General features: G+C 41.5%; 1 protein-coding gene and 1 pseudogene across 1 annotated transcript; one reads left to right on the top strand and one right to left on the bottom strand.

The window, feature by feature from the left end:
- Positions 1-18,433: 18,433 nt before the first annotated feature.
- On the bottom strand, positions 18,434-57,718 carry SLAMF1 (signaling lymphocytic activation molecule family member 1). The gene is made up of 7 exons (XM_027528444.1): positions 57,324-57,718; positions 48,385-48,723; positions 46,172-46,456; positions 32,975-33,073; positions 28,340-28,413; positions 20,702-20,794; positions 18,434-19,116 (listed from the first exon to the last, which is right to left on the bottom strand). The coding sequence occupies exons 1-7, from the start codon at positions 57,397-57,399 to the stop codon at positions 19,066-19,068; spliced, it is 1,017 nt and encodes a 338-aa protein (XP_027384245.1). The 5' UTR covers positions 57,400-57,718; the 3' UTR covers positions 18,434-19,065.
- Positions 57,719-58,190: 472 nt separating this feature from the next.
- LOC113890580 lies at positions 58,191-58,289 on the top strand (annotated as a pseudogene).
- Positions 58,290-72,089: the final 13,800 nt, after the last annotated feature.

The following is a 72,089-nucleotide window of genomic DNA, read 5'->3' as shown; positions in this document are numbered from 1 at the left end:
GGTTGTTTGTTTTTTAGATATTGAGCTGCATGAGCTATTTGTGTATTTTGGATATTAATCCCTCATCAATGACTTCTTTTGCAAATATTTTCTCCCATTCTGAGTGTTGTCTTTCCGTATTCTCTGTGGTTTCTTTTGCTGTACATAAGCTTTTCAGTTTGTGCCCCATTTGTTTATCTATTTTTTTTTTATTATTACTATAGGAGGTGGGTCAAAAAAGGTTTTCTTGTGATTTATGTCAGAGAGTGTTCTGCCAGGGCTTCCCCCGTGGCTCAGTGGTAAGAATCCACCTGCCAGTGCAGGAGACAGGGGTTCGTTCCCTGATCTGGGAAGATCCCACATGCCATGGAGCAACTAAGTCCATGCACCACAACTACCGAGCCTGTGATTTAGAGCCTGAGAGCTGAAACTACTGAATCTATGTGCCACAACTACTGAAGCTTGTGCACCCTAAAGTCCGGGCTCTGAAACAAGAGAAACCCCTGCAGTGAGAAGCCTGCAAACTGCAACTAGAGTGTGGGCCCCACTCTCTGAAACTAGAAAAAAGCCTGCACAGCAACACTCAGTGCAGCCAAAAATAAAAATAAATAAATAAAAATTATTTTTTAAAAAGAGTGTTCTATGTTTTCCTTTAAGAATTTTGTAGTATCTAGCCTTACATTTAAGCCCTTAATCCATTTTGAATTTAGGGCGTGTTCTAATTTCATTCTTTTACTTGTAGCTGTCCAGTTTTCCCAGCACCACTTATTAAAGAGACTGCCTTTCCTCCATTATATTTTCTTACCTCTTTTGTCATAGGTTAGGTGACCATAGATGCTTGGGTTTATCTCTGTGCTTTCTAACCTGTTCCATTGAACTCAATCAACAGAGGAATAGATAAAGAAGATATGGTACATATATACAATGGAATATTCAGTTCAGTTCAGTCACTCAGTCGTGTCCAACTCTTTGCGACCCCATGAATTGCAGCACGCCAGGCCTCCCTGTCCATCACCAACTCCCAGAGTTCACTCAAACTTACGTCCATTGAGTCGGTGATGCTATCCAGCCATCTCATCCTCTGTCGTCCCCTTCTCCTCCTGCCCTCAATCCCTCCCAGCATCAGAGTCTTTTCCAATGAGTCAACTCTTCGCATGAGGTGGCCAAAGTACTGGAGCTTCAGCTTTAGCATCAGTCCTTCCAAAGAACACCCAGGACTGATCTCCTTCAGAATGGACTGGTTGGATCTCCTTGCAGTCCAAGGGACTCTCAAGAGTCTTCTTCAACACCACAGTTCAAAACATCAATTCTTCGGCGCCCAGCTTTCTTCACAGTCCAACTCTCACATCCATACATGACTACTGGAAAAATAGCCTTGACTAGATGGACCTTTGTTGGCAAAGTAATGTCTCTGCTTTTCAATATGCTATCTAGGTTGGTCATAACTTTCCTTCTCAGTCGTAAAAAGAACAAAATAATACCATTTGCAGCAATGTGGTTGGACCTAGAGATTGTTAAACTGAGTGAAGTAAGTCAGACACAGAAAGACAAATATCAGATAGTATCACTTATATGTGGATTGAAAAAAAAAAAAAAAAGTACAAATGAACTTATCTACAAAACACAAGTGATATAGTTGTAGATAGTAAACTTATGGTTACCAGGAGATTAGGAGAAGGGAGTGATAAATTGGAAGATTGTGACTGATATAACCACACTACTCTATATAAAATGCATAACTAATAAGAACCTACTGAATAGCACAGGAAACTACTCAATACTCTGTAATGGGGGGGGGGGGGAGTCCTAAGATGGCAGAGGACTAGGACAGGGAGACCACTTTCTACCCTACAAATTCATTGAAAGAGTATTTGAACGCTGAGCAAACTCCACAAAACAACTTCTGAACACTGGCAGGGGACATGAGGCACCCAGAAAAGCAGCCCATCATCTTCGAAAGGAGGTAGAACAAAATGTAAAAGATAAAAAGAGAGACAAAGAGTTAGGGATGGAGATCCGTCCACGCACGCCGTGAGCGGGGGCAAACCCAGTCTGGCTGAGACACTGCGAGCACTCCCCACACACGCCAGTGATATTTTTTTGCAGTGTTCCTCCCTCCCCACAGCACGACTGAACAAGTGAGCCTAAACAAGAGACCACCTCCGCCCCCTTGTGTCAGGGCGGAAATTAGACACTGAAGACTCCTGCAAACAGAAGACGCTGAATAAACAGAGGGAACCGCTTTGGAAGTGACAGGTGCAACAGATTAAAACCCTGTAGTTAACACCGACTACATCGGAAGGGGCCTATAGATCTTGAGAAGTATAAGCTGAAACAAGAACTATCTGAAACTGAACTGACCCCACACTGCCTGCAATAGCACCAGAGCAATTCCTAGATATATTTTTACTATTATCATTTTTTTTAATTTTTAATTTTTTTTCTTTTTTTAAGCCCTCAATTACTCCTTTAATTTTCATTTTTATAACCTACTGCTAAGTTGCTTCAGTCGTGTTTGACTCTGTGCGAACACATAGATGGCAGCCCACCGGGCTCCCCCATCCCTGGGAGTCTCCAGGCAAGAACAGTGGAGTGGGTTGCCATTTCCTTCCCCAATGCATGAAAGTGAAAAGTGAAAGGGAAGGCGCTCAGTCATATCTGACTCTTAGCGACCCCATGGACTGCAGCTGACCAGGCTCCTCCATCCATGGGATTTTCCAGGCAAGAGTACTGGAGTGGGGTGCCATTGCCTTCTTCGTATAACTATTACCTTGCAAAAAAAATAAGACCTTATTTTTAAAGCAAACTTCATATATATTTCTTATACTTTTTGTGATTTTTTTTAATATTGTATTTTTGAGAGTCTAACTTCTGCTCTAGATTTTTAATCTTTGCTTTATAGTATTTGTTATCAGTTTTGTATATTTAAGAATCCAATCTTCAGTACCCATTTTTACTTAGGAGTGTGATTACTGGCTGATTACTCTCTCCCCCTTTTGACTCTCCTTTTTCTCCCCCAGGTTACCTCTGTCTCCTCCCTCCCCCTTCTCTTCTCAACCCAACTCTGTGAATCTCTGCGGGTGTTCTGGGCTGCAGAGAACACTTAGGGAACAGAGCACTGACTAGATCTATCTCTCTCCTTTTGATTCTTCCTTTGCTCCTCCTCCTCACCTCTATCTCCTTCTTCCCTCTTCTCTTCTTTATGTAACTCCGTGAACCTCTCTGAGGGTTCCAGACTGTGGAGAGCACATAGGGAATTGTTTACTGGCTAGATTGCTCTCCCCCTTTTTGATTCCCCCTCTTCTCCTCCTGGTCACCTCTATCACCCATGTCCCTCTCCTCTTCTTCATGTAACTCTGTGAACCTCTCTGGGTGTCCCTCACTGTGGAGAATCTTTTCACCCTTAACATAGAAGTTTGATTATCAGGGCTATATGAATGGAGAAGTCTTGAGGCTACTCTAAGAATAAGACTGAAAACCAGAGGCAGGAGGCTTAAGCCCCAAACCTGAGAACACCAGAGAACTCCTGACTCCAGGGACCATTAATCAACAAGAGCTCATCCAAAAGCCTCCATACCTACACTGAAACCAAGCACCACCCAAGAGCCAATAAGTTCCAGAGCAAGACATACCATGTAAATCCTCCAGCAATGCAGGAACATAGCCCTGAGCTTCAATATACAGGCTGCCCAAAGTCACACCAAACCTATAAACATCTCAAAACTCACTACTGGACACTTTATTTCACTCCAGAGAGAAGAAATCCAGCTCCACCCAGCAGAACACCGATGCAAGCTCCGCTAACCAGGAAACCTTGACAAGCCACTCGTCCAACCCCACCCACAGGGAGGAGCCTCCACAATAAAGAGGAACCACAAACTACCATAATACAGAAAGGCCACGCCAAACACAGCAATCTAAATAAGATGAAAAGGCAGAGAAATACTCAGCAGGTAAAGGAACATGATAAATGCCCACCAAACCAAACAAAAGAGGAGGAGATAGGGAGTCTACCTGAAAAAGAATTCAAAATAATGATAATAAAAATGATCCCAAACCTTGAAAACAAAATGGAGTTACAGATAAATAGCCTGGAGAAAAGGATTGAGAAGATGCAAGAAATGTTTAACAAGAACCTACAAGAAATAAAAAAGAGTCAATCAATAATGAATAATGCAATAAATGAGATTAAAAAAAACACTCTGGAGGGAACCAACAGTAGAATAATGGAGGCAGAAGATAGGATAAGTGAGGTAGAAGATAGAATGGTGGAAATAAATGAAGCAGAGAGGAAAAAAGAAAAAAGAATTGAAAGAAATGAGGACAACCTCAGGGACCTCTGGGACAATGTTAAACGCCCCAACATTTGAATCACAGGAGTCCCAGAAGAAGAAGACAAAAAGAAAGACCATGAGAAAATACTCGAGGAGATAATAGTTGAAAACTTTCCTAAAATGGGGAAGGAAATAGTCACACAAGTGCAAGAAACCCAGAGAGTCCAAAACAGGAGAAACCCAAGGTGAAACACCCGAAGACACATATTAATCAAATTAACAAAGATCAAACACAAAGAACAAATATTAAAAGCATCAAGGAAAAAACAACAAATAACACACAAAGGGATTCCCATAAGGATGACAGCTGATCTTTCAATAGAAACGCTTCAGGCCAGAAGGGAATGGCAGGACATATTTAAAGTTATGAAAGAGAAAAACCTACAACCCAGATTACTGTACCTAGCAAGGATCTCATTCAGATATGAAGGAAAATTCAAAAGCTTCACAGACAAGCAAAAGCTTAGAGACCTCAGCACCACCAAACCAGCTCTTCAACAAATGCTAAAGGATCTTCTCTAGACAGGAAACACAGAAAGGGTGTATTAACTTGAACTCAAAACAACAAAGTAGGTGGCAACAGGACCATACTTATCAATAATTACCTTAAATGTAAATGGGTTGAATGCCCCAACCAAAAGACAAAGACTAGCTGAATGGATACAAAAACAAGACCCCAATATATGCTGTCTACAAGAGACCCACCTCAAAACAGGGGACACATACAGACTGAAAGTGAAGGGCTGCAAAAAGATATTTCATGCAAATGGAAACCAAAAAAAAGCAGGAGTAGCAATACTCATATCAGATAAAATAGACTTTAAAACAAAGGCTGTGAAAAGAGACAAAGAAAGACACTAGATAATAATCAAAGGATCAATCCAAGAAGAAGATATAACAATTATAAATATATATGCACCCAACATAGGAGCACTGCAATATGTAAGGCAAATGCTAACAAGCATGAAAGGGAAAATTAACAATAATACAATAATAGTGGGAGACTTTAATACCCCGCTCACACCTATGGATAGATCAACTAAACATAAAATCAACAGGGAAACAAAAACTGTAAATGACACAATGGACCAGCTAGGCCTAATTGGTATCTATAGGACACTTCACCCCAAAACAATTTTCTTTTCCTGAAGAATTTCACCTTTTTCTGAAGTGCACATGGAACCTTCTCCAGGATATATCACATCCTGGGCCATAAATCTAGCTTTGGTAAATTAAAAAAAAATTGAAATTATTCCAATCAACTTTTCTGACCACAATGCAGTAAGATTAGATCTCAATTACAGGAAAAAAAACTGTTAAAAATTCCAACATATGGAGGCTAAACAACATGCTTCTGAAAAACCAACAAATCATAGAAGAAATCAAAAAAGAAATCAAAATATGCACAGAAATGAATGAAAATGAAAACACAATGACTCCAAACTTACGGAACACTGTAAAAGCAGTGCTAAGGGGAGGGTTCATAATAATACAGGCTTACCTCAAGAAACAAGAAAAAAGTCAAATAAATAACCTAACTCTACACATAAAACAAATAGAAAAGGGAGAAATGAAGAACCCCAGGGTTAGTAGAAGGAAAGAAATCTTAAAAATTAGGGCAGAGATAAATCCAAAAGAAACAAAAGAGACCATAGCAAAAATCAACAACGCTAAAAGCTTGTTCTTTGAGAAGATAAAGAAAATTGATAAACCATTAGCCAGACTCATCAAGAAACAAAGGGATTTATTTATTTAATAAAAATTTTAAAAAAATTAAAAAAAGAAACAAAGGGAGAAGAATCAAATCAACAAAATTAGAAATGAAAATGGAGAAATCACAAATCACAACAGATAACACAGAAATACAAAAGATCATAAGAGACTACTATCAGCAATTATATGCCAATAAAATAGACAACTTGGAAGAAATGGACAAATTCTTAGAAAAGTACAAGTTTCCAAAACTGGACCAGGAATAAATAGAAAATCTTAACAGATCTATCACAAGCATGGAAATTGAAACTGTAATCAAAAATCTTCCAGCAAACAAAAGCCCAGGACCATACGGCTTCACAGCTGAATTCTAGCAACAATTTAGAGAAGAGCTAACACCTATCCTACTCAAACTCTTCCAGAAAATTTCAGAGGAAGGTAAACTTCCAAACTCATTCTATGAGGCCACCATCACCCTAATACCAAAACCAGACAATGATGCCACAAAAAAAAGAAAACTACAGGCCAATATCACTGATGAACATAGATGCAAAAACCCTTAATAAAATTCTAGCAAACAGAATATAACGATATGTTTAAAGATCATACATCATGACCAAGTGGGCTTTATCCCAGGGATGCAAGCATTCTTCAATAGCTGCAAATCAATCAACATAATACACCACACTAAAAATTGAAAGATAAAAAACCATTTTATTATCTCAATAGATTCAGAGAAAGCCTTTGACAAAATTCAACATCCATTTATGATTTTTAAAAACCCTCCAGAAAGCAGGAATAGAAGGAACATACTTCAACATAATAAAAGCTATATATGACAAACACACAACAAACATTATCCTCAATGGTGAAAAATGGAAAGCATTTTCCCTAAAGTCAGGAACAAGATAAGGGTGCCAATTCTCACCACTACTATTCAACATAGTTTTGGAAGTTTTGGCCACAGCAATCAGAGCAGAAAAGGAAATGAAAGAAATCCAGATTGGAAAAGAAGAAGTAAAACTCTCACTGTTTGCAGATGACATGATCCTCTACATAGAAAACCCTAAAGACTCCACCAGAAAATTACTAGAGCTAATCAATGAATATAGTAAAGTTGCAGGATATAAAATTAACACACAGAAATCCCCTGCATTCCTATACACTAACAGTGAGGAAACATAAAGAGAAATTAAGAAAACAATTCCATTCACTATTACAATGAAAAGAATAAAATACTTAGGAATATATCTACCTAAAGAAACAAAAGACCTATATATAGAAAACTATAAAACAATGGTGAAAGAAATCAAAGATGACACTAATAGATGGAGAAATATACCTTGTTCATGGGTTGGAAGAATCAATATAGTGAAAATGAGTATACTACCCAAAGCAATCTATAGATTCAATGCAATCCCTATCAAGCTACCAACAGTATTTTTCAGAGAACTAAAACAAATAATTTCACAATTTGTATGGAAATACAAAAAACCTTGAATAGCCAAAGCTATCTTGAGAAAGAAGAATGGAACTGGAGGAATCAACCTGTGTGACTTCAGGCTCTACTACAAAGCCACAGTTATCAAGACAGTATGGTACCAGCACAAAGACAGAAATATAGATCAGTGGAACAAAACAGAAAGCCCAGAGATAAATCCATGCACCTATGGACACCTTATCTTTGACAAAGAAGGCAAGAATATACAATGGAGAAAAGACAATCTCTTTAACAAGTGGTGCTGGGAAAACCAGTCAACCACTTGTAAAAGAATGAAACCAGAACACTTTCTAACACCATACACAAAAATAAACTCAAAATGGATTAAAGATCTAAATATAAGACCAGAAACTATAAAATTCCTAGAGGAAAACATAGGCAAAACACTCTCTGACATAAATCACAGCAGGATCCTCTATGACCCACCTCCCAGAATATTGGGAATAAAAGCAAAAATAAACAAATGGGACCTAATTAAAATTAAAAGCTTTTGCACAACAAAGGAAACTATAAGCAAGGTGAAAAGACAGCCTTCAGAATGGGAGAAAATAATAGCAAACGAAGCAACTGACAGAGAATTAATCTCAAGAATATACAAGCAACTCCTGTAGCTCAATTCCAGAAAAATAAATGATCCAATCAAAAAATGGGCCAAAGAACTAAACAGACAGTTCTCCAAAGAAGACATACAGATGGTTATCAAACACATGAAAAGATGCTCAACATCACTCATTATCAGAGAAATTCAATTCAAAACCACAATGAGGTACCATTTCATGCCTATCAGAATGGCTGCTATCCAAAAATCTACAAAGAATAAAGGCTGCAAAGGGTATGGAGAAAAGGGAACCCTCTTACACTGTTGATGGGGATGCAAACTAGTACAGCCAATATGGAGAACAGTGTGGAGATTCCTTAAAAAACTGGAAATAGAACTGCCATATGACCCAGCAATCCCATTGCTGGGCATACACACTGAGGAAACCAGAAGGGAAAGAGACACATGTACCCCAATGTTCATCACAGCACTGTTTATAATAGCCAGGACATGGAAACAACCTAGATGTCCATCAGCAGATGAATGGATAAGAAAGCTGTGGTACATACACACAATGGAATATTACTCAGCCATTAAAAACAATACATTTGAATCAGCTCTAATGAGATGGATGAAACTGGAGCCTATTATACGGAGTGAAGTAAGCCAGAAAGAAAAACACCAATACAGTATACTAACACATATATATGGAATTTAGAAAGAATGTAATGATAATCCTATATTCAAGACAGCAAAAGAGACACAGATATATAGAATAGTCTTTTGGACTCTGTGGAAGAAGGCAAGGGTGGGATGATCTGAGAGAATGGCATTGAAACATGTATATTATCATATGTGAAACAGATCGCCAGTCCCGGTTCAATGCATGAGACAGGGTGCTCAGGGCTGGTGCACTGGGATGAGCCTGAAGGATGGGATGGGGAGGGAGGTGGGAAGGGGGGTTCAGGATGGGAACACATGTACACCCACAGCTGATTCATGTCAGTGTATGGCAAAAACCACCACAATATTGTAAAGTAATTAGCCTCCAACTAAAATAACAAATTTTTTTAGAAAAGAAAAAAAATGTAATGGCCTATATGGGGAGAGAATCTAAAAAAGAGTGGATATATGTGTATGTTTAACGGCTTCACTTTGTTATATATCTGACACTAACACCACATTGTAAATCAACTATAATCAAAAAGTGAAAATGTATAAATACATCAAAATTGTTTTACACTTTGTGAAAGACACTATTCACAGTGTTAAAAGACAGGTGCATGTATGTAACCAGCTGAGACTGAATATCCTGAATAAATAGGAATAACCTGAATATTATCAAGAACAGAATATCTCATGGGAAAATGAGTCAATAATATGCATATGAAATTCATTAAAGTGAAAACTAGAAAAGCAAGCAAACATATGGAGAGAAGCAGAATCCTTTAATAGGAATCAGAGGAGTGAACCTTAAAACAACTATGTTAGATCCCATACTTGACTGGCCAAAAACAAAACAAAATCCAGATACTATCAAGTACTGTTGAGGAAGTGGGGAAGGAGAAACTTTGTATACCCTCAGTATGAAAAGGCAAATGATAGGATACTTAAAGAGGAACTCTCCAGGTCAGTAGGTGCCCAATATGCTACTAGAGATCAGTGGAGAAATAACTCCAGAAAGAATGAAGGGATGAAGCCAAAGCAAAAACAATACCCAGCTGTGCATGTGACTGGTGATAGAAGCAAGGTCCAATGCTGTAAAGAGCAATATTGCATAGGAACCTGGAATGTCAGGTCCATGAATCAAGGCAAGTTGGAAGTGGTCAAACAGGAGATGGCAAGAGTGAACATCGACATTCTAGGAATCAGCGAACTAAAATGGACTGGAATGGGTGAATTTAACTCAGATGACCATTATATCTACTACTGTGGGCAAAAATCCCTTAGAAGAGATGGAGTAGCCATCATGGTCAACAAAAGAGTCTGAAATGCAGTACTTGGATGCAATCTCAAAAACAACAGAATGATCTCTGTTCATTTCCAAGGCAAACCATTCAGTATTACAGTAATCCAAGTCTATGCCCCAACCAGTAATGCTGAAGAAGCTGAAGTTGAACAGTTCTATGAATACCTACAAGACCTTCTAGAACTAACACCCAAAAAGATGTCCATTTCATTATAGGGGACTGGAATGCGAAAGTAGGAAGTCAAGAAACACCTGGGGTAACAGGAAAATTTGGCCTTGGAGTATGGAATTAAGGAGGGCAAAGGCTAACAGAGTTTTGCAAAGAGGGGTTTAGCAAACACCCTCTTCCAACAACACAAGAGAAGACTCTACACATGGACATCACCAGATGGTCAACACCAAAATCAGATTGATTATATTCTTTGCAGCCAAAAATGGAGAAGCTCTATACAGTCAGCAGAAACAAGACCAGGAGCTGACTGTGGCTCAGATCATGAACTCCTTATTGTCAAATTCAGACTTAAATGGAAGAAAGTAGGGAAAACCAGTAGACCATTCAGCTATGACCTAAATCAAATTCCTTATGATTATAACGTAGAAGTGAGAAATAGATTTAAGGGACTAGATCTGATAGATAGAGTACCTGATGAACTATGGATGGAGGTTCGTGACATTGTACAGAAGACAGGGATCAAGACCATCCCCATGGAAAATAAATGCAAAAAAGAAAAATGGCTGTCTGAGGAGGCCTTACAAATAGCTGTGAAAGGAAGAGAAGTGAAAAGCAAAGGAGAAAAGGAAAGATATAAGCATCTGAATGCAGAGTTCCAAAGAATAGCAAGAAGAGATAAGAAAGCCTTCCTCAGCAATCAATGCAAAGAAATAGAGGAAAACAACAGAAGGGGAAAGACTAGAGATCTCTTCAAGAAAATTAGAGATACCAAGGGAACATTTCATGCAAAGATGGGCTCGATAAAGAACAGAAATGGTAGGGACCTAACAGAAGCAGAAGATATTAAGAAGAGGTGGCAAGAATACACAGAAGAACTGTACAAAAAAGATCTTCATGGCCCAGATAATCATGATGGTGTGATCACTCACCTAGAGGCAGACATCCTGGAATGTGAAGTCAAGTGGGCCTTGGAAAACATCACTACAAACAAAGCTAGTGGAGGTGATGGAATTCTAGTTGAGCTATTTCAAATCCTGGAAGATGATGCTGTGAAAGTGCTGCACTCAATATGCCAGAAAATTTGGAAAACTCAGCAGTGGCCACAGGACTGGAAAAGGGCAGTTTTCATTCCAAAGAACCGCAACGCCAAAGAATGTTCAAACTGCCACACAATTGCACTCGTCTCACATGGTAGTAACGTAATGCTCAAAATTCGTCAAGCCAGGCTTCAGCAATACATGAACCATGAACTTCCAGATGTTCAAGCTGGTTTTAGAAAAGGCAGAGGAACCAGAGATCAAATTGCCAACATCCGCTGGATCATGGAAAAAGCAAGAGAGTTCCAGAAAAACACCTATTTCTGCTTTATTGACTATGCCAAAGGCTTTGACTGTGTGGATCACAATAAACTGTGGAAAATTCTGAAAGAGATGGGAATACCAGACCACCTGACCTGCCTCTTGAGAAACCTGTATGCAGGTCAGGAAGCAACAGTTCGAACTGGACATGGAACAACAGACTGGTTCCAAATAGGAAAAGGAGTCCATCAAGGCTGTATATTGTCACCCTGCTTATTTAACTTATATGCAGTGTATATCATGAGAAACGCTGGGCTGGAAGAAGCACAAGCTGAAATCTAGATTGCCCAGAGAAATATCAATAACCTCAGATATGTAGATGACACCACCCTTATGGCATAAAGTGAAGAGGAACTAAAAAGCCTCTTGATGAAAGTGAGAGGAGAGTGGAAAAGTTGGCTTAAAGCTCAACATTCAGAAAATGAAGATCATGGCATGTGGTCCCATCACTTCATGGGAAATAGATGGGGAAACAGTGGAAACAGTGTCAGATTTTATTTTGGGGGGCTCCAAAATCACTGCAGATGGTGATTGCTGCCATGAAATTAAAAGACGCTTACTCCTTGGAAGGAAAGTTGTGACCAACCTAGATAGCATATTCAAAAGCAGAGACATTACTTTGCCAACAAAGGTTCGTCTAGTCAAGGCTATGTTTGTCCAGTGGTCATGTATGGATGTGAGAGTTGGACTGTGAAGAAAACTGGGCACCGAAGAATTAATGCTTTTGAACTGTGGTGTTGGAAGACTCTTGAGAGTCCCTTGGACTGCAAGGAGATCCAACCAGTCCATTCTAAAAGAGATCAGTCCTGGGTGTTCTTTGGAAGGACTGATGCTAAAGCTGAAACTCCAGTACTTTGGCCACTTTATGCAAAGAGTTGACTCACTGGAAAAAGACCCTTATGCTGGGAGGGATTGAGGGCAGGAGGAGAAGAGGACGACAGAGGATGAGATGGCTGTATGGCATCACTGACTCTATGCACATGAGTTTGTGTGAACTCTGGGAGTTGGTGATGGACAGGGAGGCCTGGCGTGCTGCAATTCTTGGGGTTGCAAAGAGTTGGATATGACTGAACGACTGAACTGAACTGAACTGAACTGAGAACAATTGCATATATCTAGAGAGGTGAATACTCTTGCCTGGAAAATCCCATGGATGGAGGAGCCTGGTAGGCTGCAGTCCATGGGGTCACTAAGAGTCGGACATGACTGAGCGACTTCACTTTGACTTTTAACTTTCATGCATTGGAGAAGGCAATGGAAACCCACTCCAGTATTCTTGCCTGGAGAATCCCAGGGATGGGGGAGCCTGGTGGGCTGTCATCTTTGGCGTCGCACAGAGTTGGACACGACCGAAGCGACTTAGCAGCAGCAGCAGCAGCAGCAGAGAGGTAAATACTTACATAATTTATTACCCAGAAATTGCACTCCTTGTACTACCCAGAGAATCACTTACATGGGTGGCAAAAGAGATATAAAAGAATGGGAATAAGGTTGTTTATCATGGCATTATTTATAATAACAGAGAGTTAGAAAAACTTCAATGTCTATCAAAAGGGAATTAGACAGATGAAATGTAGCATGTCTGAAGGATGTAACACTAGACATTATTCAAAAAAATAGAACCAAATCTTCCTGTTTCAACCTAGAAGGATCTAAAAATCACAACATTGAGCGAGAAAATGAAAATGGAGCTGAGAAACAGAATGAGATGTCTGTATTTATGTAACTCAAAAACAATTCTAGATATCCACATACGATTGCAAACACACACATAAATATATAGAAAATGGTCTAAGAGGGCCCATATTAGATAGATTCTATTCAGGGGCATGAAGGCGGGAAAGAGAACAGGGTCATGGTATGAAGGGGGAAAATAAGAAAAAAATTAAAACAAGATATAAGAGATGCAGTACCTGGACCACTGATGATTATCCACCATGAACTGAGGAATATGCTTGATCATATTCATCCATTTCTGTAGACTTGTGTCTAACTTAAAAGCCAAAATGATTGTATATTGCTCCTATCACGGAAGATAACAATTCTTAGTCTACACTGGTATATTTACATCTGAAACAGAGTTCAATTTTGAGCAGCAAATTTTGAGAGCATTGACAAATCAGACTGCGTTCAGGAGACCAGTCAGAACAATGGGAAGGGCATGTCAAAGGCTTGTGTCATGTAACAGGTAATCGAAGAGACAGAGACTTAGATAATAGACTTTTAGGACAAGGAGACCTTTATTTTCATTGTTACTTAAAACTTTTAAACTAAAATAAGCTTACTCTCCTCACTCCTGAAGTCTGAGATTTGGGCATCTCCTCTATACTCACTGTACATTCCTTACCCTCTCTGTCATTAGGGTGACTACAGATTCTAATTTGCCTAGCCATTGCCACAGTATAATTATTAATAGCACTTCCTTTAACTTTCAAGTGGTCCCAGTAGATCAGGTGGTTGTCTACCTATGGCAGTATTTTATTCACTTATTTTAATTTTATTGGAGTATAGTTGGTTTGCATTGTTGGTTTCAGGTGTACAGCGAAGTGATTCAGATATACACATATTTATTCTTTTTTAGATTCTTTTCTCATATAGGTTATCACAGAATATTGAGTAGAGTTCCCTGTGCTATACTGTAGGTCCTTGTTGATTATCAATCTTATAAGGTAGTAGTCATACCAAGCTTCCAATTTATCCCTCCTTCTTACAATGTTTCCCTTTTGGTAATCATTAAGTTTTTTTTCAATATTTGTAAGTCTATTTCTATTTTGTAAATAAATTCATTTGCATCTTTTTAAAATATTCAATTCCACTTATGAGTGATATCATATGACATTTGTCTTTCTCTGTCTGACTTAGTATGAAAACCTCTAGGTCCACATTGTGACAAATGGCATTATTTCATTCTTTTTTTATGGCTGAGTAATATTCCACTGTATATATGTACCACAGAGGCTTCCCCAGTGGCTCAGAGGTAAAGAATCCACCTGCAATGCAGGAGATGCGGGTTCAACCCCTGGGTCAGGAAGATCCTCTGGAGAAGGAAATGACAATTCCCTCTAGTATTCTTGCCTGGAAAATCTTGTGGTCAGAGGAACTTGGTGGGCAGCAGTCCATAGCGTTGCAAAGAGTCGGAGTGACTGAGCACACACCCACTGGATGACAATCCCTAACACTTAGTAGAAACTTAATAGCTATTTTTTGTGTGTGTGTTTTTATTAACTTATTTTTGGCTGTGCTGGGTCTTTGTTGCTGCACAGGCTTTCTGTCTAGCTGCGGTGAGCAGGCTCAACTCTCTAGTTGTAGTACATGGGTTTCTCACTGTGGTGGCTTCTCCTGTTGCAGAGCACAGGCTCCAGAGCATGCAGGCTTCAGCAGTCGCAGCACTTGGCTTAGTGGTTGTGGCTCCCAGGCTCTAGAACACAGGCTCAGAAGTTGTGGGATCTTCCCAGACCAGGGATGGAACCATGTCTCCAGAATTGGCAGGCAGGTAGATTCTTTGCCACTGAGCCACCAGGGAAGCCCAAAAACTATTTGTTGAATGAGTATGCCACTGAGTAGAATTAGGAGTTCTGTGAAATAAAGTTTTGCAGTCAACTTTGATTAAAGTCTGTTACAAACCCACATTGGACCTCATTAGCTCTAAGGGAAGGGATCAACTCTCCCTCCAGCATGTAAATGCTGTGAACTGGTGAGAATTTAGCCCCAATTTCAGCCAGTCCATGATCACGTCCTTCAAATACTGGCAAAGTGGTGCTGAGGATGCTGGTGTAGGGTGGACTGAATTGCTATATCGCCCTCTAGTGGTTGCTATGTGGAACTCTTCACAGACTCCTGTCTGGCTACAATCATAGCCTCTAAGTTGCTGTTTCTATAGATCTTCACCCAGACATCGTTCAGATTTGAGGTAGGGTTTGGGCAAAGAGCTCGAATATAGATAACCTTCATAATATTGGTAGATGCGGGCCATTCTTAAGTGACTAGGTGGCCACTCTCAAAATATGATTTTTTAAAATTTTATTTTCTTATTGAAGGATAATTGCTTTATAGAGTTTTGCTGTTTTCTGTCAAACCTCAACATGAATCAGCCATAGGTATACATATATCCCCTCCCTTATGAACCTCCCTCCTGTCTCCCGCCCCATCGCACCCCTCTAGGTTGATACAGAACCCCTGTCTGAGTTTCCTGAGCCACACAGCCTTCTTTGCCTTTCCTACTGCTCTTTTCCCCTTGTAGTTAATCTTTAATGTATATAGAAAATACGATTTTTGATAGATCCACTTCTTGGTATATTCATGTATATTTAGTCTATGCAAAGATGACTAGGTGGCCAGTATGTTTCTAGATCAGTTTGGGGGTTCTCAATTTGGGGGTTCTCAGTCAGTAGGAAGATTTTGCCCTGCAAAAATATCTGGTAATGTCAGGAAGCATCTTTGATTGTCATGACCAGGGACAGGGGATGTGCTACTGGCATCTAATGGGCAGAGGCCAGGGATGCTGCTAAACATCATATGATATATAGAACAGCCCACCATGTCAAGCAGTTATCTGGACCAAAATATCAATACTGCTGCTGCAGTTGAGAAACACAGTCTAGATTTGCTCCACAGGGGGAAGCTGAAGAAATTCAGGGAAGGCAATAACTTTGGCAGTGACAAAAATTAATCCTTTAAAAATTGTTGCTTCTCGGTGTGGAGTGTGACTCCTGACCTTTCCCCTAGGAAAAGGACAACCTCGCAGTTCATCAAATCAAATCAGCCACCTTCAGGGCTTTACGACTAGCTATAGAGACACAAGGTCACGAAACCTGTTTTGCCACACTGCTATATCACGTATTCTCTGGGTAACAAAGACAAAAGTACAATTTCTTGGGTGGGCTGTCTGTATTTTACTCTTTCCAGGAGGTAGAAACAAAATCTCGAGGAAGAGAAGTAACTTACTGTAGTCAATGGTTTCACAGTCAGCGGTTTCACAGTCAGCATACGGACTCTTTATCAATCAGATCCTGGTTGTGTGACTAGAGTAAGTGACCTAAGGAAGCTTAAGGTTACGCCCAGTTTATTTCAGAACCCCAGCCCCTTAAAACTGAGAATGGGTCTGTTCCTCCTGAGTTCTCCAGAATTCAGATATGCTCAGTCAAAAGAAAACAGCAGAGAAACTTGGGGAAACCAGATTCTAAAATATCAGTTTAATTTTTTTTTTTTTTTTTTAAGACTGAGGAAAAAGAAAGCTCCAGCTCACCCACAATGTCTTAGGGGAAAACTGGGAAGCAGTAAAAGGGTGATCTGAAGGGTTCTCTGATTTTCGACTTGAATCTGGGACCTGGTGATGTAAAACGTACACTGAATGTTATTTCAAGGGTAGCCAAAAAGATTCCAAGATGCAGCCATTCTCCCAGTGAGTCCACGAGCCTTGGTAAGGGAATTTTGAAGGGATAGCCTTTTCTTTCCCTCATTTGTTTCTGCCCTTCCATCCGGTAGAATTCAGCCACAGGAAAAACCCAACTGCTGGGAACTGAGCTGCTAAAAAGTCTGAGTTATAGTAAACAAGTGATTGCTCATCGCCCTGGGGTTTGCAAATCCTGGTTTTTTGAGTATAGGCAACTGATGAGCTTAAGACTACACAAAAGTGGTATAGTGGGAAGTGTGTGTGTGTCTGTCTGTCTGTGTGCGTGCGTGCGTGTGTGCATGCCCAGCATGGAATCCCAGTCGTTGTGTTTGTGGAAGACCCAGCCACCACTATGAAAGTGGAAAATGCCAGAAGTTCAATTCCCAACCTCCCTTGGAAGTAGAACATGGACGTATGACCTGGGATTGGTCGCTTGATCTTAGCTTCTGATTTAGAAACTAGAGAAGAAAAGATGAAGAATGGACCCTGGAGAAGTCACTTTGGTACAGAAGGTACAACAGCAATTTGGGGTCCAGGTCTAGCTGAGGCAGGGAGGGAGTGGTGGAGTCTGAGTCTAGTGCTGGGAGGACAACAGGAATACAACTGGTAGCCAGTGTTGTCGTCCCTGGGCTGTACTCCTAGCCGCAGCCAAAGTTTCCCCTCTTCTTGCTCATTTTCAAACCATCATCTTACAGAACCTCCCAGTAGTTATTGGGACTAACCAGCATCTTTTTAGGAGATTCCTTTTCTACATAAACAATTCAGTGTCCGTTTCTGTTCATCACAAATTGGAATACACCTGGAATTGGTTCTAAGAAATGAGATGCACTGAACAACAGAACTAAAATGTGAATTGATTGACTAGAGAGGGTAAAGTATAAGGCTATGAGGACCTCAGAGTTTTGAGCTGGGAAGTTAGTGACTCTTGTTATATGGTTGTAAGACTGTTGGCAGTTTCCTTAAGTGTTTGCTGAGGTCATACAAGACCCTATCAGAAAGAAGAAGTGCTGAAATTCAAGAAGGCCTGTCTGAAAGCAGAGAATAGACGGGAAATAGGACTTCACTGGAAGAGGCTCTTTCTGTCTGCAGCCTATAATTTAAACTATGAAGTATTCAATTAGTTGAAACTGTTGGGCCAAAATATGTTAATTTTCTACTTCAGGATAGATTTAGTGGTGAGGAGAGGTATGCAAAGATTAAGACATGTTTGATAGAGACCCTGAAGACATGAGGCCATGGATGTAAAATGGTCTCACAATCAGTTTGCAGTCTTAGTTGAGGCTCCAGGTTCGTTGCTCAATGGAGTAAATAGAGAACTAGGATTTAAAAATCATTTTGGGAAGTGAAAGTCAAGTTCCTTTGTAATAACAAACACTGGCCAATTTTCTTTAAATCTGACTGCCATTTCCACAGAACAGTACTCTTAAGAATCTTAGGTTTTTTTCATTCCGTTATTCAGAGCTCAGAGACCTCAAAATCATGTTTTCAGTTTATTGACTCTTTAGCTTCCAGGTTTTACAAATAAAATACTTTATTAGCTTCTTTGATAGAATAATGTCAGAGTGTTTTACATACAATGAGGAGTTCGTCCTTCACTGTCTATTCAGAGAGAGAAACTGAGGCACAGAGCCTTGATCAAGTCTACTTGGTGATCGGGAGCAGCTCCCAGACTGCGTACAGGCAGCCAAGGTGTAAGCGGTTCCAGACTCCATGGTCAGCTGTCTGAGATAGGTCCTAGATGTCCTGTGCTGGCTTTCTGCCTTTAGCTTTCATCATCAAGTTGCGGCAAGACTTGATGGTTGCCTGAAGGTCCAGACTCACTGGACCAGCATTATCCATTTCATCGGCTACACTCCGGAGATGTAAAGCTGTATCAACTAGCTCTCTGCTCTGAGCCTGGGCCATGTGCAGAGCAGGCTAAGTGCTTGGGAAGCCTCACTTCCGTATCCATTTCACAGGTATATGTGGAAGCAACGTCACCAGGGAGCCGAACCGAGAAGAATGCAGATGTGCAGATGTCACGAAATGCTTGGGATCCGGGACCAAGTTCAGTGTTTATTTTGGCTCTTCTATATTCCTTCGGAAAGTCCTTTCACTAAGTCTGTGATGTCAGCTCTCTGGAAGCGTCACACTGGCATAGACCGTGAAGGAACCTGATTCCTGGGGGAAAAACAGAACAAGTCTGTGAGGGGAGGGACCAGCACTAGGTTTACAGGCTATAAATGGAAAGTGTGATGCTTAGGAAAAGGAAAGGTTCTCAAGAATCAGGAAGCATTGCAACTTGCTCAGCGTCTGTCACAGCTGGGTTTGTCAAGATTGTTTTGCTGTGAATCATTTTTAAAGTCTCTGTTGAGTTTGTTACAATATTGCTTCTGTTATATGTTTTGGTTTTGGGGCCATGAGGCATGTGGGATCTTAGCTCCCCAACCAGGGATCAAATCCACATCCCCTGCATTGGAAGGCAAAGTGCTAACCACAAGACCTCTGAAACTGTAGAGCTAGAGGCAGCACTCAGGTCCGCAGACTGTCTGCCTGCCCACAGATGGGCTACAGTCTCCTTCAAGCATATGCAAGCCATCAGGGAGACTAGGACAACTGACCCAGTCATCTGAGGACAAGCACTCAATTTAGAGCAGCCAAGAAAGTTCTAAATTACCAAGTTTAAAAAAAGGGAAGATCAGTGAGACCTAAAGGGACAAGGAAGAAGCAGTTCAGGTGGGAGAGGGATGGGGAGGAGATGAAGACTGAGAAGAGAATTCTCATAAGGAGAGGAGATTCAAGAGTCAGAGACACAAAGAGACAAGAGTGGGGGAATTCAGGTGGTTTTGCTGCAAAATGTGAATATATGCCAAGTGCTGTGTTTCTTCCCCAAGAAAGCATCATTAAAAATCTACATGATTTTTTAAACCTTTTAAAGTCAGATTTATGTTTTTACTTCCCTTTGGATAGGAGTGTTCTGTAACTAAACCTCAAAATGAAGACAAGGCATCCTTCCAGGCATTGCTGGGTATGTGTACAGTAGGCTTGAGGAAAATAGGTAAAAGTAGGTATTTCTGTGGTCTTTTGATCCTCCATTATCTCCTAAAATGCTTTATTTTATAAAGCCCAACTGGAGCCAAGACTTCAGCACAGAATTTACTTCTGTTCATTTAGTAAAAGGAAGATTTTTTTTCAAGTAAACTTACTCCATTCTGATCTTGCAATGGGATAAAACAGGTGGGCTAGGCGACATATTCTTTACACGTTTGCAGAGCTCTACTCCTAAATATTCTGATAAATAGGGCTGAATGGAAACTAGGCATGGATATTTTTACAAAGCTCCCCTGGCTATATGCAGCTGGACTTGAGAAGTCCTGGACTCAAGATGCAATTCCTGAACTTAAGCATGCATCAGGATCACTTGGAAGGTGTTTTTTAATGTGCAGATGCCTGGTGACCTGTTATAGACATTCTGATCGAGCAGATCTTAGAGAGAAGTTCCCAGAATCTTTATTTTTAAGAAATATCCCAGCTGATTCTGCTGTGGTCCTTAGACAGCTCTCAGAGAAACACCAGTGAAGAGAAAGCGAGCAGGTGAGAAGCCATGAGGGTTTTCCCAGAAGCCCTGCAATCGAGGCTGCAGATGCTCCTTGCTGCCTGCTTGCCAGGACCTGCGTTCTCCATTTCAGCTCCACACAGGTTCCACCCTTTCCCGGCCTCCACCGATTCCCTCTCTACAGAGAGGAAGCACAGAGTGACACCTCACCTGGATGGGCTCTGGGACAGGCTCTGTGGCAGCGACGTAAATGGTGGTGCAGGGGTCCTGTGCTGGCAGGGGGTCAGGTTTCTTCTGAACAGACTACAAGGGAAACAAAGTAAATAAGCCATTAGTTGAGCAGCAAGTTATTTCCCATCTAATTCTCCTCATGGAGAAGCGCAGAGTCAAGACGTTAGGAGCTGAAAAGTTCTTTGGAGTCATTTGGTCCTTTTCAGGTGAAAGTTTTCCCCCAGATCCCCTGGAACTCAACTCCCTGGGCTTTGCTTAAGACTCCTCGAGTGACATCTTAGAGCTTACAGCCTTGTGAGGCAGCCTGACTTACCATTACCACTTCCTAGCTGTGTTAAAAGTCTTCCTCATAGTGAACTGAAATTGGTGTGGCTCTTACATGGATAGTTGATGAGAATGAGACTTACATAGTATTTTAGTCTCACTCATATCACCTACATAGGGCTTCTCTGACACTCAGACTGTAAAGAATCTGCCCCCAATGTAAGAGACCCAAGTTTGACCCCTGGGTTGGGAAGATCCCCTGGAGAAGGGAATGGCAACACACTCCAGTATTCTTGCCTGGGAAATCCCATGAACAGAGGAGCCTGGTGGGCTATAGTCCATGTGGTTGCAAAGAGTCGGACACGACTGAGTGACACACACATAACACACACACACACACACACACACACACACACACATCACTCACAACATGCAGAGGTCCTGCTATTCCTCACTATCATGGCTTCTCATCAGTTCTCTTTCCTATCTAAATATCGAAGTTAATAATAACCATACATATGCAAGTGTTTTAAGTGTACAAAGTTCTTCACATATATCTTCCCATTTGTCTCACAACCACTCTATATGTTAAATACTATTGTTACTCACATTTCATAGATGAAGATGCTAAAGTCCAGAAAGATTTAGTGCTTTCTTTATGGCACATACAAGAAGTATCAAAGCCAGGATTTTAACGTAAAGCACATGTACTTTCCATCATGCTATTCTTCTTTGGTTACCCCAACTTATAATGACCTCTCCTTTACTTAAATTCCTTAGGTACTTAAAGTCTAATTCTCACATTATGGCACTGTATACAAGACACTCTGATATATTTATACATTGCTTCTCCAAACAAACCATCATTTCCTTGACAAATAGCCTATATATATATATATTTTTTTTTTTTTTTTTTTGCATTCCCTACAAAGCAGTGCTGGGCCCACAAGAACCTTCAGTCGATGTTTGTTAATGTTACTAAGAATGAATTAAAATCCATGATACCAGGACAAAATCAGTGTAGGTGTCAACTGAGACCACATCTCTCTAAGATGGAGATGACATATCTGATGCCTAGAAAGTCATCCTTTCAACATACATAGCGGCCCTGATGTAGAATAATATTATACTCTCCCTTTCCTGAACATAGAGAAAGACTTAACGATGAAGCCCATGGGTTTTAATGGGAGAACACTTGGAATCTTGTCATCTGATAGAAGAGATAAGAAATTGGAAAAGTTTACTAGAGGAAAGAAGATTCAAGGTGTGACATGATCTTTCTTTTCATATGTCTGATGAATTGCCACGTAGAAGAGGAATTACATTTGTTCTATAAAATACTTTAGCTTTAAACCAAGGTTGGAAGCTTTAGGGTAAGATTTTGGTTCAGTATAATGAAGATCTTTCTAATAGCAAAAGAAAAGAAAGAAAATGTTTGTCCTTCAGTTATGTCCGACTCTCTGCAACCCCGTGCATTGTAGCCCTCCAAGCTTCTCTGTCCATGATATTCTCCAGGCAAGAGTACTGGAGTGGGTTTCCATTCCCTTCTCCAGAGGAGCTTCCTGACCCAGGGATTGAACCCAGGTCTCTTGCATTGCAGGCAGATTCTACCATCTGAGCCACCAGGGAAGTAAGAGGTGCTCAAATGTGGGATGAATTGTCTTGCTGCTGCGGCTAAGTCACTTCAGTCGTGTCCAACTCTGTGCAACCCCATAGACGAGAGCCCACTAGGCTCCCCCATCCCTGGGATTCTCAAGGCAAGAACACTGGAGTGGGTTGCCATTTCCTTCTCCAATGCATGAAAGTGAAACGTGAAAGTGAAGTCACTTAGTCGTGTCCGACTCTTAGCGACCCCATGGACTGTAGCCCTCCAGGCTCCTCCATCCATGTGATTTTCCAGGCAAGAGTACTGGAGAGAGGCAGTGAATTACCCACTACTGGAAGTGGTTGGGGTACGGCAGGAATTCTCACACTTTAATGTGCATAAGAATTTCCTAAGGATCTTGTTAGAAGTTTGGTTCTATTTCAGAAGATCTGAGGTGGGAACTTTCTGCATTTCTAATTAGGTCCCAGGTAATGCTTTTAGTAAAAGATTGTTTTAGTAAAAATGAGCTAGCCAGCACTTTGGAAGTAATGTTGTAGAAGATAATTCAAGCAGTAACTGGGTGAAATTAAAGAAGATCTAAATAAAGGAAAGGACATAACATTTTGTGAATTTAAAATTCAGTATTAAAACATACATGATCTTCTCAAGTCGATCACTGCAGTTCTAATTAAAATTCCAGCAAAATTTTAAGGGTCTTGAAAATTGAATCTAAAATATATAGATGAAAATTCAAAGGACTAACATGAGTTTGAGTGAACTTCGGGAGATGGTGATGGACAGGGAGGCCTGGCGTGCTGCGATTCATGGGGTCGCAAAGAGTCGGACACGACTGACCGACTGAACTGAACTGAACTGAAAAATGGCCAAGAACTTGAAGGAGAACAAGTGAAAAGAAAGAAAGTGTTAGTCACTCAGTCGTGTCTGACTCTGCAACCTCACAAACTGTAGCTCGCCAGGCTCTTCTGTCCATAGGATTCTCTGGGCAAGAATACTGGAGTGGGTTGCCATTCCCTTCTCCAGGGGATCTTCTTGACCCAGGGATGGAACCTGGCTCTCCTGCATTGCAGGTAGGTTCTTTACCATGTGAACCACAGATTTATAATGAATCTGTAAGCACAGGTTTGTAAAGACAGTATGGTACTGGTACAAGTGTAAATAACTAGAACAGTGGAGCAGAATAGAGAACTTCAAAATAGATCCACACATATACGGACCCTTGATTTATAATGATGTGGCACTGCAGTGGGTCAAGAACAGTCTTTTAAATATAGTCAATAAGATATACATATGGAAAAATATAAAACAACCCATCTCATACCATACTCAGAAAATCATTTTCAGATACATAACAGACATAACTTTAAAAGATAAACCACACTGTTTGTAGAAGACTGTAGAAGAATATCTTCTAATATTCTTAACTGGAATATCTTCAAAATTTCTTAACCAGAATACAAAAAGTTTTATCTACAAAGGAAGAGATTACTAAATTGTTCTATGGAAAAATTGAGAATATTCCTTTATCAAAATGTATCTGAGAAATTTCAGAGGCAAACCATAAGATGGGTGAAGGTATCTGCTAACATACAACTGCCAAAAAGCCAAAAATATTTAAGTATCTTATGATAATCCCACCCCGAATAGACTGAGACTCAAAGGAAAAATGGGTAAGGGATTTAACAGCCACTTTAAGAAAGAGGATATTAATACGGCAATAAACAATATGAAAAATTGTTCAATTGCTTAATAATTAGTGGAATGCAAAATAAAACTATAAAAAGGTATCCAGCAGAATGACTAAAATTTAAAAGGCTAATAAATAAGAAAGACTTCTTAAGTGAACAATGCAAAGAAATAGAGGAAAGCAATAGAATGGGAAAGACTAGAAGTCTCTTTAAGGAAACTGGAGATATCAAGGAAACATTTCATGAAAGGATGGGCACAAGAGAGGGCAGAAATGCCAAGGACTTAACAGAGACTAAGAAGAGGTGGCAAGAATACACAGAATTATACAAAAGAAGTCTTAATGACTTGGATAATTATGATGGTGTGGTCACTCACCCAGAGCCAGGCATCCTGGAGTGTGAAGTCAAGTGGGCCTTAGGAAACACTACTATGAACAGAGTTAGTGGAGGTGATGGAATTCCAGGTGAGCTCTTTCAAATCCTAAAAAGTGATGCTGTTAAACTGCTGCACTCAATACATCAGCAAATTTGGAAAACTCAGCAGTGGTCACAGAACTGGAAAAGGTCAGTTTTCATTCCAATCCCAAAGAAAGGCAATGCCAAAGAATGTTCAAATTACCACACAGTTGCACTCATTTCATATGCTAGCAAGGTGAAACCTGCTAGAGAATGTCCAGATGTACAAGCTGGGTTTAGAAAGGCAGAAGAACTAGAGATCAAATTGCCAACACTAGAGAAAGCAAGGGGATTCCAGAAAAGCATCTACTTCTGCTTCACTGATGATGTTAGAGCCTTTGACAATGTGAATCACAACAAACTGTGGAAAATTCTTAAAGAGATGGGAATACCAGACTACCTTATCTGTCTGCTGAGAAACCTGTATGCAGATCAAGAAGCAACAGTTAGAACTGGACATGGAACAATGGACTGGCTCCAAATTGGGAAAGGAGTACATCAAAGCTATATATTGTCACCCTACTTATTTAACTTATATGCAGAGTACATCATGAGAAATGCTGAGCTAGATGAATCACAAGCTGGAATCAAGATTGCTAGGAGAAATATGAACAACCTCAGATATGCAGATAGCAACACTCTAATGGCAGAAAGAGAAGAGGAACTAAAGAGCCTCTTGATGAAGGTGAAAGAGAAGAGTGAAAAAAGCTGGCTTAAAACTCAACATTCAAAAAGCTAAGATCATGGCATCCAGGCCCATCACTTCATGGCAAATAGTAGGGAAAAGTGGAAACAGTGACAGATTTTATTTTCTTAGGCTCCAAAATCACTGCAGATGGTGACTGCAGCCATGAAATTAAAAGACACTCGCTCCGTGGAAGGAAAGCTATGACAAACCTAGCCAATGTATTAAAAAGCAGAGACATCACTTTGCCAACAAAGGTCCATATAGTCAAAGCTATGGTTTTTCCATGTATGGATGAGAGAGTTGGACTATAAAGAAGGCTGAGCACTAAAGAATTCATGCTTTTAAATTGTGGTGCCAGAGAAGACTCTTGAGAGTTTCTTGGGCTGCAAAGAATCAAACCAGTCAATCCTAAAGGAAATCAATCCTGAATATTCATTGGAAGGACTGATGCTGAAGCTGAAGCTCCAATACTTTGGCCAACTAATGCAAAGAGCCAACTCATTGGAAAAGACCCTGATGCTGGGAAAAACTGAAGGCAAAAGGAGAAGGGGGTGCAGAGGATAAGATGGTTAGATAGCATCACTGACTCAGTGGACATGAATTTCAACAAACACCAGGATATAGCAAAGGACAAGGAAGCCTGGCATGCTATAGTCCATGGTATTGCAAAGTGTCAGACACAGCTTAGTGACTGAACAACACCGCCATCAAGTTTTGATTAGAATGTATAACAGCTGAAACTCTGGTATACAGGTGCAAAAAAGTAAATTGATATGCATATTTTGAAATACAGCTTGGCCTTGTCTAGTCAATTTGAAGACATGTATACTGTATGACTTAGCAATTCTACGTCTAGACACATCCCCCCCAAAATATGTACACATATCTACCAAGAAGCACACATACGAATACGAATAGCTGTAGTTTTCATAATCCCTCAGACTAGAAATAAAGTAAATGTCCATCAATAGTTCATTGGAAAAATAAACTCTAGTATATGCATATATCGATATACCATAAAGCAATGACTATGAATGCATTGTATCTAAGCTCAAAGACATGGATGCATCTTATTAAGGTAATATTAAGCAAAAGCAACCAGACATAGGAGGAAAAATACTGTAGGATTCCATTTTTATAAAGTCAAAAAAAAGAGTAAACTTTATTTCTAGGAAGTAAGGATAAGGAATCTTTGAGGAGGAGAGAGAAGAGAGTGATTAGGAGACATACAAGAGGGTCTTCTAGGGGTCCGGATGATGTTCTGTTCCTTGATCTAGGGGTTAGTTTTATGGTCCTAAAAGACTCAACACTGAGAGATATAATTTCTCCTCAAATATAATAGATGTGCCGATTCAGTGCAATCCTAATAGGACTTTTCCTCTTTTTGTGATGCTTGAGAAGCTGATTCTAAAATACATATGAAAGTAGAAAGGGACAAGGATAGTCAAAACTCTTGAAGGAAAACAAGATGAGAAGGCTTTATTGGATATGAAGATAGGATACCTCATTGAGGTGACATTTACAGATTGTGCACTGTCTAGTATGCATGTTATGCTGTTAATCACTCAGTTGTGTCTGACTCTTTGCGACCCCATGGACTGTAACCTGCCAGGCTCATCTGTCCATGAAATTCTCCAGGCAAGAATGCTGGAGTGGGTTGACATTTCCCCCTCCCAGAGATCTTCTGAACCCGGGGATTGAACCCAGGTCTCCTGCATTGCAGGCAGATTCTTTACCATCTGAGCCACCAGGGAGTAAAAAGAGATGCTAACAACATGGGATCGAATAGATAGGGAAGGCACTGTGGTAAACTTGAACCTGATTACCTAAAAGTATAAATGCAAAAGAGGTTCTCTTGGGACTCATATATTTAAATGGAGTTTGGTTCTCAATGGTAGTCATGGCCTGTGAAACAAATCCTCCAGGCCTCTAGGGGACAGCAGAAAGAAGATTTTTGTCCAAGAGTTAATCTCTGGCTTACAGAAATGCATTTACTGTCATCTGATGCAATTTCCCAAGGTGTTAATCAAAACTGTATTTACCTTCACATCTTTTACTCAAGAATTTGCCTTCCCCTATAGCCTAAAGGTCAGATTCTGGCCTATACATCACTTAGAATTGCTTTCAGTTCTGAAAAACTATAATATCTTCATCAGTTCAGTTCAGCCACTCAGTTGTGTCCTTCTTTTTGCAACCCCGTGCCCTGCATCACGTGAGGCTTCCCTGTCCCTCACCAACTCCCAGAGATGTACTATCTTCATATTTAACCATTATCCTTTAGCCACCCTCTTACTTCTAACATATCTGCTCCTCAACTTTATCTTGACTCTTTTTTAAAATCCAGCTCTTCCATTTCAATCCAACCATCACTCCATCACAGTTCTGCTTTCATCTCCTGCCTACATACCCTCTTCCATCTCACCAACCACTCTCTAGGCAGAATCCTCAAGATCCTCCTTCTTTATCTCTTTGATGTTTGCAAACTCTTAAACTTGGATCAAACCAACATGGCACACAATAGCCTTTCTCAACCATTCCCTCTCTCTTTAAGCTGCATCCTTTTCCTTAGAGAAGGAAAGAGTTTGATAACATGGAACTGTAAACTCCTAAAATGCCAGAGAGGGAAGGAGCCATACATTACATGTTTCTAGTGTCCTCATTTTTTTCCTATGAAGAAACAGATGGCTAGAAAAGTACCCAGTGTTTCCCACATTTCAAATAATAAATCATCCCATCTGACACTGAAGTTTAATGCCCTTTTAGAGAGCTCTTGTTCTTGCCTTCTGCTTTCCAAATTTCTTCTGCCTCATAACTCATGTACAACAACAAATGTCAGGCATGCAAAGTGAACTGACTGGCCAGGGAGTCCATGGGAAACATGACAGGTCCACCTCAGACAAAGAAAGTATAGAACTTACACCTGATGTCTGGACTTGGGCATAGATAGTAAGGCTTTTTGCTTCCGTTGTTGGCTGGTAATTGTCTGTTTTACCTGGGGAAAAGAAACCATAATTGTTATGTCTCTCTCTCTGGTTTCCAGCATGAACTCTGCTCAGACTTCTCTGGTCTTTGCACCTTGATGCATACCACCTACCCCAGGAGTACCATAGAGAAAAGCATCGAGTCCCAAATCCCGTGCACATTTGTCCTATGGCATTAGGTTAGTCACTTGATCTCTCTGGGCCTAATGTCCTTATCTGTAAAATGAAATGGAAATACCTGCCTCTCAGGGCTGTTGTGATGATTACATGACATATTACCTGTAAAGTGTATAGGACGGTGCCTGGCACATAGTGTTACATGTAATTGTTAAGTGTAATTGATATGCCATTTGATTAATTTGATCTCTCTATTGTTTGATGTGCATATCTAGTCTCCTATTAGAATTTCAAGTTTTTTAAGGGTATGGAAAGTTATTTATACCTCTTTTGTATTCTTCAGTTCATAGAGGTTCATTCACAGCTTTCTCAACTCCTAGTTTCTGGGGAACAGGTAGATGTGTAGTGGGAGGGGTGTAAGAGGGATGATCGGCCAGGGACTATTTGGAATAAAGCCGCCATGTCATTCTAATGCCTACCATCTTTTTTTTTCCCCCCCTCAAAGTCCAGGGTCTCTGAAAATTAATATGCTGCAGAACATTTAAATTTTTAAATAGTTTTAAACTTTTTTCTTTTTAAATCTATAGAAATAATTCATTGCTACAAAAACTTAAATAGTAGAGAGCAAAAAGTACTTCCTCCTTCCTCCTTCCTCCTTCACTCAGTAACCAGTATGATTTCATTCTCAGAAGTAATAGTTTTCAACAGTTTGATGTATCTCTTCCAGATGAACTCTGTACAATAGAACTTCATCTTTGATGATGGAAATATTCCCTGTCAGCAATTTAAGTAGCCGCAAGTCTCACGTGACTACTGAGCACTTGAGCTGAGGCTAATGCAACTGAGGAATTGAACCTTCAGTTCAACTCAGTTCAATTTTAAATTGCTTTCAGTACTATTAAAAAGAATATACATAAATGCATAATTTAATCACTGTGCTGTGCAGCAGAAATTAACACAACATTATAAATCAACTATACTTCAAATTTTTTTTTAAAACAATTGCATTTAATTCTAATTAATTTAAATTTAAATAGCCACATGTGGCTGGTGACCACCAGTGTGGTTCTGGACACTTGTATAGACTTTTTTAATGCAAATATGGTCATTCCATACACACTTCTCTGTAACACGACCTTCTCCCTTACCATATATTGAGGACATTTTCCTTGCTAAGGCAGTAGATCAATCTCATTCTTTCTGATGTTTCATGGTATTCCTTGCATGCATCATGTAGCAGTGAGAATGATGGAGGGAAAAAACAGAAGCAAGGATGCCTGTTTTGGGGACTATTGCAAAGTCCAAGCAAAAGCAATGGGGCTTAACACAGAGGAAATCACAGTCTTCAGGGTAGACTTATTTTAACACCAGTTAATTTATTCTCTTAAAAAACTAGACATGTCTCTGAGGAAATAGCACTTAGGAGAGGTATATTTTTATTTGGAAGGAAAAGGCCTTGTGTGTATGTTCGCGATAAAGGTGGTGGAACGTGCTGCTTGAGGGTGTGACCCTTGGGGAGGAAATGATGGGCAGCCCCAGGAGAAGCTCAGAGAATTCAAAGAAACCAAAATATGGTTTTCCTGTGTGGGTGTGGGCATGGAGTGCTTACCTTCCTGGTGGTTGCAACTTCTCTTTTTTGGTCTGAGTGGATAATTGGCTGAGGAGTGTGCATATGTTTGGATACGGGAATGGAGAATAGAGGTTGGAGTGATCAGAGGAGATAACAGAAGGATTGCAAGTTAGTTCTGTGAAATACATCCTTTCAGTTCAAATCTGGAGTGTCTGCACAGTTATAACCCTCACTCAGCACTATCCTTGGTGTTGTAGGGGAGCAGAGACGGTACAGAATAAATTCTGGCCCTTAAGGACTTGCAGTCTTTCAGGTCAGCTCAAGCTGAAAATTACAATAGAGGGGACAGTCTTAAACGGTCAGAGGATGCAAAAGGCTGTATGTTGCTTCTCAAAAAGACTGCTGGATCAAGATAATTCAGTCTCATGCATTTTTTCCTCAATGCAGGGACAAGTTTTCATGAACCAGCTCAACTCTAGTCACTGAGACCTTAAGATCTAATGAAAAAGTTCTTGGCCTTAGAATTGGGGCATCTACCTTCTAGTCCTCAGTGGTTGTGTGGCATTAGATAACGCATGTCATCTCAATGGATCTCTTCTACCATCACTGTAAAATAAAGCAGTGGACTGTCTACTATTCTTTTTCTTTTTTTAATTTCATTTTATTTTTAAACTTTACAATATTGTATTGGTTTTGCCAAACATCGAAATGAATCCACCACAGGTATACTTGTGTTCCCCATCCTGAACCCTCCTCCCTCCTCCCTCCCCATACCATCCCTCTGGGTCGTCCCAGTGCACCAGCCCCAAGCATCCAGTATCGTGCATCGAACCTGGACTGGCGTTAAGTTGTCTCATGCTACCCTAACCTCAAGTATTGATACTTTAAATCCGCTCTCTGTGCCCGTCCCAGAGCCTTCCAGTGCTGCCCTCTGCTGGCAACAGGATTTAAATAGTAATGCCTGGAGAATCCCAGGGACAGCGGAGCCTGGTGGGCTGCAGTCTTTGGGGTCGCACAGAGTTGGACACGACTGAAGCGACTTAGCAGCAGCAGCAGCCTGCGTTAAACACTGTTTATTTGTGTATGTTATGTATCGATGCATCTATTTATCCATCATCCATCACTTATCAGTGCTTTCTGGTATTGACTCTTGAATCCCCACAAAAACGCCATGAAGTATGTATTATTATCCCCATTTTGCAGAGGAGAAGTTAGATTATCTGTTTGATCACAGAACTCATAAGTGGCAAAGTTTGCATTTGAAGGCTAAAATCTCTGTTCTTACCCAATGTACCTCCCGAGCCCGGAATTTCCAGAGAGTCCATTTGAAAAGCTTCACATGGACTGCATTCTGGAAATGACGCTGGTAGAAGTTGCCAATAAAATCTCTTGAACAAAGTCTTATGGGGTTACGATAATTGAGCATAGGTTTTAACCACAGATTTAAAGCAAGATTTTTGCGTGTTCCTGGCTTACAAAGAACACACAGTGATCAGAAACAAGGATGGGTATGTGTGTTGGGAAAAGTGATAGAGAATTATTGCGGGGTGGGGAGTACTAGTCCCTTCAGAGGCAACCACGTGATAGCAGCATGTAGCGGAGGAAAGAGTGTGGGTTAGGATCCCAGAGCCTTCGCCAGCAGGGTTAATGCAGATACGTTAATCTCAGTTTTCTCGTTGCTAGTATTTCAGTGCTGCTTCATCGTCTTAGCCAACAGTGGCTACCCTGCCTCATCCCCATAAGCTTTCATCGTGATGTCTGTCTGAATCGCCCCACCCCCTCCCAGTTCCTCCCCAGCTACCTCTTAGATGGAGGAAATGAGACAATGTAGGTGGCCTGCTATGACCTAGATTATTTAATATAAGCAAAACCAACATCAGAGTGCTGAGGTAGGGCTTTTCCAAGAAGGTTGTATGTGGAGAACATTAATCTGCTTGAGAATGAGATTGGCCATCAGATCTGTGGTGTGAAGATCAAGTTCCATCTTCCCCGTGGGCGGACCAACTCGGGGACCTGTCCCGATTGTGGAGCAGGAGCTTCTGCTGCTAGCGTGGGTGGGTGGTGGGTAGTGTGGCCAAGGAGAGCACATGGCCTTGAGATATTGAATCAGAGGACAGCGAGGAGGCCAGGAGATACTAGCTTGGCATTGAAACCTCAAGGGAATCATTGGACCTTAATTGTTTCAGTCCACCCTGGGTGACTTTCCATAACTATTTAGTTTGGCTTTAAGTGACCTCATGGATTGCACGCTTGACCAAGGTGAGTCAGAACATGTGCTAAATCGTAGTAAACTGTGTTCCCTCTGCTGTGTTCTGATGACCTGTGGGCCTTCCCAGAGGAACATACTCTGGGAGTTGGAACACATGTTTGCAGTTCTGATTCCCTCACCAACCAGCTGGGTGACCTTGCAGGAGTCACTTAGCCTCTCTGTGCCTTGGTTACCCCACTGCAACTTACTATAAGGTTCTTTTTATCAGTCAGTAGATATAGCTTCCCTTGAACAAGATCCAAGACTCCTCTGAATTCTGCTCCTAGTTTAAGCCTCTTATCTGGCCCCTTTCAGCATCCTATACACACTTCAGATGCAGTGCTAGTTATACTGAATTTAAATTATCTGTGTAATGTCTCCTGTGTTAGATATCTGTGGTTCATCTTTCCTTTCATCCCTATAGACTAGCGTGGTGGGGGGGGCGGGGGTGGATCAAGCAAGACATGTTGAATGAGACTGAATTAAACAAAGTCTCAGGATATGTTTATTTAGTGTTTTTGCAAAGGTGCTTGCTCCCTGCAGAAAGCCAAAGTGGTGAGAGCAAGTGCTCATGGGGAGAGGTCCCTTGCTTACCACGGGGAGTCTGATAAGAATCTCTTTGTTGTCAGGCACCTACCTCTTCTTCTCAACAGTAGTATCACCACTTGGAGAACCATGATATTGCCAACGATGCCCCCTAAGAAGAGCCCAGCATATAGTCCCCATTGTCTTGATTCTGGAAAAAAAAAAGTTAAAGGGCAAACTCAAAAGTGCTGTGAGTTTAAAAACATCCCACGCAGAAGTGGGGAGACCTAGCCTCATGTTTTCTGCCTATGTTTTTTCTCAAGGGAGACATTAATTCTCATAGCTTTAGAGATCAAATTTAGCCCACTGAAGAGTTCCAGATCTGTTTCCTTATCCTGATTTCCGTCGCTATACTTGACTTCCATACACCTAGTTTCTGTAAAGACTCTTCTACTCAGATGTTTTATTTTTCACTTCACTTGAGACATTTTACCACATGACTAAAGCTAAACTTATCTTTGTTTTTTCCTAAGTCCATCTCTCTGCTAGGTTTCTCTGTTTGTAAATTTCTAATGTGTCCTGTATCCATTTTGGTAAAAAGAACACAATGGCTCCACATGCTGCCCCCACACTCCCACACAGTTCTCATGAGACACCACGAGGAAGGAGGATCTACTTTACTTTTAAAATAAACACAGTAGTGCTATTATTGTCCTTCCATGCAAATAATTGTATTGAACTAACTAGACCTGAACTGAAAGAAAAGCATGTAGTTTTCCTCTGAATCATTCCCGCATTTAATATTAGCACTAGACCACCAGTCACTAAGTTAAAAATCAGAGAGCCAGTTTTCATTGTTTTCTCTCCTCTCCCTCCTTTACCAAATCCTTCTGAACCAGGAGCAGCATTTTAATAAATAAGACATTTAGCTCAAAAAGATAATAATAGATAATTACTGAGCATTTACAATGGACCAAGCATTTTTTAGTGCATTGTCTATTAATGCATTTAATCCTCAAAGCAATCCTATGAGGTAGATACTCATTACTCCCATTTTGTGGATAAGGAAGAGGGCACAGAGATCCTTGAGAACTATAGGTTGGTCTAAGAGTAGAAACATGGCTGAATATTGAAGACAGACTTCTTGGAGACTCAGGGAGATGTATGGGCTTGGGGTTAAGTTACATCAGGGTAATGAACAGTGGCTGACAACCCAAAGCACTAGGTTTCTAAGTGAAGTAATAGCATTCACATTCTAAATAGAAAGACATCAGGAGGTACTGTTACATTAATGAGTAAGGGTAACTTGTAAAGATGATTGTGAAATCAGGCTGATTGTTGTTAAACCTGTGATAGATTTGTTGGGAAGTAACTGAAAGAAAGGAATAAGTAGAGGACAGAAGGGCAGGGTACTTACAGACACAATTCAGACATTTACAGAGTTGGCCAGAGATATAGCCTGAAGTTGCAACAAACTGATAAAATGCATCCTGCCAAGATCCAACTGCGCCTGATAGATGAGCAGAAGTTGCCTCCAGGATTTGAAAAGATTTTTTTCTTTCTAGGTCTTTAACACATCAAGTCATCCCAGGGAGTCCCACCGAACTGGGGTTTTGTAAGCATCTTGATTATAGAGTTTCTTCCCAGAACTTAACATATTTTAACTCAGCCAGATAACAATTTTAGCAGTCTCATGACCCCCAGTCAAAAAGCAAGGGTGCAGAGTTGTAAGAAGGCTACTAAATTTACATAAAGCCTGAAATGTGAGTACAGAGTCACTGCGGAAGCTGGAGTTGCCCTATGAACAGCTCTAGCCTGAATGGCTGAGGGCTGCTGAGAGCCCACTTCACGTGTGTGTATGTGTGTGTGTGTGTATCTGAGGAACAGTGACAGATTGATTATTTAGTGCTTATGTTGCCAACACCAGAAAACTCATAGAGAAACCTTTCAAATCCTAAGATAAAGAAGCAGGGCCCGCAGCCTAAGTACCGCCAGGTTTCTTCAACCCATGGGATGGACCCAGTAAACGGTTATAGTAGCACGTAGTATTTCAAGACTATTTACTCTTTTTCTTCCCTCGTGTATTTTGAGATCTTCTAAAACAACAGGACAAGCACTGCAACTACATAAGTGAATTTAAAAAATAGCATTTCTTTCAAATTTCTTTTATATAAAAATAAAACCAATAAGGTGGTGTACCTAAAACTAGAAAATAGCAAGATAGCTAAATAAATTAAAGTAAAACTAGAAAATAGAAGATGACATAAGTGCATTAGTCACAGCTGCCAAATGAGAGTTTCTTGTGTTGTGACAGCCCAGCCACCTACCTACTCACATAAACTAAAAATAACTGGGGCATATTATGGCCCAGAGGACATAATAGCAAGTGCTCTCTCTTTCTTTTCAGGGTCTCAGGAAGATGAAAGCCATCTGATCCTCTTGTCCTATGACATACATGACCCACTTCTGCCAGGTCTGCCACATCGGAAAGGCAACCTGGTCACAGTCCTGAAAGACATTTCATAAGCCCTAATTTCCCCCTTAATCTTTGGATACAAATTAATATGAATCTATTGGAGGATGTAAGTTATAGGACCACAGACTTTTTTTTTTTAACTTTAAAGGAATTACAGAGCTTATCGGGCTCAGCTCACTGGTTTGATGTTGAGAAAACAGAGACCCAGGCAAGCATACCTAGAGTCACAGAAGAAGGCAGTGGCCAAAACGGGTGAGAAGAGACCTGAAGGCTTCACAGTTTGTTTTAGCCTATGGAGGTGAGGCCTCTTACAATGAGAGCAGCAGAAGGGTAGGACGCCTGGCAGATGTTCTGAGTCAAAAGCTCTCTGAGGTCCCAGCTCACCCCTCACCAACCTTCATCCCACATCTGCAGGTGTCTCTCCTCTGCTTCCTCCCACTGCACCTTCACCAGTCCCATCGCCTGCCTAGCCCTGGCCCCAGGCCAAGCTTAACTCCTCTGTGTAACTCTTCCCTCCACTCCAGCTCCCATTCTTCCATCTCCTTTGGACTCTGAAGCCCCTTGATTTATGTCCTACATCTGAAAATTATCTTTGCTGTGGAGACTGTCTTCAGGGAGGGCACCTGGAGCCAGACAGATGGACTCAAATTCTGGGTCTACCACTTGATAGCTCTGTGACCTCCAGAGGCCTCATACCCTCTGGGGTCCCTGTTTCCTCAATGTCAGAACAAACATAAAAATATTCAGTTCGCAGAGTTGTTCTGATGAACCAATGAAATAACATATGGAAAGTGCTTAGAGTAATGCCTAGAATCTAGCATGTGGTGCGTGCATGATAAATCACTTCCGATTTATCACAACAGAGAGTTGTGTCCGACTCTTTGTGGCCCTAAGAACTGTAGCCCACCAGGCTCCTCTGTCCATGAGATTCTCCATCCCATGGATATTCTCCAGGTAAGAATACTGGAGTAGGTCACCATGCCCTCATTCCAAGGGATCTTCCTGACCCAGGGATCAAACCTGCATCTCCTGCATTGGCAGACGGGTTCTTTACCATTAGTACCACCTGGGACTCCCAAGGCAAGTGGAATTGATGTTTATTCACCACACGCTTCCCAGGTGTAGCTTCTACACTTGGTGTTCACCTTTTTGGTGCTCTTATTCAATTATGATATGCATATGGAAACTAAATGTCACGGACTGCCTTTGGCAATTTAAATAAATATGGACAACAAAAAGCTACTTCTACAGCTTGTGGGGGTCAGGATGCCCACAATCTCTTTAATTTCTCTCCTGCAGCCCTCTAGTCTGAGCTGTCCTGAGTGCAAGGTTCAGTGCCTTCACCCATTTCCACACACACAAAAAATAAAACCAAAAAACCTATACTAAGAATTTTGTTGGGGGACTTCCCTGGTGATCCAGTGGTTAAGACTCTATGCTTCCACTTCAAGGGGCATGAGCTCAGTAGCTGGTCTGGGAATTCAGATCCTGCATGCTGTGTGGTGTAGCAAAAACAAACAAAGAGACTGTCATGGGTTCGAATCCTCTACTGCAGATTTGAAAGTTCACAAGGAGCAGATTCCATCGTGAAAAGGGAAGCTTTCTAACACATGAGAGGCTCAGACCCTATCTTTCTCTTTCTATACCTACACAAGCAACACCTTCCCCCATTATAACACAGAAGTATTTAACCTACAGCTGGATTCTTTGGGGGAGGGAGGTCTTATCTTCTGCTCTCCATAAAGAGCAGCTTACACTCTTCATAAAGCATTTATGAAGCTCTTTATCCTAAAGAAGCTCTGTTCCCTCCCAAAGAGGAATTCTAATAGTGGTTTCTTTAATATGATCATGTTTTTCTAACCCAGTAAGGTGTAGGAGTCCTATCTAGATGGTAAACTCCTTGAAGGTAGACCCTGTACCTTATACTTCACATGCCTTTCCCTTTCCACATGACACAGTATAGGGCAGGGGGCACTCAATATGCACATGATGGACAAGTGATTTAAGTTAAATTAAATTAGGAGCCATAGAATGAAGTTTGGAGAAGACTATCATATACCCTTTGGCTAAGAATTATCAGAACTCTAAGTTCAGTGGTAAAGAATCCACCTTCCAGTGCAGGAGACACAGCAGATACAGGTTTGATCCCTGAGTCGGGAAGATCCCCTGAGGGAGGAAATGACAACCCACTCTAGTATTGTTGCTGGGAAATTCCATGGACAGAGGAGCCTGGAGGGCCACAGTCTGTGGGGTTGCAAAGAGTCAGACATGACTGAGCATACATGCATATACACAAAAGTATAAGAAGGTCTCAGAAGGAATGCAGGGTCACCTTCTGAATGGCTCAAGGCAGGAGTAGATGGGAACAATCAATGACCTACTTGGCAGTGCTTTATTATAGCCAAATGGAACCAGGAAGAAGGTGTGCATCTGTGCTCTCAGCACCATCTGTGTTCCCATTTTCAAACCACCACTTCCTGTAGCAGAGACTCTGGCTCTTTTTGCTCTCCCTCTTTTCGCTCAGTCATATAGTGAGGCCCCTCAGGATGACGATGCTCAGAAATCAGACCAACATTTTTCTGGGGTCCACAGGTCCCATTCTTCGTCCAAAAAGAATCCTTATCTGAACAGTCTTCTTTTTAAAAAAATTAAAAAATCATTAAAAAAACTATTGAATTTGTTACAACATTGTTTCTGTTCTTTGTTTTGGTTTTTTGGCCAAAGGCACATGGGATCTTAGCTCTCCAACCAAGGATCAAACCCACACTCCGTGTATTGGAAGGCAAAGTCTTAACCACTGCCAGGGAAGTCCCTGAACATTCTTAAAGAGGAGACTTAGGACTTTCCCCCTCCGTGGAACCTCTTAGAGACAGCTGAGCAGGCTGGTTGAGAACTCCAGTGCCATTTATGAAGAGTTCTTTGCATGAGTTTCCATCCTTTGGTCTTCTATTTGATTGGCTGTGGTTTAAACCTGATAACTTGGCAGGTAGCCACACTTCTAAGGAAAAGGCTGAAGGGCCTTTTTCATGTATCTCTGAAAGTCTGCTGCCACAGAAACACAAAAGTCTCTCTCAAGTCCCCAGACTCTAATTGTTTAGGGAGATAAAGAAGAAAATAAAAAGAATCTGAGAAACAAATGTAGCTCACCCGAGGAGATACCGAGATGCTAATATAACGGTCTGAGAGTGCCATATCTCTTTCCTGCCTTTCATGTGGTTCTGTCAGTAAGGCCTTCTGCCTGAAGCACATCAACTTGAAGAAGTCAATCGTCTTCAAGAGACACTTTTTGTTGGTGGCAGTTTCCTCTCAGAATTGGGAGTGGGGGAAGGGTGGTCCCAAACCATACACTAATTTAAGATATGGCACCACCCAAGTAAAGATTATTACACAGAGTTCTCAGCTTCCAGAAAAATCCCTCACACTTGCCTATACCACCCAGCATCATGTTGCAGGGACTACTGGGTGTAACCCATTTTCATCCTTCCCCGACAAAGCAAGTCTTGTCCAGTCACATGACTGCACAGCTAAGGACTACATTTCTCAGCTTCCTCTGTAGCAGGTGTGGCCACGTGACAGGGCTCTGGTCCGTGAGAGGGGACAGGTTTCATCCTTCCAGGATTGTTGCCACACTTCCTGGGTTGGGAGTACCAGGGAGAGGGACTTGCCTATACACAGAACAGCTAGATGACGCAGTAACAGTGGGAGCTCCCTTTTGATGAGATGGCCTTGTTAGAAAGGGGGAGCCCCCGGAGCTCACTGGCAGGCGTCAGATTTTCCTTCCACGGAGCTAACCTAGACTTGCTGAGCCAACCTTTTGCTAATCTACTGAAAGGGGTCCTCTTTTCAAAATGAGCTCCCAGGGGCATTCCCTCTGAGTTCAACTGTTTAAGGTTCAGTATTACTCATTACTGCACAGACAGAACTGTTTCAGATCACGGTCATGAAGGATGGCAGCAAGTCACTGACAGCCCAGAACTGGCCCACATTGACATGACCTAGGAGAAGGCTTGGTAGCACCCCTGGATTTGTTTTTGTTGTTGTTGTTTAGTTGCTAAATCATGTCCAGCTCTTTGGGACCCTGTATACTGTAGCCTGCCAGGCTTTTCTGTCCATGGATTTCCCAGGCAAGAATACTGGAATGGGTTGCCATTTTCTTCTCCTGGGAACCTTCTTGACACAGAGATTGAACCTGCATCTCCTGTATTGGCAGGTGGATTTTTTTTTTTTTTCACCACTGAGCCACTAAGAAAGTACTTTGTAGTAAAGAGGCTTCATAACAATAGATATGAAGGTATTTCTTGCTGTAAAACAGTGAGATAACAATTGGAATAAAGATGAATATATGATGGAGAGCCTGGACAATTGTTAGGAAAAAAGATCTTGAGAAACAAATATGTTCTTGTGTGGTTTAGTCTGAGTCCTGATGGGAACCAGTGCTGACATCATAACACATTTGCTTTCATCACATCATTACCATTTGAATTTTTCATTAACGAAAGTGAAATATGTCTCAAGATCACTGTCCTTATTATAGATGACAAACAGACCTCTAGTAAATCCTCATACCCCACCACATCATCCCAAGACTGGGATTTCCCTCCCTTGAATGGGATCTTTGTTAAAGGAACAGCCAGTGCTCTGGCTCAGGACTCATCATCTCTTGATGGGTGACTGCAATAATGGGCCCTCCCCACAGCTAGTTTCTTTTCCTTCTGCTTCTTCCCCACCACAGTCTACTGTCCACACCACTGAAAATTCTCTCTGAAATGCAAAACTAATCACATTACTCCTCTATCTAAAACTATCTATTAGTTCCCATCAGAATACCATAGGACAATACAGAACAAGGCCCAGTTATATCTGCTGTTCTCTCTGCCTTGAGTGTCTTTCTCTTATCTGCTTGGGTAATTTCTATTTATTCTTAAAAACCTAGTTTGTGTCACATTCTCCGTGATGCTGTTTCTGATTCCCTGAAACAGTGTCAATCATTCCGTCCTCTGGGTTCACTTGCACATATTTCTGTTTTGCCCCTATCGTACTACTTAACCTGGAATAATAGTTACTTATAGAGCTATTCCCTTTCTTAAGAGCAAAGAGTGTGTCTTTTTTTTGTCTTTGTGTTCTCAGCACCTAGCACACCTTTGGAACATAGCAGAATCTCAGTAATATTTTGTTTGTTGAACCAAGCATGGTATTTTAAAAATTAGTGATATTCCTTTGCAAACCCAAATCAACGAAATAATAAAATTCTGTTTTCCATATTTAGGCAATCTGGTGTACTGAAAATGGCATGCCACAGTCTAGCTGTGTGATTTGGTTCTCGAATGCTGTGGTTCCCCATCCCTGGAGGCAGGGCAGGGGATCTCTATTTGTGTTATGGGTTGACTGTGTTTCCCCAAAAATTCATATGTTGAAGTCCTTAGAATGTGACCTTATTTGGAGACTGGGTCTTTACAGAGGTAATCAAGTTAACATGAGGTCATTAGGGTGAATCTGAATCTAATCTTACTAATGTCCTTGTAAGAGGAAATCTGGACATACAAAGAGTCACTGGGGATGAGCATGCAGAGACCACATGAAGATACAGCAAGAAGACAGCCATCTACTGCCAAGGAGAGAGGCCTCAGAGAAAAAATCAACCCTTCCAACACTTTGATCTTGGACTTCTAGCCTCCTTTCTCCTGTGAAAAAGTAAATTTCTGTTATTTAAGCCACCTCACCTGTGGTGTTTTTGTTACGGCAACCCTAGCAAAGTAATTACTGCTGCTGCTGCTGCTAAGTCACTTCAGTTGTGTCCGACTCTGTGCAACCCCATAGACGGCAGCCTACCAGGCTCCCCCGTCCCTGGGATTCTCCAGGCAAGAACACTGGAGTGGGTTGCCATTTCCTTCTCCAATGCATGAAAGTGAAAAGTGAAAGGGAAGTCGCTCAGTCGTGTCCAACTCCCAGCGACCCCATGGACTGCAGCCCACCAGGCTTCTCCATCCATGGGATTTTCCAGGCAAGAGTACTGGAGTGGGGTGCCGTCGCCTTCTCTGAAAGTAATTACAGGTGGGTCCTAATCCAACATGACTGGTGTCATTTTAATAAGGGGAAATTAGGACAGATATACGCAGAGAGGGAAGACAATGTGAAGAGACAAAAGGAGAAGACAGCTATCTCCAAGCCAAGGAGAGAAGCATGGAACGGCTCCTTCCCTCATGGCCTTCAGAAGAAACTTAACACTACTGACACTTTGATTTTGAACTTCTAGCCTCCAGAACTGTGAAACAATAGATTTTGGTTATGTAAGTCACTCAGTTTACAGCACCTTTTTACAACACCCCTAGCAAATATATACCTTGGTAATCCTTCATTAGCATTTCTTATCAATGTACATACAAATGGACTTATAGACTATTTACTCTGGAAAGAACTTCAGGAGTTCACCCTTTTCAGTTTACATATAATGAAACAGAGGTCCAAGAAAGTGTAATGGCTGCTGAGTAGTTGCCTTAATGCCTGAGTTGAGGTCCTGACAGGGTTTTCCCATGGTTCCATGTTTCTGCTGCTTCTTGACCTCCCCCATCTCATGAAGGCCTGCTCCATATCCAGTAAATCTGGTCACACTAGTGCATACTCAGTCCTCAAAGTGGTTTAGATGGACCACTCAAGCATCTTTACATGTTTCTTTTTTCTTTCCTTTTTAAAAATTTTATATTCAATTTTTATTTTATTTTTTGTCCATGTCATGTGCCATGTGTGATCTTAGTTCCCTAGAAAGAAAGAAAGTGATGTCGCTCGGTCATGTCCGACTGTTTGCAACCCCATGGACTATAGCCTACCAGGCTTATCTGTCCATGGGATTGTCTAGGCAAGAGTACTGCAGTGGGTTTCCATTTCCTTCTCCAGGGCATCTTCCTGACCCAGGGATCAAACCCGGGTCTCCTGCATTGTAGGCAGATGCTTTATCCTCTGAGCTACATGTCTTCTGCAGTGGAAGTGCAGTCTTAACTACTGGACCACCAGGGAAGTCCCTTTATATTTTTTTTTAAGAATGTCCTGAGCTAAGTGCTTCTAGCAGAAGCTTTATGGCCAAGACTTTGAGATACTTTAAGTAAATTCTTGTTAAAGCATACTGAGGAACATGAAGAGAATTATTCTTCTTTTCTGAGATGGGTCAGGGTAAAACATTTGGTGCCCTAAGAGGGTTGCTATGACCAGAGAAGGCTGTGCTGAGGTGAGGGCTACCACTTTCTCAGCCACAAAGGAAAAACACACATATTTATTATGATTTATAAGGCATTTTAAAAGTGTATCATCTATTCTGATATTACCCATGAGGATTTCAGGATCAGACAACTCAACTCTGGCACTTGCTCAGTGTGTGACTTTTGCATATCTTTGTTTCCTCATCTGTAAGGTGGGGATATTAATACTATTTGGTTGCTGTGAGGATTAAATGAGAGTCCACATAATTGATACATAGTCAAGAAAAATTTTCAGGCATTATTTTAGATGAAGAATCTGAGTCTTAGGATAAGCAGCTTATCTTTGTAAGTAACAAGGGTAACACCGGATCTAGAGTTTACATTCTGTGTCTTTTTGTTGGAGCATTTAATCCATTTACATTTAAAGTAGTTATTGACATATATGTTCCTATTGCTATTTTCTTAATTGTGGTTGATTTGTAGATCTTTTTCCTTCCCTTGTATTTCTTGACTATATAAGTCCCTTTAACATTTGTTGTAAAGCTGGTTTGGTGGTACTGAATTCTCTTAACTTTTGCTTGTCTGAAAAGCTTTTTATTTCTCCATCAATTTTGAATAAGATCCTTGCCAGGTACAGTAAACTTGGTTGTAGATTTTTCCCTTTCAGTACTTTAAATATATCCTGCCATTCCCTTCTGGCCTGCAGAGTTTCTGTTGAAAGATCAGCTGTTAAGTGTATGGGGTTTCCCTTGTATGTTACCTGTTGCTTCTCCCTCATTGCTTTTAATATTCTTTCTTTGTGTTTAGTCTTTGTTAGTTTGATTAGTATGTGTCTTGGCATGTTTCTCCTTGGGTTTATCCTGTATGGGACTCTTTGTGCCTCTTGAACTTGATTGACTATTTTCTTTTCCATGTTGGGGAAATTTCAACTATAATCTCTTCAAAAATTTTCTCATACCCTTTCTTTTTCTCTTCCTCTTCTGGGACCCGTATAATTTAAATGTTGGTGTGTTTGATATTGTCCCAGAGGTCTCTGAGACTGTCCTCAGTTCTTTTCATTCTTTTTACTTTATTCTGCTCTTCAGAAGTTATTTCTACCATTTTATCTTCCAGCTCACTGATTCATTCTTCTGCTTCAGATATTCTGCTACTGATTCCTTCCAGAGTATTTTTAATTTCAGTAACTGTGTTGTTTGTCTTTGTAGGTTTATTCCTTAATTCTTCTAGGTCTTTGTGAATTGATTCTTGCATTTTCTCCATTTTGTTTTCAAGGTTTTTAATCAACTTTACTATCATTATTCTGAATTCTTTTTCAGGTAGTTTGTCTATTTCCTCTTCATTTATTTGGACTTCTGTGTTTCTAGTTTGTTGCTTCATTTGTGTAGTATTTCTCTGCCTTTTCATTATTTTCTTTTAACTTACTGTGTTTGAGGTTTTCTTTTCCCAGGCTTCAAGTAAAGTTGAATTCTTTCCTTGAAGAAGGTTGAATTCTTTCTTCCTTTTGATTTCTGCCCTCATAAGCTTGGTCCAGTGGTTTGTGTAAGCTTCACATAGGGTGAGATTTGTGCTGAGTTTTTGTTTGTTTTTCCTCTGATGGGCAAGGCTGAGTGAGGCAGTAATCTTGTTTTCTGATGATTGGGTTTGTATTTTTGTTTTGTTTGTTCTTTAGATGAGGTGTCCTGCACAGGGTGCTACTGGTGGCTGGGTGATGCTGGGTCTTGTATTCAAGTGGTTTCCTTTTGTGAGTTCTCACTATTTGATACTCCCTAGGGTTAGTTCTCTGGCCTAGGGTCTTAGAGAATATGCTCCCACTCCAAAGGCTCAGGATTTGATCTCTGCTATATATCGGGCTTGGTCTGTGACATCTGAGATCCAGTAGTAATCCAAACAGAAAACAATGCTCCTCATGGTACTGTTTTCAAGGGTTAGTTCTGACCGCTGGTAGAGAACCGACTGCAGGGGCCCAAGGGTGGCAGCAGGGAGACCAGGAAGAAGGCTATTGTAGAAAGCCAGGCGAAAGAGGACAGTAGCTGGAGTCAGGGTGGTAGCTCTGTGATGGCACACTTTGGTATCCCCCTCAGCGTGGGCGCAGTGTCTGTGGGGACTCTGAGTGGAGTCGCAGGGTGCAGGCACCTGAGATCAGGGTCAGGCAGGGATGAAGGGTCTGTGATCCCCTAGAGTTTACATTCTGTAAACTCTACACTCATGAAAGACTGCTGTCTTGATCCCACCAGCACGTTCTGAATAGCTGTGGGCAGGGAGAGAGGTCTGAACCGGGGGAGAACCTCTGAATGTGGTTCATGCGCAAGGTAGGCAAGCAGCCAGACACCTCATGTGAGTGGACAGGTGGCCAACTCTGCCATGAGTGGCTGGGGGAGGTAACATGCAGTGGGCGAGGCTCACCAAGGAGCTCTTAGATGCAGAAGGCAGGTGGATTTCCCCAGCAGTCCATCTGGAATACCTCAGGGGAGTTGCTGACTGGATATGCTATGCTGAAGGGCATGACCTGGCTGGATTCCCCTGTCCCTAGATCCTTAGTTATCTGGAAAAGCCTTCCAAATATACATCAAGGCTACTGTGGGCAAGAGTCTGCTTGGAATGATTCCTGTTTACCCTCAGTGGATGCAGAAGGAAGAATATCAGGGCACAGGTAATGACTGGCAGGGCCAGCACACTGGTTCTTCTGCCCCTGAACCTACCTGAGGCACGGATGCAAGATCTTAGTGAAAAGGCTCAGTGGTCTGTTTCCAGTCTCAAGTGGTGAGATGGGCTTACTTAATCAGCCCTTCCTTCCTTTTGATAACAGAATAATAATGCTTTATCTTTCCAGAAAAAGATTAGTCAGAAGATCTAGGTTTAGGTTCTGACTACCATTTATAAGCTGAAAAAACTTGAGAAGGGTTCTTACAGGCTATGAGCTTCAAGTTCCTAATCTGTAATAAAATGAGGATGATGACAACAGCTATCTGATAAGGCCATTGTGAGGAACAAGAGAGATCATACAATTGAAATGCTGTCTCAACAATAAAGTGCTCTATGACTTACCACTTTCCTAAGCTTCACAGTCCAGGTCTTAGTCAGAGATCTGACTCCCCTGACCCTCTGACCTGCTGCGGGAGTCACAGTCCATTTCATAAAATGTTTCCCTTTGTTACATCTTGCTTTTCAGTATTGAGCACATGTTTCATGTATTATCTGGACAGCAGAGGTTGTATGTCATGTCTGTTCCAAATTTCCTACAGCACAGGTGACTGATAAATACTTATTGATGGTCTAGAACCATCCCACTGTTAGTGGAGCATGAATTGGGAGTCAGGACCTGCCACCCACACTCCCTTACCCCGCCAGCCTTGTAGGTTGGCACCAAGGCAGGAGGGGAGGGCAGGGTTCACCCAGGGCTCTGGGTCTAGTTCCATCATTTCTCACCAGTTTTCTCAACTATGAATGGAGCATAACGACACCTTGCTCATTATGAAGAGTAGCCACTCACTGAATGCACATAGGAGGCTTTTACAAACCATAGAGAAAATATAAAGTGTTGTTCCTAAGGTGAAGCCATGGCTATGGAAGCAGAGCATTGGTCCAGGTGGGGACTGAGTCCATATCATTAATGTGGCCTAACAGCTGCCTCTCAGACACTTACCTGGGGCACTGGAGCTGCAACTGGGCCAAGGGATGAAGGTCTGAGAGCTGTTGCTGATGGGGTTGCTCACAGTGCAGATGTACACGTTGTTAGCATGCTGAGGGCCAAGAGTGAGATACAAGAGGTGGGAGCTATTGGTGGGACTCAGCAGGGGGACTCCTGCTTCCTCACTCCAGTTGTAAGTCACGTGGTCCCCTTTCTCCACCATGCAGGCCAGCATGAGACTGCAGTTCCCATCTTCCTGGGTGGTGTTCAACACCTTAATTTGTGGAGTGGAGACCTGCTCTGTCAAAAGGGGGAGGAAGAGAGCCATCACTGAAATGAATCCTCTGGAATGGTGATTTAACCTTTTTGTTAGAAAAAATGCAACCTAATAGCATCTTTCCCTCCCTATAGATCTGTGGTGTAATATATTTCTAATAGGAACCTACTATTTCGCACCTTCCCTCCCCCTACTACCCCTCTATACTCCTTTCCAGGACCAGGGATAAAACAAAGAAGAGAAATATTGTCTTTTAGTTCCCTCCCACCAAGACTGTTAGGGCTCCCCTTGCATTCCTCTTGTTTCTAATTTAGGTTGCTCTCCTGTATTCCATCTGGGGAGTTTGCTCTCAGCTTATTCCCCCATGGGTTTGAATGTCCATGGCTAAAGTATTACCTTCTATATCTAAAAGAATGACTTTTCAGTGGTGGGATTTCATCTGTACTCTGTGTGTGTGTGTGTGTGTGTGTGTGTGTGTGTGTGTGTGTTGTGTGTGTGTGTATAGCAAGTGCTTTAGGATGTCTGAACTTGGGATAGCCACAGGCCTTACCAAACTTTTTCACTCTAAGGATGTAAAATTGGCAAGGTAAAAGGGAAAGTCCTTTTTATTTAGTAACTACTATAGGACAGGCAGAATACTAGAATTTCACACTCATCATGTTCTTTAATCTTTTCAACAACTTTCTCAACAACTATTATCCTAGTTCTAATTATTCTCATTTTATAGATGAGGAAACTGAGTCCCAGAGAGGTAGAGTGTCTTACATAATTCCACTCAACTTTTAACAGCCAAGCTGAGATCTGAAATTATGTCTGTCTGATTCCAAAATCCAGCCTCTTTCTTTGACTTGAGAGAATACCATGGTTGCAGAGAACATATTTTCTAAGGTGAGAATTTGATCATAAAATATGATAAGATGTGACAAAGACAGTGAATCATTCTAGAAAACCTATGTGTAACCTTTGTGCTTACAGCAGCCTTGCCCTGGGGACACTACTGGAGTGATCAGAACACCCTGATACCTGGTTAAGGGCTGTGGGAATTCTGCAGACATTTAAAGGGAAGATACCAAGGGAAGGCGGGGGAGGGACGTGCCATCTTGTGGTACCTGAGAATTTTAAAGAAATGTTGTGTGGGGGGAGCTTCCTGACCCACCTAGAAGCAGGACACCACACATAGCTGCCAGGATCCCTGGGAATTCAAAAGAGCTTTGGGACTGAAGAGACAAACTCTGGGTGCACTCAAGAGGGTCTGGCAGTTAAAGAGGCTCAAAAAAAAAAAAAAAACAAAAAAACACCACTGGCCTTGGATTCAGATGGACCTAGGTTTTAGTTTAAGTTCTGCAACTAGGCGATTTTTTTTTTCACAACCAGGGCCTTTGTTTAAGTGAGAAAACTATGCTTCTTCCACCAGGTAGATGCAATCCTCTGCCAGGATGCAGGGCTTGGTGAGTGGTGTGTGGGTTGAGTTTCAGCTCTCCTTCTCCCAGGACCCCTAGTGGAGTGAACCACCTACACAGATGTGAGTAGGCACGTGCAAACCACTTATCTCTTGATTTCAGTGTCCTCGCCTATGAAAGAGAGGTTTTGCTTGATCAGTGGTATTCAAACTTTTAAAAATCAGAAGAAAAACCCACTATTTTCAAACAAAATCTTATTTGTAAATTGAGACTCTTGGGGCTCCGGGCCCTCTAGCATACAGGCAGCCGGGCTCCTTTCCTTTAGAAAATGGGAATAAAGGTAACTAGTGCTAATCAGCTATTACTAATGTGCAATTTGGACCAATTTAGTGAACCTCTAAAACTTTTCCCTGAAACCCTGTTTAACCCTAGACTGAGATATCTTTCAAGTTGCTTCCAATTCTGAACACCCTTTGCTTCTGAGAGAAGCTTGAATTCTTAGGCAAGGCACTATGGCATTCCTTGTGGGCCAAGGAAGCCACCGTCATTACCATAGAGCTTCAGCTGCAGGCTAAAGTGCTGGACTGAAACATTTTCCTCCAGGCTTATAAAGTACCAGCCTTCATCCTCCTTCCTGCTCTTCAGGATCCTCAGGCTCAGGTTTTCCAGATGAAACTCATAGCCGTCATTCAGACGTGGAGAGTCACCTTTCCGCAGATCTAGGGACACTATTTTCTTCTTGACAGTGTCTTTGGGTGATTCTGCCATTGTGACAAGGATGTGGATGCTCTTATTCATGCTCCTACTTATCTCCTCAGATGCCAGGGGCAACAGCACGCTGCTTCCCAGCTGCCCGAGAATCGTCTTCGTGGAACTGGTCAAGCCCTCACCTGTGGAAAGAAGGAGAGGGAAGTATCTTATCATAGAAGCTTTGAGACTTACGTCCGTGCATCAGGAAAAACAGACTGGAGCGTCTCTCTCTTCCTCTTGGCCAATCTCTGGGGTTGCCAGATCCTTAGTAGTTTATAAGGACTGTCATGAGGATCTCACTGCATTCTCAGTATTTAAAAAATCCCAGTGGAAGTCTTGTGATAGGGCTGTATAGACTAACTACAATACTTGGTCTCTATGATCTAGGAGGGAATTCTATCAACTCAGATTTATAGTTAAGGCACCTAAGGCATAGAGAAGTTAAATGACATGCCTAAAGTTGTATAACTAGTAACCAGATTAATTCCTCAGCCAGACTTCTCACCACCACTGGATACAGTAAGTCCCCTACATACGAACATTCAAGTTGCAAACTTTCAAAGATGTGAATGTGCCCTTATATGCCAACTGTTCACTGTATTGTGCTATTGTACTTTTCAAGGTACTATACTGTAAGATTAAAAATGTTTTCTTTTAATTTTTTTTTTAATTTTTAGCACTCAAAATGTTTGTATTGGGGTATAGCCAGTTAACAATGTTGTCATAGCATTGAACAGTGAAGGGACTCAGCCACCCATATACACGTACTCATTCTCCCTCAAACCCCCCTCCCACCCAGACTGGCACATAACATCAAGCAGAGTTCCATGTGCTATACAATAGGTACTTTTTGGTTATCCATTTTAAACATAGCAGTGTATACATGATCTTCTCAAAATGCTTTTTATGTGCTTGTTTTTAAAGTATTATTTGTGTGAAAAATATCATCACCTAGTACAGTCCAGTACTATATAGCCAATTGTATTAGTTGAGTACCTAGCCTAACTAGGTACAACGAAGAGGATTTATGAGCAAATTGGACTTACGAGCTCCCTCTCGGAATGTAACTCACATATAGGGGATTTAACCCGTTCATACATAGGGGACTTACTCATAAATAGTGTGAAGGAAAGAGGGTAACTGAAACTAATTCTGAGCTTGTGAGGCCAAGAGACCAAGATTACAGAAGCATCATTTCAAATGAGAAGGAAAAGGAAAAGTCTAAGGGATGTGGAGTCAAGGAGGAGGCAAGCCTGTGGAATCATATCTCTCCAAAAAGTTATTGAGATATATAATAATGTTGAGGGAGAGAAATTATTTTATTTCTCTTTTTCAAAAGTGTCAAGCCAAAAAAAAAAAAAAACACACCCAAATCTTTCAAACCACTGTAAGTGATCCTACTGCTGACTTTTTAACACCTCCTCTCTCCTCAAACCCACAACCTCAGTTGATGAACCTGCCTCTCATTTCACTGAAAAAGGAAAAGAAACGAAAAGAGAGCTTCCATTTGTTCCCACTATCAAGTCAACCCACATACTTGGATGGATGGTCTCTGCTCTTGGGTAAGGGTGGCCTCTTCCTTCCTGGAACACTCACCCACTTCAAGGCTTTGCTCCTGAAACTTCTGCCACCCCTTGCATCATCAATTTTGTTATTGTTATGGTACACTGTGGGTTATTTCTATTAACACCCGACATACCAACATGTAATTTCCCTTATCTTAAAAACCCTGATCCCAGGTCCATCCCCAGCCAATTTCCCATTTCTCTGTTTTTCTTTATCCTAAAGTTCTTTAATGTGTATTTATCCTTTCTGTTCCCATCTCCTGACATTTTTTCCTTGTACTCACTCCAAATAAGCCTCGTTCTTTACTCCTCACTGGAATCACTCTTGTCAAGGTCACTGTATACCCCATGATACTAAGTCAATTCTCCATCTTCATCTTGCTTTCTCAAGAGTGCTGAGACAGTTCACATCTCCCCGTTGAAACGCTGTCTTCATTTGGCCCAGAGAACAAGAAACAAAACTCTTTCGGTTTTCTTCCTATTTCATTGGCTGCCCTTTCTCAGTCTCCTTGACCAAAATCTTCTGCTCTTAAAGACCTCTAAAATTGGAGCATTCCAGGGATCAGTACTCAGACTTCTTCTCTTTCCCAGCCACACTTATCTATTAATAGTCGCATAGTTTGACAGGTTTCTGGAATGCTTCCAGAGATGTATCTCCCATCCAAATCTTTCACTGTATTCCAAACTGCCTACACCAATTGGTATTAGTGTTTGGAGGTCTAAAGGGCATCTTAGACTTAGCAAATGGACTCTTGATTCTGTAGCCTCTTCTGCAAACATTACAATTCCCAGGCCAAAACACTGGAATCACCCATGACTCCTTTCTTCCTTTCATATTCCATATTCAATCTATCAGCAAATCCCATTGGCTCTGCCTTCACAATATATCCGGCATCTGAGAACTTCCAACCCTCTTCATTTCTACCACCATCATCACAGGCCTGGCTCTTCTTTTGTCTTCCAACAAATCTTCCTGCATCTATACAATGGACAGAGAAGCCTTTTAAAACTATGTCAGATTTTGTCTCTCTTCAAAGAGAAACAAAATCCATAGTCCTTGTTATGGCTTCACAGATTCTGAATAACCCAGTCCCTTGGACCTCCCTGACTCCATCTCTTGTCCACTCTTCACTCACTACACTATGACCACACCAGCTCCAGCTGGTCCCTAACTCATCCAGAGCATTCTCATCTCATAGCTTTTGCATTTATTGTTCTTTCTCTTTCTGGAAATCTCTTCCTTTATGTATCTAAAGAGCTCATACTCTCATTTTCTTTTAGATTTCTGCTCAAAAAAAAAAAAAAAATCGTCTTTTCTGAAAGACCTGCTCTGATGATCCTATCTATATCCTATCCTTTCTTGCTGCACTTATCACTGTCTGATGTTATACTGTATATTTGGTCATTTTTATTTTTGTCTCCCCCTGTACTAGAATGCCAGCTTCTCAAGAGGAAGAAGTTCATGTTGTTCATTGTTTTTTCCTTAGGACCTACAGCAGTGTTTGGCATGTAATAGGTTTTAAATAAATATCTGTTCAATTTATGAATGCTAAAAGCCATGCTATCTGATTAAAATCCCTCTTATTTAGCTTTGACCCATATGTGGCTAAACTTCATAACTGAAATTAATCACAAGCTAATGTTCATAAGAGAAGGAGCCCATGACTCAGAGAGAGCACAGATTGTTCTAGTTGATAAGAAAGTCAAAAGAGTACAATAAAACTGCTTAAATAATGCAGACACCTAGAGAAGGCACAATTAACTTGTGGTTAAGATGGGTTGTTGGAAATTTGGGCAAACAGATTCAGATGTTCTTGATAGCAAAATGCTTTGATATCCTGCGAAGGGCCCTGCTGATATCAGACTAGAGATTTAAAGGTTGGGAAAAAGAAAAATTCGGATTTGAATGGTTGGCTCTTGCTTTTTTTGCTACACTATGTGACTTGTGGGATCTTAGTTCCCCAACCAGGAATTAAACCCCGGCCCCCAGCAGTGAAAGCACTGAGTCGTAACCACTGGACTGCTAGGGAATTCATGGCACATAACTATTAAGGAATGGTGAAAAGACAATTAGCATTTGTTCTTTTGCATATCGCTATTAAATCAACTCTTGAAACAGAGTGCCTAATTAAACAGTTGCTTAATTTATTAGACAAGGAATGCTATTCTTGGTGCTGGTATTTTATTTTTACAAAGATATGTAAAAGAACGTGTTGAAATTCCTTCTAGTCGCACTTATGGATGCCTGGCTGTCCAGATAATGTGGTACATATAATACCCAAGAATCCTGAACCTAAACTTCTACCAATAAAGGGATGACAGAAAACTAGAACCATCCATGCAAGTAGAAATATCACATGGTATACAGGCCCCCTAAATTGAATATAGAAATCATATAGGTAAGCATATGTACATTTTTTTCTGGGAGCATAGCCATGAATGTTACTTCTCAAAGGAATCTGGGCTTCAAATCAAGGTTGAGAATTACCATCACACTGTTGATTTTTTTAGATCAATTTTGATATGGAGAAGAAGAAAATGCAAAATGATACCCATTTATAGACCATAAGCCTCCACCCTCCCTTGTGTCGTGTGAGTGCTTTCCACCCACCTAATCCAACAGACTCTTTACACCATGGTTGTTTTTGGAATTTAGAAATGGAAGGGAGTCAGGAGAAGAGGAGACAGAGGATGGGCCTAGAAGTAGCTAAAAAAAGAAAAAAAATTTTTTAATTTTTTTATAGAAAAGAAGAGGTTAAGAGGGAAGAAAAGAGAGGGCATATGAGAATGACAGGATGAGTGGTTTAAGCAGACTTGGTCATGGGGAGTGGAATCAAAACCCCATTCAGAACAGACCCTCACATGCCACAGCCCACATAAAGAATGATGATGTAACAACTGAGTGTGTGAGTGGCCGGGTCTTTAGGGGGTGTGTGACCTCACTGACACCTGAGCAAGAGTGGAAAAACAAGTGGGGACTTTAAAGTGGTTCATAAAACCCTTCAAGTAGAGTACCAGCTCCTGAAACATCCTACTGCCTGATGAGTGTTTTCCAGTGGGTTTGTGATTCAGTCAGACCCTGTTTACTAAAAGAGTCTGGAGGAAACATTTGTAGCTGTTAACACCAACTCACTTTCCTTCCAGGGCAATTCTACTTAGAAAGTAGAGTGATTCACATGAGCCCATGGATATTTTCCTGAAATTAGTAGCATTTAGCCAACCCTTTCATAAGATGGGACTCTACCTAGTGATAACCTTTCTTGGTCGGGGGCAGCCCTGACACTGGGCGTCTTGCTACAGCATTTCTTTCAGGGAGGACTCAGAGCCCTCATAGTTCCTATGGGAAATTTGGGTTCACAAAGATAAGATAGTGTGTCTAAGTCTCCTTTTTAAATTGAAGTCCTACCAGGTGTCCTTCTAGTCCCATTCCTTGATGCTGCTGGGTCTTTCTATCTTAGAATATTTGCGCTTACCGTTCCCCAGCCTGAAAGTCAGTCACTGCCCTTTATTTGCCTGGCTAACTCCTCCTGTCCTTCAGGCCTCTACATTTGACCCTTGGCTGTGATAAGGCTTCTCTGCCATGCACTTCCAGTGCACTTTGGGTCACTCCTTTCACATCACCCATCACACTTTTAACTCTCCTTCAATGCTTTTTATCCTTATGCAATTACAAGCTTCTAAGAGTAGGGTCTGTGTCTGTTTTGTTCACCACTGTAACAGCGAGACAAATCTCTCTTCAATACCCTTTTATACTGTTGAAGTTTTATAGACCTACGTAGGATACTCCTCCAGAAACAAACTAGTTAACAAAAAATTAAAAAAAAAAAAAAAAAAACTACATGACGAAAGATGTTTCTATCTACTTTCCAAATCCCAGATCAAATACTTCCATATGCCTTCTACTTCCTTCTCTGATTTATCCAACTTCTCTCACCTTTTGTGAATTCCTATATTTAATTTCAATTCAATTAACATCAACTCATATGCTTCAATTATAGGCAGCACAATCTAATTTTTACCATGGGACCTGGATACAAATTTTAGGATTCTCCTCCCTAAACATAAGCTTATCCCGTTTCATTCCTTGAGGCCTCTGGAGTCAAGCTGTGTGATTAAGGAGAAATTACTAACTACTCTGCACCTCTTTGGAGAAGGCAATGGCACCCCACTCCAGTACACTTGCCTGGAAAATCCCATGGACAGAGGAGCTTGGTAGGCTGTAGTCTATTGGGTTGCTAAGAGTCAGACACGACTGAGCGACTTCACTTTGACTTTTCACTTTCATGCATTGGAGAAGGAAATGGCAACCCACTCCAGTATTCTTGCCTAGAAAATCCCAGGGACAGGGGAGCCTGGTGGGCTGCTGTCTATGGGGTCGCACAGAGTCGAACACAACTGAAGCGACTTAGCAGCAGCAGCAGAAGCTGTGCCTCTTTTTCCTCTTTTATAAAATCATAATGTAGCAATACCAACTCACAGAGTTGGTACAATTAAATGAATAATACACATAAAGCACTTACAACAGTGTTTGATATATAGCAAGAAAGTTCTGTACATACTATCATTAATCATTCAACAAACATTTGTAGAAGGACTCTCGTGTGCCAGATTCTGTGCCAAGTTCGGGGCAGAGGCTGTGGTGGTGCATTTTACCCCACACGTCACCTAGTGCCAGGCATACCATGTGTCCTAATAGATAGTTGCCGAATGGGATTGTCCGAAGTCAATCTATGGATAAAACCAAATAGCCCTGAAGTTCTGATTTTCAGTCTAACACCGGAGATAGTGAAGTCAGTGGAGTTATGTCACAGTATTAAAACTTTTGAGAAATAAAAGTGCCTAGATCTAAATATTGGGGTAGAATGGTTCAGTGAATACACAAGATTGGGCAAAGTCTAGAACCACCGCCCCCCCTCCCCGGCAACTTGCCCCTCACTTCTCTTCCTATGTGTGTGGAGGAAGTGGGGAGGACCTGAATGAAAGAATAAAAAATCCTACTGGGGTAGATTCATCAGTTGTAACAGATGCACCACTCTGGTGAGAGATATTGATGATCAGAGAGGCTATGTGTATGTGAGGGCCATGGGAAATCTCTGTACTTTTCAATTATTTTGCTGTGAACCCAAAACTGCTCTGAAAAAGAGAAGCCTATTAAAAAATGTATCACTGAGGGAAATGGAGAATTCAGTGTGGGCTTTTTTTGATTTTTACAGTTTTGACTGGGAATTGGAAGGTGAGCTGAGTAGAGATGGGAAGGGGAGTGGGTACTAATTTTACAAGAAGTGGGCTTCTTGGTTGGGTAAATCTGTCATGGTTGACCTGTCCCATTTGCAAAGCATTTCCGTCTGGGTTTTATTGGGGTTTCACAAGAGGGTGCATGTTTAAAAATAAAAACAGTATAAAATTTTTGTACATATTTCAGAGAAGACAATCGTAAGAAATATGAACACTGCTGATTGGATAGACACGCCTTTAAAGGGCTGGGCTGTTTCTTACTAACCAGTGACCTCCGAAGCTTTGCCTGCAGCAGCTGTCAGCAGAACCTGAGATGCCAGGGCCAGGCTGACCAGAAGGCAAGTCAGCACAGGGATAGAAAAGTTCAGTTCACTGTTCAAACCCGTCACTCCTGATAGTCACCAGAAAGTATTCCAAAAATGGTGGAGTCGTGAATGGGGTGCCCCCAGGAAGGTTTGACTCTTCCTGAAGTGAAGTGAAGTGAAGTGTTAGTTGCTCAGTCATGTCTAACTCTTTGCCAACCCGTGGACTGTAGTCCGCCAGGCTCCACTGTCCACAGAATTCTCCAGGCGGGAATACTAGAGTGTGTCACCATTTTCTTCTCCAGGAGATCTTCCTGACCCAGGGATTGAAGCTGGGTCTCCTGCACTGTAGGCAGGTTCTTTACCATCTGAGCCATCTCCTCGTTATGGCTTAAAGTAGTTCCATATGGCTTTCTGAACCCTGAGTTCAATTACTGCTCTCTGAGACCTTGGGCAGCGAGAGCCATCAGTCTGCCTGATTCTGAGGAAATGCAGGGCCAAGGAAGAGCTATTCATCTGGGAATCTGTCAAAAGATCAATCTCAAGTGCAGCCCCTCAGATAACCTCAGCACATCTCTGGGCTTCTCCTGGAAAAGTCCATAATGGATTTGCGGTCTTGAAATCCCCAAGAACAAAACATCCAGAGCCTCAGGATTTTCCCTCTTTCCCCAATGGCGCTTCCACTTTAGGCTGCCTCCCACAGTCTAAACAAAGTCTGAAGGCATCTAAGCAGAAAGAAGATGCTCATCCACTCCTTAGTGAGCCCAGTTTGCTCCTTGCTTGGCTTTTTCTTTTTCAAACACCTTTTCTCAAAGCTCTAAACAGAGTAGTTCGCAAAACTACTAAACAGAGAATGCCAGCAAACCAGAAAGATAGGAGCAGAGTCCAGTTCCAAACACTCTGGCTCTACACTGAAGCTACTCTGACTCTGAGCATTCTTGATTTGCATTTCTCACTAACTGTAACCAGCCCTGGGCTCCAAAAATCCTGGCCTCTTCCCCTCTTGCTGCCTTGGAATGCTACTTCTGGGAAAGTAGCCACCAGCACAACCACGCTGTGGCCACTATCTGTTCCCAATCATTGCCTGGGGTTTTCAGTTTTACCCTCTCTTCCCGCTACAGCCCTTTCTTGTAGGTGGACCATGTTTTTGGTTTGTCTGCTCGTGTGTGTGTGTGAAGATCCCCATCCAGGACAGGGTAGGAGTAATTTTCTCCCAGAGTTCCCTCTCTCTCCAGCTCATTCCCTTAGCCTGGGCCTTTGCCAAAAGGATACTCACACAAAACCAACCACTCAGCCAGGACTTTGACTGCAGCCTGTCACCCAGAGAGGCCAGTCTAGAATGTGACCAGTGTCTTTGACTGGAACTCCTGGTTTCCTTGGAAGCTAGGACTGGCGGGGCTAAGCCTCGGACCCAGGAGCCCAGTAACTCACAATCTTCCTTCCTCTTCGACAGAGGTAGGAGGAACTCAGTCTCTGAGGAAGAGGCAGCAGATCACAGCCCTCCGCCTACCCCCCTGCCCCCTACCCGCAGCCAAATGACAACCCCTGGCCGCTGAGTTCTCTCTCTGTCTAGGAAGCTATAGCTGATTCCTGGTAGGTAATCCTAGGACCCAAGCCCTCAAACAGATGAACACTTACCTGTTCTGCAGCTCAGCTCAATAATCAGAGAGAAAAGCAGCAGGACATTCGAGGAGAGCAGACCTTTGGGATCCATCAGCCAGTGAGGATAAGGAAGGGAGTCTGGTGAGAGCCCGGTAGCTGCTCTCAGACACCAGCCAGAGCAGAGAGAGCTCCCGCCAGCCAAGTGCTGCCTCTACTGTCTAGTTTATGCATCAGAAACCAGCAGGCTTCCTGTCTCACTGGGGCTTTTTCTGCCTGTGCCCCGAGGATTGGTCATCTCTTTCAAGCCTTAAGTCACTCTGCTCTTCCCAAGAAGTCAGAGTCAGGTGGTTACACTGCAAGAGCCGGGAAGAGATCTGTGTAATCACCTCGGTCAAACCCCCAGCCTTGGCAGAAATGTCCTCCCCTCTCTCCCTTTCTTAGCTGTCTCCGGGAAAGGGATGTCAAGCCTCTCTGGGTGGTTCTGATTGGTAACTCTTATTATAGTGCAAAGAAAAGATGTAGTTGTGTCAGGCTACCCCAAATTTGGATGGATTAGTCCAGATTGTACTTGGATGATTGACTTTTTACAAAATTAATTTATTTTTTATTGAAAGATAATTGCTTTACAGAATTTTGCTGTTTTCTGTCAAACCTCAAAATGAATCAGCCATAGGTATACAAATATCCGCTCCCTTTTGAAACTCCCTCATGTCTTCCTCCCCATCCCAGCCCTCTAGGTTGATACAGAGCCCCTGTTTGAATTTCCTGAGCCATACAGCAAATTCCCATTGGCTGTCTATTTTACATATGGTAATGTAAGTTTCCATGTTACTCTTTCCACACATCTCACCCTCTCCTCCCCTCTCCTCAAGTCCATAAGTCTATTCTGTATGTCTGTTTCTCCATTGTTCCCCTGTAAAAAAAATTGGAATGATACAGAGAAGATTAGCATGACCCCTGCGCAAGAATGATTGACTTTTAATAGCTGATGGACATTTTACTTCTGATTTGTTCCATAATTTCAGAGAACATCCCTCCATGCAGTCAGGTCCTGGTGCCAAAATCACAGATAGATGGAGGTGGGCAGGGTGGGTCAGCTGGCAGAAACCCAATCTCCCTGCTGGCTACATTGTGGTAGAATTTAGTGAGCCCTATGCTGTGTTTGGAGGGGCTGCCTTATTTTAGAACTTGCAACTAATCTTCCTGTTGAGGAGAAGGGACTAAAACTGGTGGAAGATCTTGTGCTTTTCCATATATGAAACACACTATTATTGGCTCACAAGGAAACTTTGAAATGCAATTGTAACGGGGTTTTTTTTTTTTTTTTTTTTTTGGGCTGTGCTGGGTCTTCATTGCTGGGCTCGGGCTTCCTCTAGCTGTGGTGAGCGGGGGCTTCTGAACCATGGTGTTCAGGCTTCTCACTGTGATGGCTTCTCTTTTCGCACAGCACCGGCTTCAGTAGTTGTGACTCTAGTGCTCTAGGAATTTGGGCTCAGTCATTGTGGTGCATGGGCTTAGTTGCCCCATGGCATGTGAGATCTTCCCATGCTCATGTCCCCTGCATTACAAGGCAGATTCTTAACCGCTGGACCACCAGGGAAGCCCCTGTAACAGGTATTTTACAGGTCCAAGTCCCTTTCCAATGGGCCTCCCTAAGAGGATAAGGGTAATAAGAGCTGGTGACATAGTGACAGTGCTCTTTATTCTCATCATTCCCCTTTCCACATACATAAACGCCTGACGCCCAACTGTCCTGCCCACAATACTACCCAGTGCTGTGCTGGAGTCAGCACATATCAACTCATGAGAGCCACTTGTTAAAGTTTCAGAAAGCTTGTGAGCTGGTCATTGATAAACATTATATTACTAAAAATGGAATTATATAAATTTACAGTTAAATAAATTGCATCCAAAACTGAGGGAATTGAAAACTCAAAATTCATTACTTCTTAATTATTTTACATTTTACTATTCTTTGTGCTCTTGAGAACATTACGTCTATTGTATCTCTGTTATGGGAACAAAATATCTGATCATGGTTGCTGCTACACGGCTTTCCCCAGCTTTGCATTCAATGCCATCATGCTGGTAGCTTGAAATCAGCCAGGGTGAGAGTATATATACCATGAAAAGAGGAAAATGATATATATCAGAGTTTTGATTCTTTAGGTTTTTAAAATATTCATTTATTTGTCTGCCTGAGGTCTTAGTTGCATCATGTGGGATCTTTCTTGTGGTGTATGGACTCACAGTAGTTGCGTTGCTCAGGATTAGTTGCTCTGTGGCATGCGGGATCTTAGCACTCTGACCAGAGATCCAGCCCACATCTCCTGAATTGCACGGTGCATTCTTAACCACTGGACCATGAGAGAAGTCCGTTGATTTATTGTTTTGTTACTTGTCTAGATGTAAGAAAGTGAGAAAAAGATTAAACTTAAAAGTGTGTCATGACTGTAGTTTTAATTGTGAAATGCATAAAAAATTGAGGAAATATTTTCTAGTATTTAAAAACTTTTATCTTATTCAGCATAAAGTCACTAGTGTCACAATATATGTCTCCACATTTCTTTAACTTAAAAAGAATTAACTGCAAGCAACAATTGAGAGTGGAATAAAATACTTAAAAGTGTTGAGGAAAAAACTTATAATTATATAAATATAATTATAATTATATAATTATAACCACCAACTTATAATTTTCTGTATCCTTTGAAATTATTCTTCAAAAGTGAAGGAGAAATAAAGATATTTTCAGACAAACAAAGATGGAGGGAATTTGTTGCCATAGTTCTGACTTGTAAGGAATGTTACAAGGATTTCTTTAGAGAGAAGGAAAATAATAAAGATCAGAAACTCAAATCTACTGAGGGAGAGCATCAGAGAAGGAATAAGTGAAGGTAAAAATAGAAGCTTTTATTTTTTTTATTCTTAATTGATCTAACAGATAACACATTGTTAAAAGTAATAATAGCAACAACATATAAACAATATATCTAATTATGTATGCTTATGCATATGCCTCGTGTATATATGCTTATATATAAGTGAAATGAATGACAGCAATGATACACAAATCACGGGAGGGAGGAATTGGGATTATTTTGCTACTATTAAGTACTCATACTACCCATAAAGCAGTATGAAGTGAAGTGAAGTGAAGTTGCTCAGTCGTGTCCGACTTTTTGCAATCTGATGGACTGTAGTCTACCAGGCTTCTCTGTCCATGGGATTTTCCAGGCAAGAATACTGGAGTGGGTTCCCATTTCCTTCTCCAGGGGATCTTCCTGACCCAGGGATCGAACCCAGGTCTTCTGCATTGCAGGCAGACTCTTTACCCTCTAAGCCACCAAGGAAGCAGTATAGTGTTATTTAAAACTGTGCTTGGATTAGTCATAAATGCATATTGCAAAATCTAGGGAAGTCACTAAACGAAGTTAAAAAAAGTATAACTGACATACTAAGAAAGGAGAAAAAAATGAAATCTTACAAAAGCTCAATCAAAACTATAAAAGATAGAAAAAGAGGGAAAGACAAAAAGTGCAACAAAGAATGAGGTTACCAAATAGGAAATAGTAACACACATGGTAGATATTACCCCACAATATCAGTAAACACGTTGAATGTTAATCGTCTAAATGAACCAATTAAGAGGCAGAGATTGGCAGAGTGCATCCAAAAACAAGCCTTAACTATATGTCTTCAAGAAACCCACTTTAAATATAAACACATATAAAATTAAAAGTAAATGAATGGAAAAAGAAAACAAGTTAATATTAATCAAAAGTAAGCAGATGTGGCTATATTAATTTCTGACAGGCAAGCCATCAAAGTAAGGAAAGCTATAAGGAATAAAGAAGAGTATTACATAATGACAAAGAAGTCTCCACAAAGACATAACAATCCTTAACATGTATGCACCTAACAACAGAGCTCAAATAATAAGGTGAAAACTGTTAGAACTACAAGGAGGAAAAACAAAACAAAACAAAACATATACTTCCAACAAAATAGGATTTATTGCAGGTACTAGTTTAACATGTGAAAATCAGTTAATCCATCATATCAACAGGCTAAAGAAGAAGACTCACAAGATCACATTAATAGGTGAAGAGAAACATTTGACAAAATTGAACAGGTTTTCATGATAAAAACTCTCGACCAGCTAGAAATAGGGGAAGGGGAATTTCCCAATTTGATAAAGAATATCCACAAAATCCTATAGTTAAGCCATCAAGTTTGTGGTAATTTGTTATAGCTGCATTGTTACAGCTGTCACAGGAAACTATTTTAAACCTAAGGAGCAAGGTGACTAACCTGAGGTTTGCAGTTATTAACTTGGTATACCAAGCTGCTTCGTCAGCTATAAAGAACAGATTCTGACAGATCAACAACAAAAGATACACCATTGATAGTGCTTTGTATTTACAGAGTCATATTCAAAAGCCTTCACATTACACTGGACAAGAATCCTAACCAATCTTCAAGCTTGTGTGGATCACTAGCCCATTATCCACAGAACATTCCATTTGGCACAGAGACAGGCATAGGCAACAGGAGCATCTGGATGAGTACAATTTCTGCCCTACACATTCATCACTTGTAACAAAGCACCACTTCCTTCCCTTTGCCTATGTAGAGCCCCTCCCTGAGAGCAAGGAGGACCATGTGTCTGTGAAAAAAAAAAAAAAAAAAACAAACCCTCTGCAAACAATCTCAGGTGGGCTGCACAATGAGGTCATCTCCTGCTCTTAAACAGGAAAGTATAAATCCCCCTGAGACTTGCTACTCTCTCTTCTGCCACTTTAAGGTGAGAGATGGCAAAGTGACCTGCCTGAAGGTTCCTGGTTCTGGACTGCCCCTGAGCATTCCAGCTTCCCAGCCAATGACCATTCTCTGGTCTCATACCAGAGGTCCCTATAATATAAGCCACTCCACAGGGAAGGGTCACTGAGAAGCAGTCCAGACTACCTGGTTACTTGGAGTTCATTTATTGGATAAGTAAAAAAAAAAAAAAAAACCCACAAAAACAAAATGAAAGTATGAAATTCCCCCAAACTCTGAAACATCTCCTAGGAGACTTGATTGCAGAGTCTAAAACTGGCCTGGGGAAAGCACTGGGAAAAACACCCTGGGGTCTGCCCTGTGGGGTGAGATGAGGAAGCTCACTGGGGATAGGTGACTGATATGGAGGCTGAGCCGGCCAGGGTACCAAACAGCCCTGCCATGGCCTGGGGTTGTAAGGTTGAGGGGACACGGGGGCGAAAACGAGACTATGAGGTGGCTGTCACTCAGATCTAGACCCAGGTTTCATCCAGCATCTTTCCCCTGAGAACTCAGGAAGTTACCTTCCTGAGCAGATCGATGTGCCCAGGCTCAAGGAGGGGAGCTGGGTACGTAGCCCAGAACAGTCTGTGATGATGTCCACTGGCAGTGCCTTCTGACCCTTACCTGATCTGTGCTACTCAGATTGCCCACTTCAAGGCTTTTTACCAGGTTTCCCACATCAGTGCCTGCTCTAATCCAGTTCAGAGCACTGGAATCTGGAGGTTGAGGAGAGAGATCTATGAGCATATGTAATCTGAGGATTTTCTCTCTGAAATCTTCTCACTTCCCTGTTGCTTTTGCCATCGTTCCAGACCTCAGAGCCAATGTGTGGAGATCTCTCCCTTTCTGAGACCTTTTTGGAACTTGACCCTGAACTTCTCATGTCCCCGAAGTCTCCGCAGCTCTTTGAGAAGCATTCTTGGTAGGGTTGGGGGTACTCTTTAATGTCCCCCAAATTGCCCTACATGGCAGCCATGTAGTTTGCTAGCTTGCTTTCTACAGGCATAAGCCACTAGAAAGAGGGAAGTGCCCTTATCAGCCCACACCTTCTAGGAAGGAACAAGCCTCAGGAACCAGTAACAGTGGCTGTTGAGGCACCAACCTCAAGCTTTTTCTTGTGCACCAAAAACTGCCTCCCATAACTCTGATCCAACTTCTCTCTCTCTCTCTCTCTCTCTCTCTCTGGCTGCACTGGGTCTTCCTTGCGACACTCTGCGATTCATTGCAGCTCATGGGCTCTAGAGCACACAGCTCAGTAGTTGTGGCATGCAGGTTTAGTTCCCCTGAGGCATGAGGGATCTTGACTCCCTGATCAGGGGTTGAACCCACATACCCTGCATTGGAAGATGAATTCTTAACCATTGGACCACCAGGGAAGTCCCTGATCTACCTTCTTAGACAAGATAGATATATATGACAATAATTTGTGAAGTACTCTAGAAACCCTGAATAAACACTGTCAGCCTTATTCTTCCCTCTATGCAAAGCTCAACCCAAAGCCTCATCTTCAGTCATTCTGGAAGGCTTTTTGGTACATCTACTGAGCACTTCTCCTGCAAAGGTTAGCAAGGAGCAAAATGCTCCTTTCTCTCTGAACAGATCCAGTCTCCAACCACCGTGGCTTCCCTGAGAGACAGAGCTGGGGAATGAGCACTGCACCTTCTATGAGATCATTCAATGATTGTCTGAGATGCTAATGGACCAGCCCAGAACAGGGATTCCTGTGTCATCATGCCAATGAAGTGGACTGACTTGAAGCGAGTCCAGGGAAAAGGGAGAAGTTAGACTACTAGCTGAATTCTGAGAAAGTGAGCCTATTTCCTCTTACATATGTAGCCCCTAGAACTACATATGTTGGCTGACCCACTTGTTTGTATTTATTTCCCAATAAAAGAAGGGCTCTTAAAGGCAGCAAACAAAACAAAAAACCAACAATGAGCTATAGATTAGAAAGCTTCAGTGAAGACTCTAGCTGGGGTCATTGGTGAGCACAATGAATTATGTGGACAGCCCCAAATGAAGGATGGTAGAGGAAGTTTAGTATCTTCCTCTGCTCTATCCACTTGCTTGCTCCAGCACTAACCCTGAGAAAACCATTCCACTTGGTTAAAATGTAATGACTCCAAATGTTCTTTTTTCATGTAATTGTATGAGGACTAACACATTTAATTATCAACCACTTGAATTATTTTATCAGATATCACTACTAGTTAAGAGCAGAATATTTAGGAAGTGTAGTTTTTTTATTTTTTAAAATATAAATTTATTTATTTTAATTGGAGTCTAATTACTTTACAATATTGTATTGGTTTTGCCATACATCAACATGAATCAGGATTCTGTCTCCTCTTTTAAGAATTGCAAATATAGCACAATATTGAAGAAAAATTTTAAAGAAAGAAAATAAAATCTTCCATAGTTTCCTAGCCTTGTCACGACTTTTCAACTTTGCAAATCTCCTCTAAATCTTGTTTATCAGGTGCTAGAGTGACTGGTTGAGAATTTTGACTCGGCATTTGCAGTAACATGGTTGTCATACTGAATGAAGTAAGTCAGAGAAGGAGAAATTTTGTATGATATCCCTTATATGTGGAATCTAAAAAGAAATGATACAAATGAGCTTGCTCATAAAACAGAAACAGACTCACAGACTTAGAGAATGAACTTAGGGTTGCCAAGGAGGTTGGGGGGAAGGAATAGCTAGGGAGTTCGGTTGTGCCTCAGCTGATAGAGAATCTGCCTGCAATGCGGGAGACCTGGGTTTGATCCCTGGGTTGGGAAGATCCCTTAGAGAAGGGAAAGGCTGCCCATTCCAATATCATGACCTAGAGAATTCCATGGACTATATAGTCCATGGGGTCGCAAAGAGTCTGACACAACTGAGCGACTTTCACTTTCACACTTCCACTTTGGGATGGACATGTACAGACTACTATATTTAAAATGGATAACCAGTGAGGACCTACTGTATAGCACATGCAACTCTGCTCAATGTTATTTGGCAACCTGGATGGGAGGGGAGTTTGGGGAAGAATGGATACGTGTATATGTATGGCTGAGTCCCTTTGCTAGTCACCGGAAACTATCACAACATTTGTAGACCAAACCCCAATACAAAATAAAAAGTTTTAGAAAGTTAAAAGAAAGATCTCAGCTCTGTAGTCAGACAGACCTGAGGTTAAGTCCCTAGTCTGTTATTTATAAATCGTGTGACTTTGGCAAGTTATTTAATCTCTCTAAGCCTTTCTTTCTTCATCAGTAGCAGAGTTAAGATGAACCACCATCTCATGGGGTTGTTGGGAGAACTAAAAGACATTAATTCAAGTAAGGTGTCCAGCTCAGTATTTGGTGGGCATTTTGCATTTGGTGTCTGTCATTTTCATTATTTCCTGAAAGTAGGTGTAAGTGATGAAATGATGAACCTCAAATAGCTGCAGCAGGTGAGGCACAGGGAGTACTACCTGTGGTCAAGACCAGGGACCATCCTCAGAGACCTGGAACAGAATGCTTCAGGCACTCTGGAAATTCCTGGGCTTCTTCATAACACTGGTGGTAAATTTCCAGCATAAATTAGAGACAAAGCACATGATGAACCATTAAGAACTTTTAGCAATTGAAGACAGAAAGATAAATCTTCTGCAATCAATATTTAAAGGCCCTGTTATAAAGCAATCAAAAATTCTCAGAACAGACTATCACATTTGATCAAGAAAAATATCAGTGTTTAAAAGAGAACAGGAACAATAAAATAAAATATGAATCAGAACTGAAAATTTGAAACGGAATGAAAATATGAACTGAGCCCTTAGTTACACCTGATACAGTTTTGCAAAACTCATGTGTGAGAGGATTTGAAGCCAATATCAAAATCACACAATATAATAACTGCATTTATTATTTACTTCAACTGTAACTGTATAAAATACCTATAGGGGTCTTATTCTCATCCAGTAGTGTGGGTTTGGTCACCTCAACTTATTCTTTTGCTGTGTTATGAAATTTCAATTAAAAATGCCTTTGGGTATCATCATAAGTAAACGTCTGGTAGTTGGGCTGTGTATATATGTGCTAAGTCACTTCAGTCGTGTCCAACACTTTGCAACCCTATGGGCTGTAGCCCTCCAGGCTCCTCTGTCCATGGGATTCTCTAGGCAAGAATACTGGACTGGGTTGCCATGCCCTCTTCCAGGGGATCTTTCAGACCCAGGGATCGATCCCACATCTCTTATGTATCCTGCATTGGTAGGTGGGTTCTTTACCACTAGCACCTCCTGGGAAGCTCTGATAGTTGGGCTACTTCCAAATAATTGCCATCCAGATGCAGGTGCACAGTGTGCAGATGGTGGAAGCAATACTCCTAACTGTGCAGTCGCTTAAGTGAAGTATTTTTTTGCTGCAGTGGGCTGCTCATTCTATAAGCACGTATGTAACTAAAATGACAGGTATGCATACACTTTTGCTTTTTTAAATTTAACATAATGAAATTAAAAGACGCTTACTCCTTGGAAGGAAGGTTATGACCAACCTAGATAGCATATTCAAAAGCAGAGACATTACTTTGCCAACAAAGGTCCGTCTAGTCAAGGCTATGGTTTCTCCAGTGGTCATGTATGGATGTGAGAGTTGGACTGTGAAGAAGGCTGAGCACTGAAGAATTGATGCTTTTGAACTGTGGTGTTGGAGAAGACTCTTGAGAGTCCCTTGGACTGCAAGGAGATCCAACCAGTCCATTCTGAAGGAGATCAGCCCTGGGATTTCTTTGGAGGGAATGATGCTAAAGCTGAAACTCCAGTACTTTGGCCACCTCATGTGAAGAGTTGACTCATTGGAAAAGACTCTGATGCTGGTAGGGATTGGGGGCAGGAGGAGAAGGGGACGACAGAGGATGAGATGGCTGGATGGCATCACTGATTCAATGGACGTGAGTTTGAGTGAACTCCGGGAGTTGGTGATGGACAGGGAGGCCTGGTGTGCTGTGATTCATGGCATCGCAAAGAGTCGGACACGACTGAGTGACTGAACTGAACTGAATACATACAAATGTATTGCTATATCTGTTGCTTAGTTTATGAACACAGACTTCTTTATTTCCTCTGTGTGAAGATAATGTATTCTTTTTTTTTAATAATTGGTGGATAATTGCTTAGCAAAGTTGTGCTGGTTTCTGCTATACAACAGTGAGAATCAGCTGTGTCTATATATCCTGTCCCTCATAAGCCTCCCTCCCATCCATTCCCATCCCACCCATCTATGTTGTCACAGAGCTCCGCTACAGGGAGCACGGATTCCATCCCTGGTCAGGGAACTGAGTTCCCACATGCATGGAAAAGATATATTAGGATGAAAAAAAAGAATATTATGTTAATTGTCTTGCCTTGAAAAGAGAGCAAAGGAAGATCATGAGACTGTTTAAATTGCTAAGTTTTAGAAGGTATTCTATGAGGTAAAAGAGTTATAGCCTGTAACCAGAGACAGAGATTTCCTTGTTTAGTTTTGCTGTTTCTAAACTTTGCGTTGTTTAGCAAGACAATAGAATTGAAACAGTAAGGAGCAGCTCCCATCATATGACATTTTCCAGGGCATAAATAAATCAATTGAGAGGAGGCCTCTAAAAAAAAGTGTGTTAAGTGACTTCAGTCATGTCCGCCTCTTTGTGATCCTATGGACTGTAGCCCACCAGGCTCCTCTGTTCATGGGAATCTCTAGGCAAGAATACTGAAGTGAGCTACCATTTCCTCCTTCAGGAAATCTTCCTGATCCAGGGATCAAACTTGCATCTCTTTCATCTCTTGCAAAGAGGAGGCCTCTATTTATGTTGTCTTATCTTTAAGAAGGATGCCTTATAGCTCCCAGTTCTAATGACAGAAGCAGGACATTAAATGCTGAATCTTGGTCTCATTGGGCCCCAAGTGGCTGGGATATTAAGTCCTACTTGCTCAGGCAACCTGAGCCCCGCTGTCCTCAAATCTCCCACCAGCTAGAGCCTCCAGCAAGGGTTTCTGCAGATGTTCCCCCTAAATCTCAGATTGTGCACTCTTCCTCCTGGGGGAGACTTCCACACGAGGACAGAAAGCTGGGAGAAAGGCAGGCACTCATGTTGCTTCCCGTGTTATTTACTAAACTCTCTAAAAGATAAGAATCTATCTTAAGAGCCTGGGTTCTAAATTTGGTTTGCCCACACAGGTGCGTTAGGTCATGGGTGTGGAAGAATATGAGAATTCTAAAATAGAAACAGCTTATTTCTCCCATGAGCTCTGCACCAGGCCTGCTGCTGCTGCTGCTGCTAAGTCGCTTCAGTTGTGTCCGACTCTGTGAGACCCCATAGACGGCAGCCCACCAGGCTTCCCCGTCCCTGGGATTCTCCAGGCAAGAACACTGGAGTAGGCTGCCTTACCCTCATCCAGCAGGGGTCTTCCCGACCCAGGGACTGAACCCTGCACCAGACCTAGACATGACAATTACCCCCGGTTTACACATGAGGAAATGAAGCTTAGAGAGTTAAATAACTTGCCCGAGGTCACACAGTAAAAAAGTAGCAAGCACAGCACTTGAATGATAAGTTCTCCCACCTCCTGCCCCACTGGCCTGGAATGCATGTTTCCTAGCAAAGCCATTATCAAAGCCCTTTAAAGTCCAGGGACAAGAAGCCATGTAATGAGATCAGGGGAGAACAGCTATGACCCCTGTGCCCTCATTCTATCGCATTCTTTCTGGGCTCTGTGCCCTATATTCTATATATATATATATCTGTAAGTGTCTGTGACTCTTGACTTCTTTAGTACTTCCTGTCCTCTTCTTCGGAACTGCCTCCTTTTTGACTCTGGGCTCCCTTCTTCCCCTCCCTCTGTCCCTCTCCTATTAGCACTCCGAGCTCTCTAGCTCTCAGAACGTTTCTGGCCACTGGTCCACGTCTGTGATCACTGCTTTGCTGGATTTTTCAGCTGCCAGTTTTCTACAGACTCATTCTGGTCCTGCCATAAGCATGATCCTGCTTGTCTTGTCCTCAGCTTCACATTGAGGCTCCACAGGTCCTGATTCTTACTCTGTCTTTCCTCAGTAATCTCTAGGACTTTCTTTCTTTTTTTTGTCAGTTTAAATTTTACTTTATATTGGGTTATACAATAAGTCCCTCTACCTACAAACCTTCAAGTTGTAAACTTTCAAAGATGTGAACATGTCCCTGTATGCCAGCTGTTGTACTGTGTACTGCACTTTTCAAAGTATTTTACTGCAAGATTAAAAATGTTATTTTTGTGTGTGTTTTTTTTTAAATGTAGTATTTGCGTGGAAAGTGTTATAAACCTATTACAGAACAGTTCTATATAGCTGATTGTGTTAGTTAGATACCTAGGCTAACTTTGTTGGACTTAATAACAAGTTGAACTTATGAATACACTCTTGGGATGGAACTCTTTGGTATGTAGGGAACTTACTGTAGTTGAATTACAATGTTGTGTTAGTTTCAGGTGTGCAGAGAAGCAATTCAGTTACACATGTATATATATCTATTATTTTTCAGATTCTTTTCCATATAGGTTAGTGCAGAATATTGAGTAGAGTTCCCTGTGCTATACAATAGTACCTTGTTGATTTTCTATTTTATGTATACTAGCGTGTATATGGAGAAGGCAATGGCACCCCACTCCAGTACTCTTACCTGGGGAATCCCAGGGATGGGGGAGCCTGGTGTGCTGCTGTCTCTGGGGTCTCACAGAGTCGGACACGACTGAAGCGACTTAGCAGCAGCAGCAGCAGCAGTGTGTATGTAGCAGTCCTGAACTCCTAATTTATCCTGCCACCCCACGTTCCCCCTTTGGTAACCATACACTTGTTTTCAAAGTCTGTGAGTCTGTTTCTGCTTTGTGAATAAGTTCATTTGTATCATTTTTTTTAGATCCCACATATAAGTGATGTCAAAATATATTTGTATCTAAGACTTTCAATACCTGACCTCCCTATTTCTCTAATTTTTCCTCAAAGGATTAATACATGTGACAGCTTATACTGCCATTCAGGTATCTGATGGTTCAAGTTTGACTTTAATGAAAATTTTTTCCAAATTAGAAAAGTATAGGTAGTCAAAGGAGGATGGAATCAGAAAAATATGAATTTGAGCCACAGAAGCTTCACTTACAACTTGTATAACCTCTAGGATAAGTCACATTATTGGTGGGATGCAGATTTTCTACCTATAAAATAATGCACCACAAGTTACCCAGTGGATCCTGTGATATGCTGCTCGGATCTCCTCAGAACCAAAGCAATCATTCCCCAGTTGCTCGAAGCATTAGTGGTCGACAGCTCTCAGCTGAGTCCGTCTCTAGGCACTGCCTTCAGCAAGTTCCTTCCCTGAGGGCCACCCACACCTAACACCTGGTCAGTTGGTCAATGAGTATCGAAGTCCCATCTCTTTGCCTCAGTTTAGAGCAGCCCTTGAGGAGCATCCCAGCTCCAGAGCTCCTCGTAGAGTCAGCTAAGCCTTTATGCAAGAAGTGCATCCAGAGTTCAACTTTTCTGTCTGCTCAGTTCTGCATTCCTTGCTTTCCACAGGTGAGGATTCCACAAGTACTCCCCAGTAAATTCCTGCACACACATCTCCATCGCACTCTATGCTGGGAAGACCTGACCTAAGATACCTCATATATTTTTTGAATGTTGAGACAACATAGGGTATATAAAGCACAGTATCTGATATAGTATGGACATTCAATGTTTGCTATTTCTCTTCTTATTTTTCTGTTCTTTCACTTATTCCTAGTGATAGTTGGTCTAGTGAACCTAGGCTTTCCAACCTGATCAAAACTCCTTTTCACAGACAAATAGTTAAATACATGCTTGGGAAAGTCTTTCATCCTCTTGATGGGAGCCACCAAAAATTTTAAGTTGGTGAGTGACCAGGTCATATTACTGTTTAGAAAGATTACTTTGGCCATAGTGTAGGAGAAATCTAGGTAAAACTAGAGGCTGGGAGATGATTAGAAGAAATAATGGTCTCCACTAAGAAGTGGCAATGAGGTAGGGGAGAAGGAGGTCCCTTGGAGAATTATTTTAAAGCTGGATTTGGTAGGGTTTGGCAATTGATAGGATGTGGTGTATAAAGGAGAAGGGCCTCTAAAGTGGCCTTTAGACTTATGGTGCAGTTTCTAGGCATATAGAACAATGTCATTCTCTGAGATAGGACGTATGGGAGGTGGAAATAACTTTGGGGCAAAATGTGGATCAAGAGCATGAATTACTTTGTTTGCTCAGGATATGTTCAGTTGAAGTGGTTATGGTTCATCCAGATGGAGACTTCCAGCGGGTACATGAAGATTTAGAGCTGAATGTCAGAGGAGAGGTATAATCTGGAAAAGAAAACAGCAACAACAACAACAAAAAAAAACCCTTAGAAGCCACCTTTCCAATTCCCTTTTCTCACTCTCAGAAAGCTGAGGTTTAGAGGTTAACACCTTTGAGGGACTTGCCAGAGCCACATGGCTAGTTTCTGTCAAGCCATGACCAGAAATCAGGTCTCCAGGGTCAGTGCACCCATCCCTTAACTGAGTTTGCTCTATATTTATGTTTCCCCAATCGAACAACAGCTGCCATACAGTAGAATGAACATACTGATTACAACCATTCTCTGAGGAAGGGCTGGCCTCTCCTCTCCACATCATCTCTGAAATTATACCTCAGTGACATCCTGGAAATCATCAGACCCAGGGAGGTCCTATTTAGTCACCAAATTTGCATTTCCACAGGTGCCCCACAGACCCTCTTCACTTCCTTTGAGAGTCATATCTCTGTTGTGTAGGCCATACCCATGACAGCTTTCGTGTGGAGTCCACAGACGTGAATGAAAAATTCATAAAAGCAAGAATAGAAAGAAGGTGTTATGAGGGCACAGAAATCATGTAATCAATTCCTTCTTACTTTACATTTGGAGAAACTTAGGCTAAGATCTTGTTCTGGATAATTTATTGAGGTTGTCTTATTTAA

This window comes from Bos indicus x Bos taurus, chromosome 3 (assembly GCF_003369695.1).
Source record: "Bos indicus x Bos taurus breed Angus x Brahman F1 hybrid chromosome 3, Bos_hybrid_MaternalHap_v2.0, whole genome shotgun sequence".
Taxonomy (NCBI): Eukaryota; Metazoa; Chordata; class Mammalia; order Artiodactyla; family Bovidae; genus Bos; species Bos indicus x Bos taurus.
This window is presented reverse-complemented; position numbering and strand designations above follow the sequence as displayed.

What these genes read in the sequence shown, in the direction of transcription:
- SLAMF1 (XM_027528444.1), bottom strand. Translation starts at nt 57,399, where the DNA reads ATGGATCCCAAAGGTCTGCTCTCCTCGAATGTCCTGCTGCTTTTCTCT. An exon ending in CCTGCAGCTGAAGCTCTATG is followed by an intron (nt 46,457 to 48,384) that starts GTAATGACGGTG and finishes CCCTTTTGACAG; the next exon opens with AGCAGGTCTCCACTCCACAA. An exon ending in TTGCAGCTCCAGTGCCCCAG is followed by an intron (nt 33,074 to 46,171) that starts GTAAGTGTCTGA and finishes TTTTTTTTCCAG; the next exon opens with AATCAAGACAATGGGGACTA.